Raw genomic sequence first — 72,089 nt, forward strand, 5'->3', positions numbered from 1 at the left:
ACAGAATGATTAGTATCATCTCATTTACAGAAATGAATCTTTTCTGGGGTATAGAGCCAACTAACTTTATGTGAAAGATATTGTACTGGTCCTGAGTTTCCAGAGAAATAGAACCAATAGGATCTATCAATTTATTGACTGGGAGAAATTTATTACACAACTATCAAGGATGAGCAGTCCCACCATCTGCCACAGGAAATTGGAGGCTCAGGAAAGCAGGAGGTGATTAGAGGTAATTAGAGATACATCTGAGAGCCAGAGCACTGGGACAGAGGCTGAGGTCCAGTGTGAATAGGTATGATGCTGGGGATGGGAGCCTTTGACAAGTGACAGTAGCAATAAAACTGAGCCAAATAGCATGGACACACAGGCAAACCCTGAACTGGGGGTTTAACCTCAAGGAAAGAGGAGACAGCATTGAGAAAGAGAAGGTTGCTCTTGGAATAAAGAAGGGACATGGCTTTTGTTGGGTAGCTGAGGGGGGCCAGGATCTGGTTGATCATTATCTCAGTTTGGATTTTGCTAGTTGGATCTGGTGAATTCCTTATGGCTTGAGGGGGCAACCTACCATCCCACCAGATGATTGCTCCTGCTCAGAGGGGTAGCCTCACTCCTGCCTTGGGGTAATTGCTCCCATTTAGGGGGTGATCTCATCATGGGGTGGTCTGTCTAAGGACTCTGCTGTTCCAGGAGGGTGTAGGACAATGACCGACGAATTCTAGGTCTCTCTCCCGGGCATCTGGAACAGGATGTTGTGAAAGCAGGCAGCTGGACCCTGAAAATCTTGAAAATACCTTATCGATTCTTATCTTGGGGTCCTCGGTTTTGAGGGGGGCGAGATAGGGTGAGTAAACTTAGTGATAATAAACAAACCTTATATTGCCAGTTTTTAGACAGACATTCCTTAAGTTTGACAGGTCTATAGGTGGAAGACCTCAGAGTGCCTCTGTTCTTTGTCCTTGTGTAGTCCCTAATGGTCTCCATTAGGCACAATGAATTCAACCTTTTTCTACATGTTGTGTACTCAGGCCCTCGTGGTCTGGAAGCTGCCCACCCACCCTGGGAAGGCCATCTGCTTGGCTCAGTCCACTGACTCAAATGCTAGCCTCATCCAGAAACCCTCTCACAGACACACCAGAAATAATGTTTGAGATCTGGCATTCAAGGCCCAGTCAAGTTGACACAGAAATGAACCATCACAGATACAAAGTTTCTAGTGCAAAATTGTAGGACTTACTAATTAATTTGGAAAACTAATGAAAAGTTGGATGTTTAAAAAAAATATTTCCATTGTTGACTCTCTCTACCTAAGTTCAACTCTAGTGTACATCATTTTTTTTTTTAAAGAGAGAGTGAGAGAGGAGAGAGAGAGAGAGAGAGAGAGAATTTTTAGTATTTATTTTTTAGTTCTCGGCGGACACAACATCTTTGTTGGTATGTGGTGCTGAGGATCGAACCCAGGCCGCACGCATGCCAGGCGAGCGCGCTACCGCTGAGCCACATCTCCAGCCCCATCATTTTTTTTATATAGCTAAAAACAGACTTCCATTAGAGGAAGCAGAACATTTGGGGTATAAACATGACCATTTACCCACATGGTCATTATAATGGCCACTGAAAACTTTGAAGTTTGGGTGCACACCCCACTGCTAGCTTTGTGAACTCGGGAAGTTTGTTAACCATCCAAGCCCAAGTCCTCTTTTAAAAAGATAATAATAATCACTCATAGATTTGCTGTGTTGATTCAATGAGCGAATATTCACATAGCAATAGGTGCATTGGGAACTGGTAGTTGTTAGCCATAGCTGGCATGCAGGGGGCCCTCTCCTTGTCTTGAGTACACTTTACATTCTTGTTTTCCTCTCTAATAGAGCTGCCAATGGTTGCTGCTGCTGCTCCCTCCCCATCGGCAGCCACCAACAGTGGTTTAGGTCAGGAGCAGAGGCCACCATCAGTGCCAAGAGGTCTGCACTCAGCATCAAATGACAGCTCCGCATCAGTGAAGGTCCTGGCCCAGAGCTCAGGGCCCTGGCTCTGTTGCCACACCACACTCCAGTCATGACATCTGAACTCTTGCATGGCCTAAGGTTTGTTTCTTTTATTGTCAGAAATTGTTGTCTTGTCCCTTCTTGACCTTCTGACTCAGAGCCAGCCCGGGCTTAATAAAAATACCTGTTTAAAAAGGGGAAGGACATACGAAGAATATTAAAACAGTCCTACTTGCCCCCAAACGTCTTCCCAGAACAACCTCGAATTGCGACCTCTTCTTGCTGTGGCGACCACCTAGAAAAATGTATCTTGAGACATTGCAGATTGTCATGGGTAAGCGGTGCCATTAACTGACCAAATACGTTTGTGTCTTTCCACAATGTCAGAACTTATTGAAAAACAATAAATTCACAGGCTATACCACTCTTAGTGGTGGCAATTCACCAGATACTCATGGGTTGCCTGCTAGTCATAAGCTGGGTAATCACAAGTTCTTTTATTCCAATTTTAACTACTAATATCTATAACATTCAAGTCACACATCCCACTTTACACAATGAAATATATAGGTTACAGAGAGGCAGATTTTGCTTGCTCTCTCCAGACCCTGACACCGTAAGAGCAAGCCCAACTCAGCAGCTGGAAGGATGGGGGGACCATGTACAGAGAGCTCAGGCTTGTCCAGCCCCACCCCCAACTCGCTGCACCTTCATGAGCAAGCCCCACCCGGCAGGGCCAGGCTTAAGAACCACCCTAGTTGAGTTGATCCAACTCTAGAACCTTGAACTAAGTAAGTAGCAGTTGCTTTAAGTCACTACATCGTGGGGAGGGTTGTCACACAGCAAGAATCCTTCTTTCCCTGTTCCATGTATCACACCCGAACTACTCCTGACATTTGCAAGTAAAGAAACTAATTCTTCCTTTTTCTAGCAGCTGAGTAGAACACAAGTAGGAAATAACACATTTCATTTCCCTTTAAACTCTCTCACTAGGTGCCAGGCTGTATTTAAAATAATTTTCTTATGAGATTAACAACAGACATCAACAAAGAGAGTGTTTTCTCTCCCAACCCTGTTGTCAAGGGAACCACCAATATGACACAATAAAACCAATGTTTGACACCACAGCACACCATGGAGATCAGGAAGAAGTTGCATCATGGTTCTATAAAGAGTCCTGTTTTAGCACGCCATGAAAAGTAACCTTGTGTGGTCAAATATAAGTTTAATAATCTCTTTATCATGTCCCCCAAATAATTTTTCATTATTGTTTTCATTTCCTTCTGATTCCATTTGTCACATACATCTCTATAATTCACAGACACAGACCTATATTTGCTACACATTTCGTATCACTTAATTGCCCGTGGAACAACACAGACTTAGTAGGGATCCATGTGGGAAAGAATGTTACCTTTTTTTTCTGAAAATAGATTCTTAACATATTTATATAGCACCTCACACTTAAGGAGCTCAAGGCACTTTAGCATTCACTGTAGCATCCTTTTGATATCTCTGGGTAGGGAAACCATGACAAATTATCATTATTGCCTTTTTATAGAAAGAAAATGAAAGCACAAGAAGGCAAAATCATCTCAGTGAGATGGTGACAGTCACAGTAGAAATGGGTTTTTAGCTCAGCAGTCTACTCTGTAAACTTACAACTTTGTTTAATATATTCCATATCAAAAAGTACAATGGAAAAAAGTACAATGGTTTCTTCCATTTGTGTAGCATCTCTCTTTGGATGGACTTTAACTAAAAGAGTAAGACAGATTGTAAATTCCCACCAAGACATCATCCTGGCACTGCAGTTATTTCCCACAGTTCTTTCTGCCAGTGAAGGAGCCATTCTCTGCTTCTCCATTAAAAATCACCATCAACTGCCCCCTCCCCATCTTCGGTGGGCCCAGCCTTTCTACGAGAACTGCAACCAGGAGGGTGAAGCCAGGGCCATTCTCTTTAGCTGGACACTTGTAGTTGGTAAAGTCTGCACAGCAACCATCATTACCACTACCAGATGTGCAAAATAATTTAAATTTGCTTAGGGGCTTTACCTTTTCTTCAGTGTTTGAGGAGAACCAATGCTCATTGTCCACTAAAGTGGGTAAATCCCCAGTCGGCTCCTTATAGTCTGACTTACACTGTTTCCTCTCAAGACAACCAATGCCAAGAGACGCACCCGTAGGAAAATAAGTTTCCCTATATTCACAACTAGAGGATTTGTTTGTAATTTATAGGCACTGGAAAATAGCAAGAATGTTTTCTACTTCTACAAGTCTAAATCAGAGATGCACAGGATTGAGGAGGAAAAGAGAGCCCAGTGCCAAAACACATTTATGGCATTCATATCTAGAAAGAGAAAATGCAAATTAATATGTCAACTTATTCATTCTTTCTTGAATTTTCCTGGCACCCTCCTTTCACTTTGTATGCAGGCTGGCCTTGTGTCCTTACTCATTTTCTGCATCCTTTCCAGTGAGACATCAGGAATAAGAATGCCAAGCCGCAACAACTTGGATTTTTATATATTTAGTTGCCAAGTACCTGTTACCTCTGCCAGTGTGGACAAGTAAGTCCGGTAGTGGGCAAGGCCAGGCACTGAACTTAATTCTGCTCAAGGATCTATACAGATTTAAAAACATGGTGTGCGGGGAGAGGGCTGGGGGCAGGAGAAATGGAAGTTACTCCCAGTTACTCAGGAGGTTGAAGCAGGAGAATTGGAAGTTCGAGGCCAGCCTCAGGGAGACACTTTTCCAAAATAAAAAAGGACAGCGGGTGTAGGTAAGTGGTAGAGCACCTCCTGGGTTCAATCCCCAGGATCAAGGATTGGGGTGGGGGACATTCAGGGAGAACATTTGATTTGCCATTTTCTTCCTTTTAAAAAAAAGAGAACATAGAATGTCTTTCTCAGAAAATGCATCCCTCCACTTGATCCCTGCACCTCATTCTAGGCTTAAAGTGTCCAGCCTTCCCCTCAAAGTGCTTAGAGCCATCAGGGAACACTGTGAGGAGAGAAGAGATGCGAAAGAAATTATGTAAAGGAGACTGTGACCTCCAGGATCATTTGGGAGAAAAGGGGGCAAAAGTATCAAGAAATATGGTATGAAAGAAAGTGAAATATAAATATGGGGAGGGGGGATAGAGATCTGGGTGGAATGAGACAGTCATAAAACATGTCAAAAGGGACACGTTGCTGATTACAAGATAACAGGGGGCGGAGGGGGAGGAGTTACAAGGTAGTCACAGGTGCCCAGCGCAGACCACAAGGTGCACCTGCGCCGAGAGTGGACCAGCCGCTGGGGGCCTCGGCGAGAAGTCCCGATCCATTTCCGGTTTTGCAGTCACTGGTTTTCCGAAGAGCCAGGTGGGCAGAGGGTGCCAGGTCACTGTGCACAAGTGTACCGATGCGTGGCGGGGATTCCCGGCGCGGAGCTGCGACCTCAGGTGCCACCGCGCGGCGGGAGGCGACACCGGGCGTCCCGCGGGGCGGGGGCTGGCCCCACTCACGCGGCCGCGCCCTGCTCCTGCACCGGCCGCGAGGCCTTCTCGGGCCCCGGCGCGCCCTGCTCCTGCAGCCCCGCGCCCAGCCGCGCCTCGGCGCCCGCGCACGAGTCCGGGAAGCGCGGCGCGTTCCCCGCGAAGGAGTCGCGTCGCGCCAGCGTCTCTTCCTGCACCGGGCGGCCCACGGGCTCCTCCGCGACCCCCGGCCCCGCCGCGCCCTCCTGCGACGTCTGGCTGACGTAGACCACGATGATGTCGCCCTTGAAGTTCATCACCTGCCCGCTGGAGATGAACGTGGAGTTGCTGTTGCCAGTCACGTTCCCTGCGGGGAGGGGGGACACGGAGAGGTGGGGTCAGCGTCGCCCCTGGGGACTGGCCCCAGAGGAGCCGCCGGGGCGCCGCGCCCCTCGCAGGCTGGCCCGCAGGGTCTCTCGGAGCCTCGGGGGAGCCCCCCGGCGCCTAGCGGCCTGCAGAGGCAGAGGAGGGAGGCAGGAGGCAGGAGGCCACGCTCCTGCCCGGCACCGGGGACTGACCCTGATGGCAGAACCACAGACAAGAACCCAAGGTTACAGAGGCGACGTGGGGGGCGCAGCAAGCACAGCTGATGGCCCAGCCGTGGTCACTGGGCAGACCTCAGTCCACCGCCTCGGACTGGAGGCTTCTGCACCTGGGGGCCTTCATTCCTTCTTCCTTCTATAGAGGTTCCTAGCAGCTCAGTCCTGGAGGATCGTGGGGTCAGGTGGGCTCAGTTTTTAGAGGAGGTTAATAAATTTTCTTAACATTAAAAAGAAGAAGAAGAAGAAGTTACTCTAAAAAATGTTTTTTTTTTCCTTCTGTCATGCAAAGTGAAATAAGCCTATCCCCCAAACTAAAGGTCAAGTATTTTCTCTGATATGTGAATGTGACCCATAATGGGGAAGGGGTGAATAGGACAAAGGGGAATGAAGGGAAGGGAGGGGGAATGGGAAAAGGAAAGAATCTGACATAACTTCCCTTTGTACCTATATGAATATACCACAGTGACTCACCATCGAACATCCACAAGAAATTAATTAAAAAAAAAAACAACCATGGGTAAATGGCAGAAAGGTCAATAGAGGGGGGTAGGGGAAGGGGATGGGAAGAGGAAGGAGAAGTACTGGGGACTGAATTAGAACAAGAAATATTTCATGCTTTTATAATTATGTGAAAATGGATTCTATTGTCATATAAAACTAAAGAGAACCAATAAAAAATAATGCTTTTTTCTTTACTATTACAACATTCTTGCTGGTTCTGTTGTTCTTCAATATCGTATGAAACTACATCTAGGCACTGGATGAATGATTTATGGTTTTGAATTTCATCACATCTCTTCTTTTTCCTCTTCATATTTTGATGTAGCTAGTTGTGTCAGGGTATATGTGATTTATTCGCCATTTAAATTTTTTATTCTCCAACAAATCATCGTGAATCCATCGTTATTTACTACTTCTTTGTTAGAACCTTAAATTAGTCTAAGCTGAAGTTTAAAAAAAATCAAAAACCTGTTTGGGGGGCATTGTTTTGCACATGAAGGTCTGTGTAAAATTTTGCATCTTAAGAATTTCATTCCATGCTGTGGCCCTATGAACAATTCTTTGATAGCGATATCCTAAAATTTCTATAGGACTGATATTCTTTTCAGTTTTCTATTTTTATTTTCAAAGTAGAACTCAAACCCTGTAATTTAAAGGGATATATTTTAACATTCAGAATCCTTCAATTTATAGACTGGATAATAAACTTATTCTTGGAGGGCCATAGGGGGGTTGGCAGTGGGGAAGACAATATCAAGCTCTTTAAATTCCTGACAATTAAGAAGCTAACTTAACTAGAAAGAGCATGAAATTCTCAAGTTTATTCTTCAAGTGTTTCTTTACTGAAGGTATAATTTATGACCAAAACAACCTTTGATCAAGTCCATTGTGCTGCCTTTTGTGAAACACAGTAAACTGGTACAGATTAAACTTTTTTTAAAAAAGAGAAGTTGTACTGATTTGCCAACAACAAGTGTCCTCAGGGTGGTCTTCAAGGCTGTGTGACCTGCACGGCTGCATAGAGCCTTTGACCTCAGAAGGGCCCCAGGATGGTTTGAATGCTCTGCTGTCATCATCTTGAAATTCCTATTAATTTTTGAACAGGGGGGGCCTTGCATTTTAATTTTTCACTAGCTCTGCAAATTATATTGCCATTTCTGAGGAACAGGCAAGTGTTAGGAATATTGATCTGAGTTTTTATTTACTCTAATATAGCATCACTTTTTTGGGAGGTAACATCTCATAGGTTGGACATGTTTTAATTTTACAGAAGTGTTTGCCAAACAATTTTTGATGAAGTAAATAGTCAGCAAAACACTGAATTATAGAGGTTATCCATTGATGCTCTTAAGATACAGACTCAATTATGTGTTTTCCGGATATCAAGCCTCCTACCACTTGCTGGAACCTCGTGATGAGATACATGGACTCTCAGGAGAGAGGAAAAGAGACCCTTAGTAGACCCAGATCTACAGGCAAGACCTACTCATGTCTGTTCCTTTAGTTAGATGAACAAAACACATCAACTAGGACAAAAACAATCAATTTAAATGTCACCAGATTCAAAGACTTATACAAATGTGCCCACAAATGATCTATGGCCAGACTGCTTAAACAAAAAGAAACATTCTAACCCCCAAAGATCAAATTATTTTCTTGGAACTTAATTCTCAAGAAAAAGCTTGCTTGGGAACCTGCACTTTTTTGGGGGAGGGGATACCAGGGATTGAATCAAGAGGCACTTAACCACCAAGCCACATCCCCAACCCTTTATTATATTTTATTAGAGACAGGGTATCGCTGAGTTAATGAGGCTGGGTTTGAACTCACGATCCTCCTGCCTCAGCCTCCCGAGTCACAGGGATTATAGGTGTGTGCCCCTGCACCCAGCTCCAGGCAAATCTTGTATGTAATCAGAGAGTTCAAGTTTGGGACGTCACTTGTCTACTCCTCTCTGAGACAAGGGGTGCCCACACCCTGCTTTTGGGGTATGTACATCTTCACTGTCCCTAAATAAATCCTTGTGTGTGCCTTACTTTTTACATGTACTGGGATTCTTTCAAAAGTCAAGAACCCCCAGGCTGAATTGAGGTTCATTCTCCTCCTTGGAGGGACCTTTTCAGACCGCGGTCTAGTGACATGAATGCCAACTTTTTGACATAGAAGTGAGTCCTGTCCCTTGGAGACTGGGTTTTCTGACTATATCAATGATACCTTTAATGTCAAAATAGAACAAAAACAAAGTCACTTGCCAAACAGGCTACATGCAGAATTCTCCTAGAGTGGTATTTCCCCAGTTTCTCATATAGGTCTCTTCCACCTCAACTTTAATAGCAAAATATTTTCAACAACTCATTCTTTGAATCATCCAAAAACATTCAACAATTTTCATAGAAATGATCCTCATGCTTATCAAACTCATTTTTTTTGCCAGTTTATATAATAATGAAAGTTTTAAAATGACACCAAGGTCAATTTACACCCACAGGACTAGGCACACCCAGGAATTATGGAAAGCATGATCATTCATCAGTGGGAGCAGAGGGCCCGAGAATCCTAGGGTACCCAAAAAGTTGTGAGTAATCAGTGTGCCAAGGGCTTTGGAGGACCTCATTCACAGAGAGGAGAGTGAGGGTTAATCTGAGCCTTAAATGGAGATAGATCAAGAGCATCCACTCCAATAATAAAGGTAATAGAAACATTATTCCAAATCCAGACTTTTCTGCATGCTCTCTCCAGGCTGTTGGCTGTATTCAGACACCTGCCTGCAGATGCTTTGCAAGTGAGCACTCCTGGTGGTTGGCTGGCTCATCCCTCTACTAATTGACATTGTTTTCAGGGTGAAAACTGTCTTACAGCCTTCTTTTTCCTTGGCTTCTCATAACCCAGACTCACCTGAATAATCTAATAACATCAATATCATTGTGAGGTTTCCATTTCTGGGGACATCAGAGGGGAGGAAGTTTGACAACAGGCATGGGTGTATTAATGGTTGCCTGGGTAAAGGAGTGTAAGAAATTGAGTGAAAAAGAGGAGAGAGCAGAAGTCCAAAATATCTCAGTTCTTGTCCCAGCTTGGCCCTCATTGGTGGTGAGAATTTGAGACAAACTACCTAAAACTCTTCAGGTTTGCTCATGTACAAAATGAGCATCAATGACCAAGTCATGCTAGCTTGGCCTGTGCAGGCACGTTATATATATTTGTTAAATAAACGAACTCATAAACGTGGCAATCTGGTGGGATGGCACAGGGTTAAACAAGATGGTGGGTTTGAAAATGCTTGGGAAATGGCACAAAATTAATCACAGATACAATGACAGCCCTGCTATAGCTAGCAAGTAGCATTAGCACTCACAAAACTCTGAAAGGCACAGAAATTTGTGAAAGAGACTGAGTGTAATGTCCTTTCCATCCATCTTGTTGGAGGCTCTCCATGTGTCTTAGAGATTGAAAGGGTGCTTTCCTCTGGAAATCTAGCCAACGTTTGTTTTCTCTTCTGAAATCATCAATCATGATTGCCTCTGGTGAGAACAGTCATCTATATAGATCTACGCCAAGCCCACAGTCTCAATTCTTGTCGCACGAGTCAGCTGTGAGTTGAATGTTTGCTAGATTAGAGAGAGGCTCAGAATGAACTGGTGATAACCTGTACCCTTAAGTACAGCTCAGTCCTGAACTGTCCCTGCTAAAAGCAACAATTTGCATCCTACATCTCTGCACAGAAAGTTTCCATGGTTATGTCAGCTGATCTGAGAGGGCAGGACTCTGGGATGGCAGCCTCCTTAAGACACCATGTGGGTGAGTTCCTGCATCATCTGGGGGTGTTGTGGAACTGCCTCTCCAGCACAGTGGCCATGTTTCTGCAGTGGCTAAGTGCCCTTGAAGGGTCACTCTTTCCACCGAGGGCCAGGGTGGTACTTTCCCCCGGATGCTGTGTTGTCAGAGTAGACCTCTCCTTTGTTGGGGCCGGTAAGGGAGAATGTAAAAGGGGAAGGAAGATTTGGATGAGGCTTACCCAAGATGGCCTAAGAATGCTCTGGGGCTTAAGAGATTGAGAAGATAAGCCACAGAATGGGCAAAAGTATTTGAAAAGCCATGTCTAGTAAAGGACACTTACTCAAACTATTCAATGAACTCTTGAAACTCAATTAAAAAAAAAAAAAAAGAAAGCAAACAACCTAATTTAAAAAATGGGCCAAAGACCTTAACAGACTCCTCATCAAAGAAGATATATTCAGATGACAAATAAGTGTGTGTGTGCACGAAAAAATGCTACACGTCAAATGTACTGAAGGAAGTAAAGATTAGACCAACAATTAGATTGCACTACACACTTATCAGAATGGCCCCAATCCAGAACACCAATGCCACCAACACTGGTAAAGACGGGGAGTAACGAGAACTCATTTAGTGCTGGCAGGAATGCAAAATGGTACAGACACTTCGGAAGACAGTGGGCTGCTTCTTACACAACTAGATGTCACAGGCTCCCCATACAAGCCCAGGATCTTCCTCTTTGGTATTTACCCAAAGGGGTTAAAACCTTATGTCCGTAAAAAACCTGCAAGTGGATGATTATAGCAGCTTTCCTCATAACTGCCTAAGATATCCGTCAGTAGATGAATACACAAATATTGACTGTGGTAATCCAGACTATAGAATATTATTTAGTGACAAAAAGAAATGAGCCATCAAGTCATGAGAAGACATGGAGGAAACTTCAATGCGTGTTACTAAGTAAAAGAACCCAACCTGAACATGCTGTGTGCTGTTCAATTCCAGCTAGATGGCATTGTGGAAAAACTATGAAGACAGTAAAAATATCAGTGGTTGCCAGAGCTGGGGAGGGGGAAGGAGGGACACACAGTCAGCATACAGAGGATTTTTAGGGCAGTGAAATTACTCTATATGATACTGCAATGTGCCCTTATAATCTGTCAAAGCACAACACCACGAACGAACCTTTTTTTAATGTAAACCATGGACCTGGGGTGATAATGATTCACGGTCGGCTCATTAATTGTATTAAACGTGCCCACTCTGGTTGGGATGTTGGTAATGGGGGAGGTCATGCATGGTCATGCATGTGTTGGGGCAGAAGCGTATGGGAAATCTCTTCTTCTCCTACTTTTTTTTTTTCCTTTCCTGAGTCTCAAAAAGTAAAATCTGTAGTTTTTAAAAGGCCCGAGGCCCGTCTATGTGCCATTAGGCCACAGAGCCTTTAGGAACTGGCAAGGCCAAGGGCCTGTCCCTCTCTCTCAGATGCTCTCCTCAGGCTGCCTCTCCCACAGTTTCCTCCTTCAAGGCCACCTCTCACATGTATTTTATTTCACTTGTGAAATAAAAGATGGAGCCTTTTGAGAGAGAAAACTTTCCCCACAAAAGAATCAGTGATGGTTAAAACAGAAACTTCCAGAGGCAACTGGCAGCAGACAAGAGTCTCATTAGAGGACAAGGAACCGTCCCTTACTGCACATCTCAGGGTCCCTTCCTGCAGAAACTTCTAGGTCTGACCTGGCCTGGCCACTGCCCCTCACTCAGCCAGAGTAGCCATTTATCCCAGGCCTGTAGAAACTGAGGATTCCCCAAGACACAGTGATCCAAGGAAATCAGTATCATTCAGGAGGAGATGGGGGGTGGAGGAAAGGAGAGGGATCCCTGTCAGCTACTCGAATCCTGGCTTCCTTGCTTCCTAGCCCTGTGATACTGGGCCAGGAATTTGCCCCACAGGAGTTCTGTGAGTAATTAAAAAGCTCATCACAAAGCACTTCGTCAGTGCCTGGTAACTAATATCTAGAATACCACAGATGAAACTGTCATCCTTAGGATAGCAAAACCACCTTGCGGTCTCTGAATGCCACGTAACAGTAGAAGGCTACTTGAAGGCTACCCAAAAGTTGATCCGAAAACCAGAATGACATGGAGGCTTTTTATAAAGTCAGGGATTTGAACATTTAGAATGGATGAGTTGACTGAACATTAGTATTTAATGAGATTTAACTAGAAAAATGTTCTGATAACTTGAGAGTGTTAAAAATAGCATCTAAGTCAACAGAAACAATGAACGAATGATGTGTCCCATTATGATAAGAAAGATTTATACGTTGCTAAATCCATGCTTTATATAGCAGGCTCTGTGGAATCTGTTTTTCTCAGGCAGAAAGAACAAGCTTAGGTTTAAGAACACAATCCCTGACAGAATTTACATTTTTTAACAAGGTAACGCACATTTTGCTTCTCAAAAGCTCATTACAGTTGTTTAAAATGCATAACACATGAATATCAAATCACCAGAACTATGCCAAATAATACCACCAAATTGTCATGTAGATTTTCTTCCAAGTAACAGAACTAAAAATATACACAAATACACTCAGACTACCCAGGCTACATTGGGTTCTTTGGGAATTAAAATAAAATAACATTATATATTTAACCCATATGCTTCTCATGTGATTTTCCTTTTTATGGAAATGCAAGCTCTGTTTCAGGTTTGGAAGAAACTGGGTTTATGAAGATAAGGGAAGGGAAGCAATATTTAATAATTCCAGTCTGAATCATGCTTGAAAATTACTTAGAAGATCTTAAGACCAAATCCTTCCAAAATGAGCTCTAATGATACAGAAAGAAGGGAGGTGGCACTAAATTAAACAAGGTGTATACAGTGGACAAATCTAAAAATATATTTTGAAATAATGAATTGACTTTTGGCACCAATGAATGCTGAGCAATTATGACCAAGTGAGCAAATTATGAAATACTGATTTTAACTTAAAGATTCAGGACCAGTGGACTAATGAGTACCTGCCTTACAATACTTAGCTAAAAGTGAAAACTTGGCTCATGGCATTTATTCTAAGGAGAGTGAAGAAAGTAAAAACTAGAGGCCTGTCCACTGCTGGGGGCAGTAAAGGGAAGGGAGGAAAATTCAGATAGGAAAACCTTTTCCTGTCCTTCTAGGATGGAAATGGATGGTCAAGAACAGTCATTCCCAAAGCAGGTGGGCCCAGGGATGGGACTGAGGATGGGGGAGCAGGTGTGTTCACCCTCCAGTCATCATGGCCACCAGGAAGCTTCTGCCTCTTCTGCTCAGGACAGCACAGTGTGCCCAGGATGGTCATTGCCAGTCCTTCCATCCTCTGCTTCTCACCCAGCCTCTAAGAGCAGACCAAAGAAGTGGGGGCCTAAGAGCCCACTGGGAATGAATGAGGAACTATGGTGCTTTTGGTTGCCTGCCTACTCTGACTGGTGGGATGAGTGTGCATATCCATATTGATTCCCTGAACATACCACGAAGCCACCTTTGAGATACCAGAAAGACAAGGCATGACAAGATTATAGAAATCCCTACTGATTGCTTATGGCTACTAAGACTGGGTTGTATGATAGACTCTAGGCTCAGTTAGAAAATGTCCAAGACTCATTGCCAAAAAAAAAACGGTGACCAGTGCATGGGGCAGGCTGGGGAAGGATCCACACTTTGGAACGTATGGATTCTTTTTGAGTTTCTTCATTCCCTAACATCAATCCCTACTTGTATTCCAAGATTTTCCAAGTCACTGTAGCTCAAGAGACCTTCAATAAAGGTTTTATAGAAAAGCAAATATGTCACCAGAGTTCATCAAGAATTGCTGGGGGCCCTGTAAATAAGCAACTCTCCCCCGCTCAGAAGTAGCAGAACCCAGCGACTAACCAGAAGCTAATACCAATTTGTTGGCCAACCATAGATTATAATGTTAATTATAATTATAATGTTTTTGGCCAACATTAATTATAAGCAGTTGCTACTTTTTCCATATGAAGTTACCATTCTTCAGTGGCACAGTAAGAATTCTAACTCCACTGAGGGGCTTATAACCAAGGTCACCATCCTGTTATCAGCATCGGGCATCATCGAAGACCTAAATTAAGGCAGGGCTGTTTAAGACATAACCAAAAGTAGGTATTTTCCCCTTTGTTGGTCTTTGCTAATGATTCTCACTATTCCTTAAGAGTTAAAGCATCAATAAAATAGCCTTAACAACTTTGGGTATTTTTTTTAAGTTGTCTACACTTGTAGATACTGGCACAATGGAGACACTATTTCCTGTGGAAATCCCCAGACATTGTCATCAGAAAGCACTTAGTTGCTAGGAGCCACAGCAAAAATATTGATACAGGCACCTTTGGGTTTAGTGACTGCCAGCCAGCCATTGAGATTATGATTATGTTAAGTTACATTCATATGGTAATTGGACTCCTGCTGTTTACCTGGGCCCGTTAGGGGACTCAGGTTACTCATGTCACTCTTGTAATGGGAGAGTTCCCATTGGTTGGGAAAGGATGGTAGGAGGGTGTTCCGGGGGGAAGTGGGGCCCCCGGCTCAGGTAGAACACACGTGGGTGGACCAACTTGTTAGGGGAGGCACACAGACTCTCACAAAATAAAACTTTGTTTCAGTTTGACTGGCTTGTGTTTTTGTGCCCAGCCGGGTTGCAAGATTGCAAGCCGGCGTGCACTGACAGCCCAGCAGGGAGGCGCCCAGCAGGAAAGCAGCAGGCAGTGCTCGGCGACAGCAGGAGCGGAGCTCAACAAAGCCCGCGCGGCCCGGGGCCGAGCAGCCTGCAGCATTTTGGTGGCCCGTACGGGAACGAACCCGTGACCTTGTAGTTTGGTTGTAAGTTTAAACAAACAAATAAACAAAATAATACCTGGGTGTTAAAAAACAAAACAACAACACACACACACACACACACACAAAAAAAAAAAAAAAAAAAAAACCAGTGAAAGGCCACCTCGCTCGGGTCTTGAGCGCCCAGGGCTCTCTGGGAGATGGAAGGGGATAGGCCCTTCTCTCATGTCGCCTACAAGCGCCATCTTCTTTCATGCATTCTATAGGACATAAATTATAACAATTAAACAAAAAAGAATGGAAATGTGGAATTTTGACCAGAAACCAGCCTGTTCATGTAGACGTAATTGCAGAGAGAAAAAAGCACAGCCTCTAAAATCAGTCTGGCTGCTGCTGCTTCTCAGGCAAAAAGGAACTTGGCCACTGGCTGGTGACAGCACAGCAGACTCTCCGTGGATGCCGCGCGTGGCCAAGCACCAACTGAAGATGGAAAAAGCAGAGTAAACTCTTTGCAAATTAACACCACTCGGTTGATGACACCCTTTTCATTTCTTTCCTCTGAGCCTCGATGTTTAGCACTGGAGAAATAAAAGCAGCAGAGGAGGACACTGTGTTCACTCCTTCTCAGGACAGCAAGCAATTTGGCTTTTGGCTTCATGACACTGTGTGTGTGTGTGTATGAGAGAGAGAGAGAGAGAGAGAGAGAGAGAGAGAGAGAGAGAGAGAGAGAGAGAGAGATAGGAGAGAGGAGAGAGGGAGAGAATCTTTAAATTTGCCCATCCCTGTTCTTCCAAGAACTGATGATGTTTCTCCCACAGTAGCAAATGCCATCTCCTGGTGTCACCAATGGAAAAACTGGCCTGTCCTCTGGTACTGCCAGGACCCAGCTGCTGTCACAGACTGAGCTACAGCCTTCTCATTCCCCACAGCCTGAAACCTGGTTCCGTGTCTCTCCAGAACCAGCAGAACCAAAACAGATGGCTAGAAAAGATGCAGAACAAGGCAAACAGATGACAGAACCAGATTCCTCGTCATGGAGATTCCTTAACAGCCTCAAAATATATTCTCAAGTCTTCAGAAGGAAAATTCTACCAGTTCTTTTAAAAATATCCTCAAATGTATCTTCTTTCAGTTTGACTGGTAATTGAGAGGGCAGAATCTTTAAATCAGTGCACTTGTGTAGCTGCAGCAAACCACACTGCTTGGGAAACACCAGCACCGCTGTTTGGCCAAGCGAGCTGCAGCCATTGTTACCAGGAGGCAGAGCAGCCTCTGTGCTAGGCTGGGATCTGCCACCCCAGGGTTACAAAACAACTCTCAGGCAGCTCTAGTGCCACTTACAGTCTAGATCAAGAGACCTGAAAGAAAAAGCATCTCTGGAGAGCGGAGGCCTGTGAATGAGCTATTTTTTTTTTTCTTCTTAGAGTTGGAAGATTTTGTGAAGTCCCTTAAATAGTATGCATCCATATATTCATTTTTTTTTTTCTGGAAAGAGTGTCTGTAGCTTTCAGAAGACTCTTAATGAGATCCCTGACTCCTCATAGGGCTAAAGATTCCCAGAGCCAGAGGAAGCCCTCCCTGTTCCTCGCAAAGTCCTTTGTAACTACATAATAAAACAGATGGTGTTTTACCCTCGGGAAAAAGAGTCATAATGTTATCACTGGTGGCTTGTTCCTGCTCAAGCAGTGTTGCAGTGATAAATTTCCATAATGATGCTAAATTGTAAATCATCCTCCCGTTCCATAACCATATTACACGTAGTGGTGATGAAGGGCCTGGTCCTAAAAAGCATTAAAAGACACTTCTCCTGCATCATTCATTTGGTACAGAACCAGAAGGCTGCTCAAATAAATATTAGTTAATTGAGGATCAATTAAACAATTTTGTTTGTACTCTTGAAATTTTAAGAGCCTGAGATTTAGAAGAGCTTCCCGGGGGGAACTTTAAGAGGCCTAAGTTGCTTTTTAAACAAAACCCCCCCAAAAAACAGAAATCGGGGTGGGGCTGGGGTTGTGGCTCAGTGGTAGAGTGCTTGCCTAGCACATGTGAGGCACTGGGTTCAATCCTCAGCACACCACATAAAATAAATAAAGGCATTGTGTCCATCTACAACTAAAATAATAATAATAATAATAATAATAATCCCCATAAATCTGAAGGAACACCTTGATTTTGCCAGTCCTGAAGTCAGTGTTGACTTTGTCCTTCAGCAGACCACAAGAATACTCTGACCACAAGAAGCTGATGCTAACGTGTACTGGATATTCGTAGGTGCCGTAATAGCCCAGTAGTAGAAGAAGAAGCCACAGAGCAGTGGGCACAGCCTACAAGCCCACACACAGGTGCATCAAACCAAAACCCCTCTGGAAAAACACTAATTAAGAGAAAATGGTCAGGCTGAATTTTCCCCATGTCAATTTCCTTTTCCCTAAATGGCCTGATAATTGCCCCCAAACCTTAGCCCAAGAACAGGGCTTTTTGGTCACTGTGGGAGACCAGGAGAATCACTTACCAGTGGCAGGTGGCTGGTCACTGGGGGCGGTTCCAGACCCAGCGCTTCCCCTGGCTGAGCTGGGAAGCCTTACATCAGCCCCGTCTTCAGGCTTGTCTCCCCACTCTGTGCCAGCAGCCACTTCTTCAGAGGGAGGGCCCATGCCGTGGGCACACTGGGGCAAAGGTCCGTGTTTCAGGGAACCCATAAGGGGCTCCTGGTCCTCCCCAGGAGGGCTCCCACAGCCTGTGTAGCTGTCCCCCAAGCTGGAGCTGGCTGCCCAGGGGGCATAACTGCCACCCTCCACCTCTTTTTGCAAGTACTTTTCGGGGGACACGGGAATCCAATCAGTTCTGCACGGGGGCTCCGTGAAGTGGCAGCTTTCTGAGTCCACTGTGCTCTCGGTCCCCGTGAAGCACTGGCTTAAACTGTCATTCTCCCCCACCTCCAGGGGTTCAGGGAAAGGGGGTGCGGATTTGCTTCCAGGCTGGGTCAGGAGCTGTAAACACTCTGGGTGCTGCGGGGGCCTGTCCATGTACTCGTCCTCCATAGGAACCTGCCTGCTGGAGTCCGCCTTGACCTCCACCTCGCTGACCAAGGAGAACATCCCTGCATCTTCGCCCTGTGCACAGGGCTCACCTCCTGCACACGCACCCCCACAGACACCAGCTCCGTCTGCACAGCACATAGCTTCTGGAACTATCTTCTCCAGTGTCAGCAGTAAGACACCTTCACACACTTCACACTGACTCGAGCCTGCCGAGGGAGCGCTGAGACAGCTGTCGCCTGAGGACGCCTGCAGATACAAATTCAGAAGGCAGAGGCGTTGATACCCAGAGTTATTAGAACATGTTCAGCTAAACACTGCTGAAAACAGTGTTTATACTAATTATTTCCACCATAACAAGTACAGATGGCACATCCACGCGATACTTTATTTGTGCTATTCAAAATTATCGAGTGTAGGAGAATCCTACAATGGAACACAACCAGAAATGAATGGATCTTACTGCATTTCAAAGGAATAGAATATCCACACAAAAGGGAGGAAAGAGCTAACCCACATAATGTTTCAACACAGTATTTTGACTCTGTACCCTCAATATAAATATATAAAAATGACATCATACTGGATACTGTAGTTGGTTGCTATCCTGGAAGCTCCAGTCGGTAGCTCTGTGCTTTGCTGTGGTATAGGTTAGTAATTCTAAACCTACCTTCTGTGTGTTCTAGAACTGAGCAAATGAGTGAACACATTGATAACAAGTGGAACCAGGTGTCCTACTGCTAGAGATAGAAGATCTAAATATGAGAAAGGGGAGACAAGAAGGATCCTGGATCCCGGGTTCCAGATCCTAGAACCAGAGAGGTCAGCATAGGGTTTAAAGTTGATAGATTTTTATACGTAAGAAAATAAATCTAAAGGACAAAATGGAATTTGAATATTCCATGCGGACTGGGGGAATAGTATTACACCACTGTAATACTACCTTGATTTTGATAAAGGTACCATGGTTATATATGAGAGTGTCCTTGTTCTTAGGAAATACACACTGATGTGTTTAAGGATATGGGGACACACTGCCTTTATTCACTCTACAGGGATTCAAGAAAAAAAAATGTGCATTTTCATATGGATGCACAGAGAAAGAAAAAGAATAAAGCAATGTGATAAAATGAAGACACTTGTGAATCCGGGCTGTGGACGTTGGTTGTAATATTCTATTTTGTATAATTTTGAAATTATGTCAAAATAAAAATTTCCAAAACAATTGCAAAGTAAATGAAAGTGGTAGCTCATTCCTCCTAAGAATCTGTACTAGGCAATCAAGATTTATACTAAAAAATAACATATACACAGAGGTGACAGAGAGGAACGAGGACTGGAGTGTGGTCCAGTAGAGAGCGCTTGCCCAGCATGTGCCTTGGGTTTGATCCTCAGCAGCACAAAACAAAACAAAACAAAAAAATTAAAGGAGTGCTGGGGCGCTAAGGCATATGCCTATAATCCCAGCAATTGGGGAGGCTGAGGCAGGAGGATCACAGGATCCAGGCTAATCTCAAAATAAAATGCAAAAGGGCTAGGGATGCAGCTCAGTGGTAGATGTCTCTGGGTTCAATCCACAGTACAAAAAAAAAAAAAAAAAAAAAAAAAGGAGAATAAAACATAAAGAAAAAAAGGCATTTAGAACGAAGAATGATGGGCCCTGGGTTATGCAGTAGGAATCAGTGGTGGGATTTGAGGTTTGCACACCATGTATTCAGGTGCTAAATAAGCAATGGGGCTCAATGGTTGATGAATCAGAGTTAAATCAGTCTAACTGTTCCAAGGACCTAAGGGAGACCCCAACGAACTTTAACTTTACCTTATTTCCACCTATGTGACGGCAAGCATCATTGATCCAGTGCCACAAATTAGCTAGAAAAACAAAGCAAGGATAAGGGTTTCATATTATAATTTCCTATTTCTTTATTTTAAAAACAAATTTTATTTTTATAATGTTATAGGACAAACGTAGGTCTCAAAAAGTTTCTCGAGGGTCTGGGGTTGTGGCTCAGGGATAGAGTGCTCCCCTAGCACGGCACGAGGCCCTGGGTTCGATCCTTAGCACCATATAAAAATAAATAAATAAAGTGAAAGTATTGTGTCTAACTACAACTAAAAAATATTTACAAAAAAAAAAAGTTTCTAGAGTGAAGCAATTAACTTATCCATCATGTCACAGTGACCCATTTTGGGGTGTGTGTGTAACATGAGCTGATATGGACACATTTCACAAAAATCCTAAATACAATATTGTTCTCTGGACTTGTTCACCCTACATATCTGTCTGCTATTTTGTATCCTTGATGTACAACTCCCCATTTCCTTGGATGGAACTTTTGGTTCTTTTCTTTTATGAGTCCACATGTAAGTGAGGTCAGCAATAATTTTCTGTTTGTGTGGCTCACTATTAAGGATCACAAGTCAGTTCAATATTATCTTTACTCATCCTCCACTGCAAGTGTTTCAGTGACCATTTCTGGATGTAAAAGCACTTAAAAAATAAATCAGCTGGGGCTGGGGGCATATAGGCTAGGGGTAGAGGGCTTGCCTGGAGCATCAGGCCCTGGGTTCCATCCCCAGCACCATACATGCAAGAAAATAAACAATTAAATAAATATATAAACGAATGAACTGCTTTAAAGGCTACAAAGGCATCTTACGCCTATTAAAAACAGAGCTTCCTGTCTTGCGTACAGCAAACCATGGCCCACTAGTGTTCTGCTAAATACCTGTGGGCGCACCTGGGCTCCCAGAGCTACTGTGATGTCTACAGGTGTTCTCATTCCTTTAACACATTTTCTTTGACTTTGAGGCATGGTAAGGTAAAAAGAAGATGTTTAGGAGCTCAAATATATGTACAATAAAAGGGAGGTGCCTGCTAGAGAGCTAAGCATCAGACTCACTGAGTTCTGATGGGTCCCCCTTTTTTCCTATGCCTTCTTGCTTCTCAGAATATGTTCTGTGGCATATGGAAAGGACACTGCCATTAACTTTTATAAAATAGAAGTGATAAAGTCTAAAAAGTCAGATCCATGAATTTTTTTTAAAAAAACTATGAATTCATATTATACAAAGATAAAATTTTATCCCACCTCAATGAATATTCCATTTTAGATTAGCAATTAAAATTGAAGCAGAGTCATCAGTTCTTTGGTGGAAGATAACTGCAGTTCATAAAGATGCTGATCATCTCATACCTACTGAGCCCTGAAACGTGCCCGCATGGTGCTAAGCAGAGCATACACGTTATCTCGTCTATGCTGTAGACTATTATGTGACCTTGCACAGTTTATTTAACCTCTCTGGGCCTCAGTTTCCTCATCAGCACAGGGGGAAACAGTAGTGCCTGCCTCGTGCAGTGCTTTGTGAAGATTCCCTGAGCACATGTAAAAAATGCATGTAACCATGTGGCACACAGTCAATAGCCAACACATGTCAGTTATCACTATCATCACCACCATTAGTCTTCTTTCTTTTCTATAATTTTGAAATTCAATCAAAATAAAATGACCCCAAATAAAAGGACAGTTGCAGTTCTTTCCTTGCAGGATTCAGTTTTAGACAAGCACAAAGGATACTAAAAGTAATCATACTTGTGCACAGATCCACCATGATCGTCTCTCCCCTGGAAAATGGACAGCAACAGCTTTCCAAGATGGTGCACATGCATCCACTCTTACTGCACCCCCAAATTTGTTTTCTACACTAAAGCAAGAGTGTTGTCCTTGGTTAAGAATAAGGAGCAAACTTCTTAGCAGGTCTGAAGGGCTGTGGCATCTGGCTCATCTTGCTCCGGGTCCCCAACTTTCTGCTCCAGCTTCGTGACTCCTTCATCCCCCTCTCACCATGCTCCCCTTTCCGCGGTCCTCTCAGTGGGTGTGCTGGTGCTCCTCCTTGATTCCCTTCAGGCTAGTAAATTCCAGCTGGTGTTTCTGGTCTTAGCTCACCTGTTTCCTCCTCTGAGGTGCCTGGGCTGACCCCAAGACTGGACAGACCCTCCGCCACCTCTCCCTGGAGCTCCACTCCTACCATTTCGGTTTCAGTTTCACTCTGGGAGCCCAACATGTGCCTTGGCTCTGCCAGGAGTGCACTGGTCTGGGGCGCTCCACACTGAGGCCCAGCGCCAGTCCAGTCCTTGGTGGCCAATAAACACGTGGAATGAATGGATGAGGACAAAGCTAAGAATCCTAATTCCCTAAGTCACTGATAGGTCTATTGTTTTCTCAATAAGATAGGGTGGGAAATGTTATTAAAAGTAACAACAAAAACCAAAATATCAGGAAGTCTGTCCTCTCGCCTCAACACGACTGTTCAAGTGGTCCTCATCATCTGAACAAAGGGGCCTCATCATCCAAACCCCCAGCTGTGACGTCAAGGAAGTAAAATTGCATCACTTCCCAGGCCTCCCTGGGCAGCATTTCTGCTATTTTATCTATGACACAGTGTGGACTACCATTTCCTTCACCTCTCCTCCATCACTTCATTGCTAAAACCTTTATACCCTGAACCCTTGGTTTCCCTGGACTCTGGCCTTTCCTCTCCTCTCTTTTTGACAATAACCTTTAATTCCCTCAGTAATGAATGGCCTCTTTAAAAAGGTGGGCCCCACTCAAACACTGCTCTCTGCTTAACAGTGGCATCTTCAATTCCCATCTGGCTTTGCCAGATGTTATATTAGGCATTGCCGGTGTTATATTAGGCAATGCAAATAGTAATAAAAATAGCAAGACATACAGGGATCCACGAAGTTCACCGAGAGCAGAAGCGGAAGAGGTAAACAGGTGAGCACCGGGAATGGAGAGGAAGGGGGAATGTCAGGTGCTCCAGAAGAGAATGATTTGAGCAGTGAAGTACTAAGAAGTATCTTTAGCAAATCTAGGGGAGCCATGAGTCCTTGAATAAAAATGGTTCTTTGAGTTTTGTCGAATAAAAGCCAAATACGATGTGATGTTTAAAGATACCATCCAAATTAACACTTGATTTTCCATCCTAAGAATGAGCCCCTCATTTTGACTAAATGTAAGGTAAGTAATTTTCATAATTTTAGATTCACATTTCAAGATAACAACCCTAATCAAAATCTCACCTGCCATTTATCTGCACATTCTGTTTCACATGGGTACGTGGAAAATGGATACATTCCAGGATAAAAGCAAGCAACCCCCTGCATATGTGCTGCTGCATGCTCCACAGCTTAGACACAAGCTCACAAGTCATCAGTTTCCTGATGGGATATTCTTGTTAGCGTTTATACAAATCGGCACAATGTTGGCTTCTTGTTTTGCTTTTATTTTATTTTGCTAGAGAACAATGACTAAGATACAAAGGGTGTTTTGCCTTTAAGTACAGTCATCTCAAGGCACTTATTTAAGCAGGTCCCATAGACAGCGCACAATGTACTCCTATTCCAAAGCATTTGCCTAGAACTGTATCTATTTCCTTGAAGACTATCTCTGAAGCACCAGCATAGACACAATACCTGTTAGCGCTTTCCCTTTTTTCCTATGGTAAATGCCAAAGACGACGATGGCAATTAAGGCCACAGATATGAAGAGAAGCAGAATAATTAAACTGGGCAAGTAAATCCGTGGTTCTGTATTGGAAGAAAATGAGAAATGTGGCATTAAAGATTATGTTAATTTTTTTACATTTAAAATCAAAACCTTAGAAATCTAATCCCAGGATCAAAGATGTGGGTCTGGGATATCAGAAGTAGGAAGCTCCCCACCCCGGACTGCATTTGCCAGGGAGCACTCACGGTCTGAAGGGTTGGCTCGCCACCTCGCCCACCCTGCTGGTCTGGCTTCACCGCACTGGAGGCCACCCCAGCGCATCATTATGTCTCCATGATTACGTTCTTAAGAACAACTCTAGTCACATGCACCCACGATCCTGCTTCACCTCTGCTTGCCTCCAGAACCCCTCACTGACCAGCTGGAAGACCTCATCACACTGCTGTCCAAATACCAACATGGCACCAGGGTTTTGCTGGCTATGGAACACAACGGCCCCTTTGGGAAGCATTTCTGTTATTTCGTCTATGACACAATGTGGATGCCTCCACTTCCTTCATTCCTCCCTCCTCCATTGCCTCATTGCTAGCACCTCTATATTCCACACCTTTGGTTTCCTGGACATGACCTTTCCTTTCCTTCTCTCATTTCAGAATAACCTTTAGTTCCCTCAGTTATTGTCATGCTATTTTCAAAATGGTCTTTTTAAAAAATCTCTTCTGTGAGTGTGTAACTCCATGTCCAGATGCTTCAGTGCCCTTCTGCTCCTGTTCCCTAGGATGTCAAATCTAGACCTCTCATTTTCTTGGCCACAACCTGTTAGCTCTATTGCCCTGTGGCTGGCATTCTCTTGATTTAGTAGAAAGGTCTGCTTGCCACTTCTGCCGTCTCTTCAGTGTGCAGACCCACTGGCACACTGACCCACTCACCCAGAGTAACCAGCATCTTTCTGTCTGTCTTTAAAATTGTATAAGATTGATGGGTTCCACAAATAATGTTCCACAAATAATGATGGCTGGATTCTCACAAATTGTTTCCTCTGGTTGATGACCAGTTTCCCCATGGATACTCTCACTCTGACCACCACCACCCTTCCATCTCTGGACATTTTCATTTATGTTTTCAGCTTTTTCTTTTCTTTTCTTTGTACATTAAAACATTATCAGTTATTCCATTGTAAAAAAAAATGATCAAGTAGCGTAGTATGCACAAAGCCCTGGGTTCGGTCTCAGCACTGCAATCCATCAATCAATCGAATAAAAATCAACATGTCTGGAATTGAAATACTGATACAAATGAAATATTGAGCTGACCATGGTCAGGATGAAATGAAAAGGGACAGCTGAACCCCTGCACGTGCAGCCTGTGGTTCTGGAGAGAGCGAGGCAGCTGACCATGCTGGGCACGTCTACCCTCCCACCGACTCCGTCAAGCATACCCTTCGGTGGTTTTCTAGATGGCAGGGAAGAACTGCAAACCACGTCTGATTTCTCTGTTCCGGGATATTCCTCTATCTTTCCAAGGATGGTACAGCTGTGGAGGGAAAAGCAGTCAAGTGCTTTAGTTTAATATTCTTGTTTAAAACACCAAACAATCTACTGCAGTAGATGGGGCTCCAATAAAGTACAACCCAATGCTTCAATTCCTGTGGCTCAGTGATAAACGTTAGACGAATACTCTTTTGAAGTTGAAAAACACTTTTCAACCTAAAACTTGGATAAAAGGATCAGAAAATTAACATTTAATCAGAATATATGAGAAAGTGAAAGAATCACTACATTGATTATTAGTATTCAACAACAAGTATGCAATGACCCAGGACCCAGAAATTCCACTACAGACAGACTCACAAAAGGGTGCCACTAAACATACAGATTGAGCATCCCTAACGTCTGAACTGCTTGAAAATCTAAAATTTTTTGAGCACTGATATGACACCACAATGAGAAAATCCCAAACCACTAAATTTAGGTTTACTCACAAAAATAATTGAAAATATTGCAAAATATTACCTCCAGGCTATATGTATAAGGTACATATCAAACATAAATGAAGTTTGTGTTTAGACTTGGATCCCTTCCCCAAGACAAACTCATTATGTAGATATTTATAGCTGAAATCAGAAATAATTCTGGCCCCAAGCATTGGATAGGAGATTCTTAAACTATTTATGGGATTACTCATTACAAAATTAGTTATTACTGTAAGAGACTAAGAACAGTGCAAATCCCTCTCAGTCCCTACTGAAATTCTCTATTTATTAAACAAATTATGGTACATTTCTACGATGAAACACTATTCAGAGCTGGGCATGGTGGTGCACTCCTGTAAATCAGTGTCTAAGGAGGCTGAGGTAGGAGGATCATGAGTTCAAAGCTAGCCTCAGCAACTTAGCAAGGCCCTGAGCAACTTGGTGAGGCCCTGTGTCAAAACAAAATATAAAAAGGGCTGGGGATGTGGCTCAGTGGTTAAGCACCCCCGGATTCAATATTTAATTCCTGGTACCCCCAAAAAAAGAGCAAGAAAGAAATACTATTTAGCTATAAAGACACACACACACACACACACACACACACACATACTGTGAATAAATATAGAAAGTGCTTAAAAAAATAAGTGAAAAAACTCAAGGTGCAAACATTTATATAGCTAGAAAGTTTCTATACGCATACACACAACACATACCCACAAGTTTCTGGATGAGTAAACCATGATGACATTGGGAAGTTTGGAAGAGCAGTGGTGGTAAGTGAATGATAATAAATGTCATGAATCGGGCTGGAGGCGAGGCTCACTTGAATGCCTGCAGAGTATGCTGGAGGCCCTGGGTTCAACTCCCAGCACCACACACACAAACACAAGTTATAAAATTATAAATCATTTTCAACCAAACAAATTTAGAAAAAGGAAAAAAGAAACTGCAACTCTAAGTTACTGACTATTGAATCTAAAAACTGGCATGAAGTGCCCATATACACCCGGATGAAGAATTGGCTTGACTGGTTTATTTTTCCCACACTGAATTGACAAGACAGTGGAGGTTGGATTGTTGAAAACTTAAAAATTCCTTTGGTCCCTTTGTGGTCACTTACTTGGTCCAGGGTTTGCATTTGTCCGTGGAAGAAAAGGCATCTGAGAAGTAGCCTACGTGGCAAGGCTTGCACACCGTGTCCATGTTGAGCTGCACTGTCACAAAAACCAACAGAAACAAGCAAGGACACTTAGAGACCAGTCAGATGTTCCAGAAGAGCCGTTGCTCCCTGCTCCCCTCTCCCCCTCTAGGCCTTGCCACGGGTGTCTAATGGCTCTAACTCCTCCTCCCCCCAAGCCCCTTCCTTGGGCCTGGGAAGCAGTTCTGATATCAGGGGTGAGCTGCAGAATTGTGTTCAGAAAGGCAGGGGTCAGTACTGCCACTATCTGAAGTCCAGGTCCAGGCGACTCTGCTCCTGAGCCTCTACTGCTCAGAAGACCATCCTGAGCACCCCGTGCTGTTTCCTGGCCTGGGAGCCTGTGTCTCCTGTTTTTGCCATCTGGCTCTGTTTTAGGCAGGCACCTCTGCTATCCCCTTTCTGCTTTGACAGATGGCTAACCCAGCCTTCTTCTGCAGGGGATGTCAATTCTATTACTGCTTTTAAGGGAAATTTATTGTTCTGATCCCTTCTTGTAAGCTTAATCTCACACGTTCAAATATTATTGAAGTGTCAAAAAAGGTTTCTAAAACAAAACAAAACAAAACCCTGTGGGTCTCTTTCTTTTAAAACAAAAGTTTGGTGTCCATCTTTTGCTGCAAAGGGCTGCACAGTGGAGCCCTTGTGGTCTCTGCTGCACCTACTCACAGCACAAAAGCAATCAATCATAGACAAGACGTAAAGCAAATGGATATTGCTAATTTCCAATAAAACGTTATTTAAATGGTGGGAGGGATTTGGACCCCTCCTTAATCCACAGAGCTCAAAGCAGGTGTGGATCCTTGTTAGTAAACTTGACTTGACTCACTCATAGTCCTCATAAACTGCATTATTAAAATGAGAAGTGCCTCAGATTTCCTCAATTACCTTTACTGCAATTGGCACATGACGAGACGACCCTTTGGTGGCTACTATAAATCATAATCGGGCAACTGGTGGTACCAAAACCACAAATTACTCTTGAAATTAGTAGCACTTCTGTGATTTATTTTCATGAATATAATGTGAAAAATAAGGAATTAAACTTTCTTTGTACAAAGTCAAATAGAAAGTACATTCTTAACTTCTGCAATTTGGCTCAGTAAGCAAAGCACCTGTGCCTGGGTTTGGCAATATAATTTGCCTTGATATTGATTCAACAAAGGCCAGTTAACATCTAGTAGGTCACATTAATTCAAATGTGAACTAATTCAAATTAAAAGATAAATACAATCTAGAAGATTCTGAGAATCCCTCAAAAACAAAGAGGGTTCCCAAGGCATTTCCAGGAATATAAAGTTTTGAGGGTATTAATTCCCACACACTGGACTTGGTAAGACTGACAGGCCAGAAGCATCCTGCAGACTGCTCTTTCCTTCTCCCTCTTGCAATCATGCTTCTCCTACCTACAAAGGAATGTATGCTTTTCATCTATCACCAAATCCTGCCTGGTGCCAAGCTTCAGACATGTTGGACAGAGCAACAAGTAAAAATACTGGTGATGGAAAATTTTTCTGTAGCCCGTCCAGCATCTGACTTTCCCTATCTATTCAGAACAAAAATATGGCCATACAAATGGGGAATTGGGGACCAGGTTGAGCCGTTCTGAATTTAAATGTGTGCAAGGTGGGGCAGAAAGGAAATTTTCACTCAACCACTTTGGTCCCTCTATTTTCTACTGTCAAATATACATTATTCCCAAAGGTGAAAGGCAGACAACGTGGACCAGGAACCTGCAGGTGGCAGCACCTGTTTCAGGCAGGTGACAAACTTGTGCAAAGGCTCTGGGCTTCTTCTGAGAATCAGAATTTAGAAGGATCTAGCTGTGATAGGAAGGTATATTTTAATAACTTAAAAATTAGGCTGTTTCTAAGAGAAAGTATATGTGGGTTAGTCAATGTATTTGAAATAAGGGCTGACTGTGCCAGCTGAACTCAGTGATAAGCCCTTTTTTATTTTTTATTTTGAGACAGGGTCTTGCTAATTTGCTTAGGGTCTTGTTAAATTGCTGAGGCTGGCTTTGACATTTTGATCCTCCTACTTCAGCCTCTGGAGCCTCTGGGATTATGGGTGTGCACCTCTGCATCCAGCAAGTATTTTGGTTTTTAAAAAAGTGCCTCTGAGTTACAGATGAACAGTCATAAATAATCATCTGTTACATCTTGAAAAAACTACTTTGTTATGTTTCCTGGAAACAAGGAAAGCAAATGATTCTAAGAAATACTTTTATAAGTCTAAAGGATCTCTATTTCTTTACTTTAAACAAAGGTGAAGGACACAATTGAGTTCTCAAATGATAGATCATTAAGGATAACTTAGGTCATGTCACTTTGTGATAGTGGACACTCCTATAACATAAGTCTTTCTTCTTTCTAAAACAACAAAAAGTGGAAACAGAATTGATGTTCAATTCTGTTACATTTTAGCAATAAGTAAGTAATATTCAACTGTGAATATATAATTGGGAAAAAAGCCCACTGGTGAAGTTCAAAAGCTTTTGCCTTTTTTTAAATATGCATATACTAAGAGTTTAACCCAGCTGTGCTTTACCATTGAGCTATATCCCAGACCTTTTCGTTTTTTTTTTATTTTGAGAAAATAAATTGCTAAATTGCTGAGGCTGGCCTTGAACTTCAGATCCTATGGCCTCAGTCACTGCGATTACAGGTGGGTGCCACTGCTCCCAGCAAAAAGCTTTTACTTTCATGATTATAACGTAGCAAAACATATTCATTCTTGACTAATTGGATAATAATAAATGTGGTGACAATCAGTCTTCGGTGGAGGGAATGTCTTTAATACTGAGAAGCTTATCCCAATAATTTTTTTAAATTGATATTTTAAAATATGCACCAATTTTTTAGTGTAAAGGAATGTAATAGGGTGATTAGTGTACGCCCTCCAAGCACAAAAATATACTAGGATAAAATTCTGTAGGGAAGGTGGCCTGGCTACCAAGGAAAGAAAGGAGCTTTTAAATCCCCAACAGTTAAGTAGACTAGTGCCTGTTTAATTGGATGATGGTGGGTATCAAACTGCTATTTTGTTTACATTCCAAGGACTGTTTTAAAAAGCATTATTGCATTGGGGCTGGGGATGTGGCTCAAGAGGTAGCACGCTCGCCTGGCATGCGAGCGGCCCGGGTTCGATCCTCAGCACCACATACCAACAAAGATGTTGTGTCCGCCAATAGCTAATAAATAAATAAATATTTTAAAAAAGCATTATTGCAGTTGTAATTCCATAAGTCATTCTTGAAATTTGTAACAAAAATTGCAGATGTCAACTTCAAAACGTGCCCAGAGGAGCATGTTTGTTTTAAATTTCTTCTAAGGATGTGCACAATTAAAAAAAAAAAAAATGTTGGAGGATCCCTGTGCTATCCTGTTTGTCCCTTTGTGGGACAAACCCGAGTGACACAGTGGCTGCTCACATTCTCTCTGGGGAACCCTAGCTGGGGATCCATTCCCAGGTCTCGCCCGCGCCTACAGCTCCTGGAAAATCAAAGCCCCGCCCCCCTTCCCGCTCCTCGGTTCCCCTGGCCCCCTGGAGCCTTAGTGACAGGTGTTAGAGCTGTCTGGGGCTCCCTTTGCCCGGTGTAGCGGTGCGCGCGCTCTGCCACCGTACAGGGGTGCTGGGCGCCGAAGCCCGGCGCGCACTCGGCGTTGCGGCGGCAGCACTCGCAGTCCTGGCTCCAGTGGTACCCGGCGGTGCAGGCGCAGCGCCGCGGGGCCGTGCGGTTGCCGGGGTCCACCGCCACCAGGGCCTTGCCTGCGGGAGACAAGAGACAGGTCAGCAGCCCCCAAGCGCCACCAGGGCCTTGCCTGTGGGAGACAAGAGACAGGTCAGCAGCGCCCCCCCACCCCCACCCCAGCGCAGGAAGGCTCTGACGCCGCCCCTGTCACCCCGCTGTCACCCAGCCGGAGCCACCCCAGCAGGCCGCCTGGCTGGCTTACAGTGATTCATCAGGACACGGTTTAAGGAAGTCCCCAGTTCCTCCTCGCACTTCCTGTGTGCCAGCAGGTTCCCCCCCCCCTTTTCCTCTCCCTAATAACCACCAGTTTTGTGAGCTGTCTAAAAAGTCAGTTTTCATGTGAGTAGCAAGATTTAGGACTCCTAGCAAGATTGAGCACAGCGTCTTGATTTTTAGTGCACTCGAATATCATCAATATTGGTGGAATGAGACGGACCTTCCTACCCTATGTACGGGTGTGATTGCACGAAGGGTGACTCTAGGTCAGGTACAACCAGAGAAATGAAAAGTTGTGCTCCATTTGTATAAAATTTTTTTTAAAAAAAATCATCAATATTATTAATAGCAAGGCTAGTCTGCACCCAAGAAAACAGGGTTCCTAGAGATTCAGGACTCATCCTGAGTTCCTAAAGGGGGTTAGGTAAGTGGAGAAAGTACAGAGGCAGGTGGGAAGGCATACTTGGGAATAGTCTTGATCCCAAAGGAAGCCAACACATTTTCCTCTTTTTTTTTTCCACAACACAAAAAGTGCTTGTCTTTTTACTCCATATCTCCTGGCCCCTTCCAGTTTTTCTGGAATACAGTTACATGGGAATTTATCTGTTATAAACTCACGCACACACCTACACACACACACACTAATCTTCTTTATAGATTTGTACTTGTGAATTCACCTATTTGCTAAAATGTATTTGTAACCCCCAAATCAATACTCAGCACTTCTGCAGTAATCTGTGGATGTGCGCAGAACCATGTAAATCTCTGAGTCACTCCACACACAGGTTCCCAGCAGAGGTCAGAGGAGGGTGCCCAGCCTTCTCATGGCAGCTCTCACACTGGAAAAGAGAGTCTCTCTGTTTTCAGTCTGCCACGTTTTACCCATTTTTGTGTGCTTTTCGTTGGTGATTTCCCTGTTTAACATGGCCCCAGGTAGTGCTGAAGTTCGGTCTAGTGTTCCTGAGTGCCAGAAGGCTGTGGCGGACCTGACAGAGAAGACACATGTGTTGGATAACCGTGTGGCATGCGTTGTGCTGTTGGCCATGAATGCAATGCTAACGGTCAACAACACATCAAATAAACAGCGACACACATAAAGCCAGGTTGCACGTCGGTCAGTGGATGAAAGTGGGTTTCAGGGACCCAACCCTATACTTCCCCCAGGGGCAGTGTTTCAGGATTACCCATTCAGTGTTTATGGTGACTGTAGGTCATAACTGCTTTGACTAGAGACTCAATGTACCACGCACGTGTGTGCGCGCGCGCACACACACACACACACACACACAAAAAAAAAAAAAGATATAACATTATTTAAAACATACCTGGAACCCCTATATGACTCCACTCACTTGGATTCTTTCAAATGGCCTTTGTACCTTATATTCCTGAATACATATAGGAATTCCCAGGGAAAAAGAGATGAACAAACCATTCCTTGTCTCAAGTTATACGAGCAAGTAGGGGACACTGTGTTTCCATTCTTTTTAGACCTAAGTGTGGTGAATCCAGAGAAGTTCTCATTGCCTTCTGTGCCCACTTGCCAAGCCTGGGTCCACTGTGCAGTACCAAGGCCAATATGCAGAAACATGTACATAATACATGAGAACATATATGGACACATACCACCTCACTGGAAAATTCTAAGTACTCCCAGTATTGTACTCAACTGTAAAAATGTAAATCTGTGGGGTGGTGAATAATTTTGAAATATATTAAAATATTTTCATGCACCCAGTTTTAGGTTTTAATCAATTTTGGCAGTAGACAGAATGAATCTGTATTTCCAGGAGACAGCAGTGAGTCAAGGTCATTACTAAGCAGTGGGAAATAAAAGACTTGATCAGATGCTTCTGCTCAGTGGAGTTTCCATGTACCTTCTCCAACCCCAAGTGCGACAGCTGTCTCTAGCACATTAGAAAAATTATGGTTTTTAAAAGTACTGTTAAAAAATTTTTTTTCCAATGGCAAGGGGAAACTGTAAACAAGAATTAACTCAGTAGCAATGGATTCCTAGCAACTGCCCTGAAGTCACTAAATAAAATGTTGCACTAAAAACAATCAGGAATCCTTGGAGAAATGACTGTTCACAGCTCTGGCAGGAAATGTCCAAGGTAAGCCTTGTATCAACAGATCCCTTGACCATGCCTGGAGTTGTACCAGAAAACAGAGGGCCACCTCAAAGAGGTGGGGTACTTTGAGCCCCACCAAAATCAACAGTGACTGCAATGGAGTGAAACACCTCAACTATGTTTAAATTCACAAGTTCATAATATTAACACGAATCCCTGGAAGAAAGCTGGATGATGGACTCATCATTCTGAAAAGTGATAAGAAGTTACATGCACGTGTTCCACCTTTCCTAAATGTACTGTACTAACAAATAGTCGATGAGGAAAACGGAGAAGGAAATGAATAAAGGAAGAAGGGAGGACAGAATTAGAACGCCACCTTTCTGCAGCTCCTGATGAAAAGGGATCTAGGCCAGGTTCCGCAGCAGCTGGCAATGTCACAAAAGGAGAGAGAAGTGCCGTTTTGTGATTCCGGTATCATATTATAAACATGAACTATACCAAGTATGAAAGGGTTTTGCCAACAAAAGAAAAAGCAAATCAGAATCTGATCTACCTCTAGATCTAGCAGCCAATTTACAGGGGACATGGGGGACAGAAGAGGAGGTTAAATGGCATTGAGGGGGTGTAAGCAGCCAAATCCAGACTGGAAGCTCCATGGGGAATAGAGAATCACGGATTCTTCACATGAAAACAGACTAGAAAAAGAGGCCCTTTAGGTTAGGAGACCCGGGAGACATAGTTTGATCCTGATTATTACAAATTATAACTTTTTTTTAAAAAGGAGGCAAAAAAAATCAAAGTTGCATGGTAAGGAGATCAAGCTCCAGAGCTAATCAAACATTTATGATGTAGGAAAAAGGTTTATGAGTCCAAACACGGTTTTTGAGTCCTGCTTCTCATCTGTTAAGTTTGGAGAAGTCATTCAACCTGAGCCTCAGTTTCCCCATTTTTAAAATGAGACAGGCATGGCTACCTTACAGGGTTCATAGGGGTTAGGGAGAATCCAGTGGTTCAACCGTGGGAATATCGTGAAAACATTTTGTCCCCTGTAAAATGTGTGCATGATTAAGTGCAGCATAAACATATTCCTAAACACGAGGGTTCCCAATGAAGAGCTTTAGCCCAGGGCTTTGGAAATCTAAAACCCGTCTTCCTGGGGGTCCACGGTCATAACTTCTTCCTGTGCCCTTCAAAAGAAATAGCATTGGCTCTATCTTAAAAAGCTTATATAGAAGAGGAGACTTGAAGGACAGAGGTGAACACTGGGTTTCCACACTTGCCACAGACATACCCATGTGACGAACCCACCTGTATCGCAAACCTTATGCAGCAAGCATTTATCTTCCTCGTTCCAGGTATCCAAATATTCATCCGGGCCACAAGGCAGACACACACTGTCAGAGGTAGTAGTGCATTTGGAAGACATGTACTTTCCTTAAGTTGGAAGGAGGAAAAATGCACCAATCAAAAACAACAACCAAAGCCCAACACAAAACAACATCCCCAAACACGTCGACCAAAACGAAAACAAAAGAACACATTGGCCAGGGGTGTATGCAGCTCAAGAAAAGAGCATGTACCTAGCATGTGTGTGGCCACCAACACCAAATAAATAAATAGAGCATTAATCTATTGGTGTAATCTAAATGATCATGATCCCAAGATGACCCCTGAGATAATGCTGCACTTGGGATGAGGCTACACTGCACCACGAGCTGGAGCTCTGCTCAAACACCTGTCCCAAGTTTGCTATGCCTCCGTGGGTCCCCTCCTGGGTTTGCTGTGGTCACGGCAGTCCCTTACTCATGTAAAGGTAAGACGAGTCACATGTTGCATCCCATAACTCTGCCTATGAGTACAACTAAAGCTTTAAACGGGGCTCTAAAAACTCGAAGGGTTGCTGGAACCCACTTGGAATACAGTGTATAAGCAAAAGGAACTTGGTTATCCCCTCCCTGCTCCCATCTTCAACTCCCCTCTGGGTGGTTGACGTCTTGTGGGCTCATGGTTAACTCAGTTTGACCAACCCCATGCATGTGAACCCACTCTTAAAAATCACTGGGCCTTGGGTATGCACATCCGGGGAATATCTGAAGCTGAAACACCCACAGGGTCTTGTTATAATGTGATGTAACTTCCCACCTCTCCCCAAAACAATGAAAGAGGGAGGGCCCAGTGGCCTGGGACTCCTTGGGAGCGTAGAAAGGCTTGGCTGCACTCTGACGGATCAGTTGGGAAGATGGCATCGAGTCCCTGACTGCCCCTCGACAGGTAAATGGGAGAAGGTCCGACAAGGATTGGTTGATTCAGTACTGACAATTCCAGTACGGTCATTCCCAACAAAATTTCTGTGAAAACAATTTAAAATTATTTTCTCATAAAGTGCTAAAATATGGTCTTGTCAACCTTACTGTCTCAAGAAAAAGTGTTTTGGAAAATTGTGTTTCAGCATAAATTGAGTACCAGTTTTTGAAAGTTTTTTTTTTTTTAAGGAGATTTTATCTATTGAAGAAAGTCTATCCAAGTCCTTTTTTCATCTGGTGGAAAGACAAAACAAAACGGAAAACAGCAAAAGCACCCACTTTGGCAGATGCTGGGATGTACCAGAAGCTGGCATACCTGGTTCACATCTGTTGCAGCACCGCCCAAGATGCTGGTAATGCCTGTCACTGGTGCATGGAGGAGTGACCTGGAAGGTCACCTGAAAAGAAAAATTGACATTGGGTAGACATTACGCACAAGTTCTTTCTGGATAAGACAAAAAGTGAATCGCCAAATGCACTTCTAAAATAATCATAAGAAATACCATAAGCTACTTGTATTGTCACCTCCAAAAATGTTTAAACATTTAAAAACATTTCAGTAATGCTCACAGTGGTATGGTGCTTTACACAGCCACATACAAAACTGGCCCTAATTCTCTGAAGTCAGATGGTGGACGATATACTCAGTCAATTCTGATCATGAAACTACAAGAACATAGTGAGGCCTCTTCCTATGATTATTGCAGGGGATGTCAAATTTGATCTTATGAGCTACTTCTGAATTTTAAAAGATGTTTAATATGGCTGAGCTTTCAAATGTTAAACAGGTAGAGAATTTTTTAAATGGACACAGCAAGGTGTTGTAAGAACTCCTCTGGTTATCCCAACCCTTGGCCACTTGCTGCCTCAAGTACTCTGGATAAGGTTAATGAAGCATTTTTGAGCCACTGTTTCTTTCTGGTCAAAAACAGTATGATTCTGATATAGTTACTCTTTGGATAGGAGGTATCCCCCAAAAGTTCATGTGTGACAATACAAGAATGTTCAGAGGTAAAATGATTGGATTATGAGAGTTGGAACCTGATCAGTAGATCAATCTACTGATATGGATTAACGAGGAGGTAACTGCAGGTAGGTGGGGTGTGGTTGGAGGAGGTGGGTCCCTGGGGGCAAGACAATTTGGGGTTTATATTTGTCCCTGGTTGGGAAGATCTCTCTCTCTCTCTCTCTCTTTGCTTCCTGGTTGCTAGGTCCTGAGCTGCTTTCTTCCGACACACTCTTCCGCCATGATGTTTTGCCTCAGCTTTGGCCCAGAGCTATGGAGCCCAAATACTATGTGAACCAAAATACACCTTTCCTCTTCAAAGTGATTTAATCTCAGCAATGGAAAAGCTAACTAAAACCAATGAAAATCATCATCTCTGAATCTGCCTGTCTCAGTAAAACAAAAGAAAGCCACAGACAAAAGGGCCAAGTCCCCTGTAGTCCCCAGGGGGTCTTGCAGGTCTTGGCAGGAAAGCCTCCTTCTCACCACCTTTCTTGGAATTAGTAGGTGGGGGTCACACAAGGGGCAAGGAGGACTCTGTAGACCAGGTGAACAGTCCAGACAGACTCAGCGAGGTCTGAAATGGCCTTTGGGGTCGGAGACAACATGAGACCATCATTCTGTCCGTAGCCCCATGTCAGCAGGGGGTGCCGGGAGAGGAGAGTTAAGGCTCAGGGTCTGAAGAGTTAAGACTCCATCAGGGTCAAGGAGGCCGCCATCTGCATGTTGGAAAGGTTGGAGGGAAAGTACAGAAATGATATGGCTTGGATGAAGCCACGAATCTTCAAAACACCTCCATGATGGAAGGAAGAATTTTATAAAGAAAGCATCAACCCACGGCTGGGGTTGTGGCTCAGTGGTAGAGCGCTCGCCTAGCATGCATGAGGCACTGGGTTCGATCCTCAGCACCACATAAAAACAAAATAATGTGTCTGCCTAAAACTAAGGATACATAAATAAATAAATGTTAAAAAAAAAAAAAAAGCAAAGCAAAGCAAAGAAAGCATCAACCCAGGAAACCCAAGGCCAGTTGAGTCCGTATCAGGGAGGGACCTGTCTGACTCCCCCTGGCCTGGCAAGTGGGGGCAGGAACACAATGACTTTGAGGTCCATAAGGTCCCCACAGGTTACTGGGGCCAGGTGTGCCGGGAGGGTACTAAATTGGCTTGCTTCCTGGGCCCGGCTATTATACCTCATGGAAACCAGATAATACATACGGAAGGCTCCCCAAGCATTCACCAGGTGACAGACAGCCCAGTGGGAACTGGGAAGAATGACCAAAGTGGTCGTCACCCCTCTCCCTCCTGCTCTTTCTTTTACAGGAAGCCGTTCCCTGTAGGAGCTACGTCCTTCTCCAGCCTGACATGGTGATGGACACTCGCAGGGGAGAGACAAGCAGAGGGAAATGGTAACACTGAATGTGGCTGACGAGGACTTTGACAGACAGGCCTGACGTGAGCCCAGGGACTGGTGCACGCTGGTAGAACGCAAGCAGGATGAGCGCGTGGGCGGCAGGTTTCAGACAACAAAGGTTATCAATTGCTTCTGGCCCAGGAGAAATCTACAGCGGGGTCTGTGTGATGTGCGTGTGCTCTGTCTCTGTGACACACACACTAAGGTGCTTTTTAGGGGAATTCGGGGAAAGGGCTGGAATGGCCACTCAGGAGCAGTGTCAGATGCCCCTGGCTCTGTCCTGGGCTCCAGGCCTGGTGCCTGTTGAGCATCCTTTGACTGAACACATGGACCCTTCTCCTCCACCTTCGGGATCGTGGCTGTGATTCACGCACCCATACAGCGCCTGACCCAGGAGCCACAGAAGTGAGGATTCACCACTTTCCAGATGGACCAGCTGTCCCAAGGCTCAAACAGATGTTCACAGCTTTATGCCTTCAAACCCACTTCTCCCTCCCAAGCTTCTTACCATGACTTTACATCCAGACGTGTCTCTCCCCACCAAAAAACAGCAGCAACAACAAAAACTGAGATATAATTCACAGACCACAAATTTAGTAGAGTGCCATTAAGTGGCTTTAATACATTCACGTGATTGTACAAGCGGCACCGTTCTCTACTTCCAGAACATTTTCACCATCCCAAAGCCAACACGTTGACCTGACAGAGCTATAGGGTTACAGATCTTTTAAGGAACAGCAGAAATTTTGCATTGGGAAAATTTGGGACGGTGAAGCAGAAAATGATGGTTTTAATCTCTTTTAAGCAACGGCTTCAGCAGAAACCTACTCTGCTCTCTAGTTACACGATGTGCTTTGAAGCACACCTTCCAACCTTCACACCAGTCACACACACACAACTTAAAAGGCAACATTTGTACATCCATATATTTAAGGAAATGTGGTTTGGGGATAAATTTTTTGAGAATTTTTAAAAATCTGGAGAACTCTCCATGATGCCACACAACCTCCTGTGCCTTTACTGTCCCTTCTCCTCTCCCTTCCTGGCTCTCCGCCTCCAACTTTCCTTCCCTGCACTCTAGTGACCTGTTCTAGAAGGACCCCTTCTTAGAGGACCTGCAGGCTCCCAAGCCCCGTGCAGCGTCTGCAGCCCGTCCTGGGCTGGCCTCAGTCAGATCCCTGGCTCCGGCCCAGAAACAGGCTCGCTGTTGCTCTCTGCACGACAGATTCTGTGTTGGTGACAACTAGGAAACTGGTTCTCACCCTCCAACAGGTCTCTGTGGGTCCAGGGCACTGAGGGACCTGTGCCTGGATGCTGCAGGTCAGATTGGCTCTCTCCTTGCTCCCAAGTCCCAGATGGTCTCCTGAGTCCCACCTGCTCGGGCTTGGTTTCCTGTTACTCTGCACAGGATCTCCTTAGGCTGGTCTCCTGTGTCCAGATGGCCTCCTAGATACACCCTCTGGATGTCATCTGTTTGTGTGAATGAACAGATGTTCTTCAGCCAGATGGGTGGGTCCCGGCCCCACACAGCCAGACTCCTCCTCTTCTAGTTTTCAGGTCCGCCCCCTCACCCTTGGCTGCCCTGCCCACTAGCCAGTGCTGAGAGCCCCCAGGCTCCCAAGACCTTCAAGCAGCCCTGCCCTGCCCTCCAGCTGCCCAGAATTGGGACCTGCTTCACGTTCTAAGACCCAGCTCCCTCTGGTTGCCAGGTGATGGCTATTATCATGGAGAGCCATCACAGTAAAATGATAAACCCCACAAAATCCTGTTCCTGCCCAGGCTTCTGAAGGGCCTCGGCAGGGGAAGGGAAGGCTGCAGGTGTTCAGCTTCTGGGGTGAGGGTGTCAGCCACCTGCAGTGGCCTCTTCCTCCAAGATGTACAGCAGAAGGCCCTGGATCGCCAAGATGAGATGTACAAGTTTCTGATTATCTAGAATTTTTTCTGGCTCTTCTTTACGATGGACTTGTTTCCTTCTGAGACAGTCAAAGCTTCTGAACCATAGCTGTCTTCATGAAGCAAATAAAGTAGAACCGACTATTCTCTTGGGAATACAGTCACATGATAACAAAATTCAGAAGGCATCACAGCCGACTTAGGGACACCTCCCTCTACCTTTCTCCAAGCCATGTTCCAATGTGACCATCCTTTTTTTTTTTTTTTTCCTTGTGTATCTTTCTGTAACTGTGAAGAGAACTGATCTGGGATCCACCTGGGAGACCATTCTTTATAATACTGACTCAAAAGGCCAGCGGGGACCAAATCTCTTTCCAGGACTTGTGTTTGGAGGAAATATAAGTTGACTCGTGGAAATCAGAAGTCTTATCCTAAGCAGCCCTGTACCGACAGAGCCTTACTATAGTTTTTAATCAATAAACTATAAAAATTCAATTTGACTCGAGGCTGGGGTTGTAGCTCAGTGGCAGAGCTCTTGCCTAGCATGTGTGAGGCACTGGGTTCAATTCTCAACACCGCATATAAATAAGTAAAATAAAGGTTCATTGACAACTAAAAAAAAAAATTAAAATAAATTCAATTTGACTCACAGAACTTACACCAAGTAACCTTTGTTCTCTAATAGACCGCTCCTGAATCAAAGAGCAAACATCTTCCACACATTCAAATCTCCCCTACAGATTTCTACAAAGTTGGATAATGATGCAGTTGATTTATTTGATCTTTTCGGCCTCCCTTTCAAGAGTCTTTTTGTGTCTTGGGGACCTCTGTTTCAGGACATACAGGCTGGGGTTTATCTCAGTGGCTGACAGAATCTTCTAGATAAGCATGTCCACGGTCTATGCGAGGCTTTAGGAGGGATGGGAGATGACCCATCGTAAATTTAAATTCTCCTTATAAAGCTCTGTGGATTTATTTCACTACACAAAGCCATGTCGGAGCTCATTCTGAAAAACCGTACCTGGGGGGACACGTGATTTCTGCCAGGGGAGCGACAGGGACCAGTGGCTCTGTACTTAGGGTCCTAGAGAGCAGGTTGACTTCAACTTCTATTTTTCATGCGGCTAATGAGCCTGACTGTAGGGAAAGCCATTATGGACACTGAGATTATTACTTTCTTGCTCCACTGAAAATTCATGCTGACACAGAACAAAGCAGAGAGACTTGGCCTCTTCTGTCAAATCAAGAGGGAAAGAACCTCACCCCGAAGGACAAGTGAGGGATTTTCCACAGATTTTATAAAACATCACTCATGACTCTATTTGAGACTTTGGCTATAATTTCAGAAAGGATGGTATCAAATTTCCGAATGTTACAGTAGATTTGAACTCTGTGGTTTTGTTAAGAGAGACTATTAAATGTGAAAATAGCACTTTACTTAATAGTCCTGCCACCCTTGAAAAAAAACCCCTTCAAGAAAATCACGACTGAAGCCGACCCCAGCCAGGAGAGAGTACAAAAAAAATTACTAGTGACCTGGGTCCCCAGAACACCAAGGCGGCTTCCTTTCCATGAGAGTCTCACGCTAAGAAGCCAATGCTCTCCGAGGCCTTAGAAGTAAACAAACAGCCAACCAACAAAGGGTAGCATCAAAGACCCAGGTGACCTGCAACCCACGCCCTTGTTTCTTCTCCACTCCTTTGAATGTTGAGAAGACAGGTCGGAGAGAAGGTCTAAGTTTCTCCCCTCACAAATGTGGCAGTCAGGGAGTCACAGAGTCACCCTTCCCATTGGGAATTCTGGGAGAGCTTTTCAGCTTTCCTGCACAAGTTTCCAGATACCCTCCTGAAGCTTTGGGGCAGGGGTCTTTGTTCTGTGGTGCTGGGGATGGCACCCAGGGCCTGGCGCATGCGAGGGAGCACTCCCCCACGGAGCAGCTCTGGCGACCTGTTCTTGAGCATATGCAGAGTCATGTCTGTGAAGGGAAAGAACGTGCCCAACATCCTGCTTCTTGGTTCTCTAACAGAGAGTAGAAATGATACAGGGATCATTGGTGGCTCAGAAGTTAGGGCAGTTTTCTTTTTTTCTTTTGGTGCCAGGGATTGAACCTAAGGCACTTAACCATTGAACCACCTCCCCAGCTCCATTTTTTTTTTTTTTCTTCACTTTGAGACAGGGTCTCACTAGGTTGCTTCTAGCCTTGCTAAGTTGCTGAACCTGTGATCCTCCTGCCTCAGCCTCCTAAGTCACTGTGATTACAGCTGTGCACCGCAGCACCCAACTAGATAGGACTGTTTTCTCCAGGGGAAAAAAAAAAAAGCATGATTAAATGCTAACTAAAGTCAAGTTGGATCAGACACAATATAGGAATTATAGTGAGCAAGGACAGCGCCCAAAAGAGCTCAGTTGGAGGAGAGGACATGATACAGGTGACCTGCTAGGACAGAATGAAGTCTGGCCAGACAGCTGTACAGGCCAGGCAGGGTGGGCTTCGGTGCAGGGCGATTTTTCTACTTGGGTCTGTGATTGCAATTGGGCTTCCAGTTTGCATTAGACAAAAGAATGCTTGGCATTTCTGTAACACAACTGTCTACACTTCTACTCTTTGAGGACGAAAAGGCGAAAGACAAAAAGCCAATTCTAATCTTTAGTCCCCTCACTGTATAAGGGGCTGATAATTGTGCCCCATCCCCTGCACTGAGAATCAGATGTGATCATTGATATAAATGACTCTGCACTGGCATGTGACACTACTCCACCAATATTAAGGCTCTGCTTCGTCACTTTGAAGCTGAACACCTTCCTAGTGGGTTGCTGGGAGAAGTGAGGGATGCCCCCAGTATGAGGTCTGCAGTCCAGGAGGGGGAGTTGGGGGGTAGTCATGTGCACACCTGAGCAGAATGAAGTAGAAATCACTTACAGTCAGTCACTCTCTGAGGGATACAGGAAGGAGAAAGAAGACTGTATCCGAGACTCAGAAAGATCCCAAAGGCTGGGTGTCCCTGAGCATACCATGTTTCTTGACTTTTAACGTGGCCCTGGCAAACCAAGGCTCAGGACCTAGCATTGCAGCATGACTCCGGGGAAGTGCATGCATTAGGAAAGCGTGTTGGGTTTCAAATTTTAAAATCCTTTTTCATGGCATAAAAAACTTGAAGCATTGCTCAGAATCACTGACAAGTGATCCAAGTCACTTCCGTGGTTTTGTGTCTGGGGTTCGGCCGGTTGTGTGAGCCACCTGGGTGCACGCAGGGACAGTCTTCTCAGTGTGTCTGCTGATAAAGCTGCTGCTAGATGTTATCTGTGGGTGACTTCTGTTAAATTAGACGTTAACCAAGTTATGACCGAATGTCCTCCTAGACAGTCTCATTTCAGATGAAGTTAGAATTTCAACCTTACAGGTACCCAGAGGAAAAGAGCAGACTCATTTTTCTTTTGTACAAACCAAAACTTTGCATTTCGTACTTCGGAACATTGCAGAGGCACCTAGCAGGATGCTATGTTATAAGTGAAAGACACAAACAGAATAAGGGCAGCATTTTGGGGAGATACCTGTGCACCCCCATGTATCACCTGGCAAAGTCCCTGGGGTGTGTTCACTCCACGTGGAGACCAGTGTACTAAAGAAGCTATTGGAAACTCGAAAAGCCCAGGTTACACCAGCCAGGTATGTGGTTTGAGGCATGACGCAAGTGGACACAGAGAATCGGAAGCTTTAGCAGAAAACTCCCTGAGTATTAAAACAGAATTGATTTCAGGGGGAAAAAAAATCTGTCAAAAGTGAGACTCAAGTGATTAGTATGATTCAAAAGATCAGTTTAGTTTGTTTGAGAAGATTATGAAGAAAATTGACTGTCACACAAACTACAATTGGCCTGCCACTAAAGGATGTGGGGCACTGTGAAGTGTGAACGTGTCTAGTGATAAACGAGTTTTCAAAACTCCCACCCAAAGGCACTCGTCCCAGGTGGTCATCTCCTGCTGGTGCCGTTGAAAGCCACACTGTGGATGAACCCCTCCCTACACGACACCAGCCTCCCTCAGCGCTTGCGTGAAAATTTACTCACTGTGCAAATAATAAAGCCGGTCATTCCTTCGCCAAACTCATTCACCTTCACCTCAAAAAACAATCTGTCTCGTAACTTGGACCAGAAAACAAGGTTTGGTCTAGTTTAGGGCATAAAAATAGAGAGCCTGGATCTTTTTAAAAAGCTTTGCTACAGTGACACCATCAAAGTCATCTTTACCTCTCATTTTCTTGCACAAGGCATTGGCTGGGAGCAAGACTGAAGGATGGCCCCGTCTGTGGCCTTTTGAAGTTTTCTTTTCCTGTGGGTTTTCTTTTCCCCCCTGTGGCACTGGGGGTTAAACCCACGGAGCTACATCCCTGATGCTGTTTTATTTTGAGACAGTGTCTCACTAAGTTGCTGAGGTTGGTCTAGAACTCATGATCCTCTCGTCCCAGCCTCCCCAGCTGCCAGGATCACAGGCTTGCGCCTGCCCATGCACCTGCTTTTCAAGCTTTTCATATGGGGATTGGGTTGGGGGACTGACAGCCACAGAAATGGAGAGGAAAGCAAGCTGTCATGCACAACGCTCCAGATCAACAGTCCACGCACTGCTGCATTGGAAAGATCCCTGAGTTCAGCCCTCGATGATGGCAGACGGGAAAGGAGATCATGGCCCAGGACCCTCTAACTGATGGGCTCCTCATGTGCTGGGTGCAGGGGGAGGTAAAGGGGTGTTGGTGGTGAAGGAGGCATGGGAAGAGGGGCCCGACTGAGGAGGAGAAGGAGGGGGAAGGGCAGGGAGGGGGCAGGGGGGCGGGGGGGGGGAAGAGGAGCCTCAGGAAGGTCTGTGGGATCCAGGGAAGGGCAGAGGCTGTGGAGGAGGACAGGAAGGGTCTTCATTTAAGCAGCCTCAGGAACCACTTGGAAAGACTGTGAGATTCAGAAAGGGCACAAATCAGAACGGGGATCCAGGCTCGCACTCAGAGAGGGAAGGGTCAGGAAAGAGCTGCCCTGAACACAGCACAGAGAGACACCGCGGTACCTGGGAGGCCAAGGGAGCTCAGCCCGGCCTCAGGCTGCCTTCTGCTGGGAGAGTCCAACCTCATCTCCTTTTTGTGCTTATCCTTTGCCATTTTTTCTTAACTTTAGGGTAATGAAACTTAATAGTGTTTACTGTGGTGAAAGACATGTAAGACACCATTTGCCGTTTTACCCATGTTAAGTGTACAACTCAACAATATCCTACGGCCTTCTGTTTCCAGAACAGTTCTGTACTCCAAACAGAAGCTCTGCCACCATTAAGTAATAACTCCCAGTCCTCCTCCTCCAAGCCCTGGCCACCACCATTTTACTGACTCCTCTGTGTGCCCCATCTGAGTGGAGTCACACAGCATCTGTGCTTTTGTGTCTGGTTTATGTCACCGGGCAAAATGTCTTCCCTCTTCTTTATGGCTGAATAATACTTCATTATGTTTTCCTCACCATGGAGGAATGCCTGTGGTTTGAATGTGGCTTGTCCCCACCAAGATTGGAGTGGAGGTGTCATTCCCTAATGCGGTGGCATTGAAAGATGCGGCTGAGTGGGGAGTGATCGAGTCATGACTGCCCTTGTGAAGCAACCGGTGCTGATCTCCTGAGTGCACTGGGTCTCGGAGGAGTGGATCAGTTCACCAGAGAGCAGGTCATTATAAAGGAGTGATCCTGGCCCCTCCTGGGTCTTTTGCTTCATCTCTAAACACATAACTTCTTCCAAACTCATTTGATGCTTGCAGTTCTTGGGAACACTCTGGTCATGTAATGCCACCTGCCATGTAACACAGCCAGAGAGCCCTCACCAGATGCCAGCACCATGTTGTTTGGTCTTTGTAGCCATCAGAATTGTGAACCAAATAAACCTTTTTTTTTCTTTATAAAGTTTCCAGTTTCAGGTGTTTTGTCATAGCAATATGAAACAGACTAAGACAATTTGCCACAAGACTTTTAAAAATTATCATTGTGATAGCTGATGGGCCCATCTGCATTTTTTCCCCTGACCACCTTGATTCCAGATATGCTCCTTAAAGAAAGAGAAAGATCCGCTTCAGACTTATCAAAGCTCTTTGCTTTTTGCCCACCCTTTTCTCATGATGCATTGATATTATGCTCCACTCCTTGAAAAGAAAACATGTGGCCCAAGTGAAAATGGAGAAACCACTTTGCATTTCAAAAGTGTCATGGCAAGTTTCTTTGTTTTCTAGAGAGAGAAAGTGAAAAAGCTTGCAGCTGTGAGCTACTTGAAAAAAAAAGTGCAGGGAAGGTTTGTGTCCTGAACACAATCCTCAGGATGGCTCTGACCTCCGCATGGCCTCCACAGGCTCTGCGGAGGGCTCCTTTTTTCTCCCTGGTGAAAGCCCTTTTTTTTTTTTTTTAAGTTCTTACTCATTCGAGATAAGATCTCTCTCTTTCCTGTAGTAAAAGTCAGCCCTCTCTGTGCACGTCTTCCAAGAGCACACTGGGGTGCCGGAGGCCCAGGACCCTTCCAGGCTGCTCCTCCATTCTGTGGATGCCGACTGCTAAGGCCACGAGCCCCTAAAGTGGCCAAAGAAGGAATTGCCCCTCTTATCTGCACCTCCCCTTCCATCACGTCTCCTAATCCACTGCTTCTCTCATGGGCCACAGAATCACAAGGACGTCTTATAAAATGCAGATTCTGATTCAGCAGATTCTGATTCAGTCTGGGGCCTGGGGAGGGGCCGGAGACTCTGCATTTCTAACGGGCTCCCACAGGCTGCCCGTCTTTGAGTAGCCAGGTCAGAGATGATGTGGAAGGCCAACCTGTGGTCCGGCTGCAGTGCAAGGTGCACAAGGCCCCGCACACCTCCGTTTCACCTCCTGCCACTTTTCCTGCTTTCTCCTCAGCTGCTGGGCCCAGGCTCGGTGCCCTGGACACCCTGCAGCCCACTGCTCCAGTGGCTCCCGCCCTGCGGCTCAACCTTTGAGGCTCAGGTCAACTATTAAGCTGAAATGTGAAATACTGATTTTGCCTGTCTTGGTTTAACCCAAGACCCCCCTCACGCAGCCCCAGACTGTGGGGCTACGGGGTCTCATACTGCTTGAGCTTTCTCCTACCCCAGTCCCTTTGACACTCCATAATAATTTTGTATTCGTTTGCTCTTCTTGGTAGATTGAGAGTTGTGAGCGGGTCCTTAGCACACCCTCCCCATCTTCCCCAAGGTTTGCAGTAAGATATCTCTAAAGTGCTCCCACTGGGTACTTCAGGCTCAGTGTGCCCAGTCACCCTATGCTCAATGGCATACCAAGGCCCTGGCACCTGGCTCTGTGTGTGCCTGCTGATGTCAAAGACCAGAGCCAGAACCTTCTCACAATCTCAAACACTATCACATTCTCAATAGTAAGCACTGAGAATCACTCCTCCCATCACTGAATACAGACACCATGGACCCTTAGGAAACACCTACTATGTGCCCGGCACCAGGTTGGAGACTTGGCTTTCCTTTAGGCCTGCATCCTCACCAGAGGGAGGGAGTGACGTGCTCAGGAGGAGGACAGCACCGAGCAGACTGGAGCAGTGCTGGGCGGGCAGCAGAGCTCCAGAACCAAGTGAGTGCTTTTCCCCAAAGGACCACGGGACCTCACTACTTCCCTTTACAGGAGACGCTAACAGTTTCCAACCAGTTCTGAATCAAATTCACATTCCCAAGCATGACGTGGAAAGACTGTGCCAATTGGGGGCAAAATCAGATACCCCGTGGAGAGGGGGTCACAACCTCAAGATGCAAAATCTCTTCCAGGGCTTGACGTCTCGCTTTTAATGGGGACGCAACACAGAGCTGCCCACCCACAGTGCAGCTGCACTGGCCTCTCGGTGCCTGACCCTCTGGGGACATGTCTCTGGAGGTGGCTCTTGCCCTGGAACCATTCCAGGCACAGAGTTGCCAAGTACCATCACTTCTGCACTCCCACACCTGAGGATCGCTCTGCACAGCTAAGAGGATGGGTGTGCATCTTGGTGCTTTGGTCATTTGTAATTTCACATAAAGTGGACCCCCATGGCCTGGTCACAGGGACTCTGACTGGAACATGGGAAACCTGGCCATCAAAAGGGGGCGACTTTTTATGATCCCACCTTTTCACTTTTAAACCTGGTGCCCATTAGAAATTAGTGGGTTTGCTGGGTATTGTGCACAGGCCTGTAGTCCCCACAACTCGGGAGGCTGAGGCTGGAGGATTGCAAGTTCAAGGACAGCCTAGGCAACTTAGTGAGACCCTGTCTCAAAACAAAAAAATAAAAGGACTGGAGATGGGGGGGTTGAGGCTGTGGCTCAGTGGTAGAACTCTTGCCTAGCACGTGTGTGGCACTGGGTTTGATCCTCAGCACCACATAAAAATAAATAAATAAAATAAAGGTATTGTGTCCAACTGCAACTAATATGTGTGTGTGTGTGTATGTGTGTGTGTGTGTGTGTATATATATATATATATATATATATATTTATTTAAAGGACTAGAGATGTATCTCAGTGGTAATGCAGTATCCCCTGCATTCAATCACTAGGAAGAACAAAGAAAATACAAAGAAAGGAAGGAAGATATCAGGATTCAAGATGAAATTGTGTTCCAGCGCACACATGTCCCCACTGAACACTCAGTTGCCCTGTCTCACCTTCCATTGCCGTAGGTCTGGGTTCCGTTTCTAGATTTCTGGGCACTGTGCCTGAGCAGCACCAGGTTGTCCTCAGCCCGTCCTTGGGGCATCCCCCTATCTCACTGCAAGCCAAAGCTCTAGGCTGACGGTGGACCCAGAAGGCTCAGTGTGTTCTGACCCTTTTCTTATTTGACCTGTCCCCTACTATTTAGGGTACAGCTCTTAAGGAATTGGAAAAAAAAATGTCAATAACAGAAAATGGTCTTGATAGGTACCATGGCAGAGACATCAAAAATAAGAGTCTAGGACATTTGGATCAAGCTGGAGCCTCCAGATTCACTGTAATCATAGTAAAACTGCGACATGAAGAACCTTGAAAAATGTCATGGAACTATCTCCCAAAGCTTATGAGACCAAACGGACTCTAGGCTGCCCGGCTGCCCTAGGTCCCGCCCCCAAGGCTGGCAGGCAGCTGGCAGGACAGGAGTGGGCCTCTGTGGGCAGCTGAGGTCCAGGCTGAGGCACTCAAGTCTGGGCCCTTGGTTGCGGGTGGGGGTGGGGGCAGAGAGGAGCCAAGGTGCCTTGCTTTGGGAAGTGGCAGGAATGATTCAGCGCATCACACTTGTTTTCCTCCTGAGTCAGGGATCGCTGGCACACACAGCCTGTGCTGGAGATGCTCCTGGGCTCCGTCCTTTATCTCTAGTGGCCTTAAAGACACAGCATTTTCTTTTCTGCCTAACAATGGCTGTAGAAAGCCCTCGATGGATATGTCCCCTCATGGACGGCACAAATGCAGACAGGTTATCTTGCTCCCCGCCACCATTCCAAGAAGTCCCTTTCTGTACCAGGTCGGCTCCATCACAGAGCAACTGTGCAAGCATTTCTACAGAGGGGTTAAGGCCCCGGGCTGGGGGCTTGGCTCAGTGCTGAACAAATACACAATACACAGGGGTTAAGACCATGGCCACTAGCGCAGGCGCTTGGGAGGAGTTCCATCTCTCTCCTGCTAGCTGTGCCCACTCAGGCAGGTTATGTGCCCCCGCCCCCCGCCTTTGTGTCCTTGTCTTCCCCGCACGGTGACATGAGCATGAGAGAGAAAGCTGCTGGCCTACGGCAGAGTCCCTCTGCCTCTTCTCTCCCCGAGCTCGCTGCCCCTCAGAATCTACCCTTCCAGGACCGGGTGGAACACCACCCACCAACCCTCCCCTTCAAGGTCATCGTCCCACCTGTTGGCCACCTCTTGCATCCCTGTCTGTAGCAGAGCTGAGGAAGGAAAGAGGAATGGGAGATCCCAAGCCCCCGGGCCAGAGAGGGCAGGTCCTGACCCTGTTGCTTTCCACCATGCCCTGTGGGGTCTTATTTGATTAAGATTATATTTTGCCAGTGCATATAAAATCACTGTCCCCGGTGTTGGAAGGAGAAAAATCTCACAAAGATGTTAAAGGAACTGGCATGAATAACCCTGGAGAAAGGGAAGTTGTGGGTTAACAAGCTTCAGCAATAGAAACACTAAAGTAAAGAAGACATTGACCAACCCGTCTTTATCCTATTAAAGAACAAATTTGAGGAAACGAGGTCAAATTGTGACATGTTAGATTCAGGTCTGCTTTGAGGAAGTTCCTGACATTAGGAATTATTAGACAATGACATGGGTTAGCAAGGGCGGATGTGAATAATCTCTTTCAAACAGATTGTCAGTCCCTGTAAGTTTTAGGATCTATCTTGGGTCTAAGTGGCACATGGGTTTGGCGGCTGCTTGAGCTACCAAGTGGCACTCTTTCAAGTGAGATGCTAATTACAACGATGAAGTAATCAGTATGGATTACATGCTAATATATTTTATACATATCTGTGTATGCACACTAACATATATATGCATATGTCTTCCTTCCCCTCCTGGGAGATGTGCCAGAACCCAGGCCAGCGGGCACTGCGGCACTCACGGGACCCTCGGCAAGACCGCATGCCTCTTCCCCACTCGCCCTGTTTAGCTGTCACATTCACCAAAAGCTAGAGTTTTCCTTCCTCATTTTTAATGGAAAGTCTTCAAATTTCTGATGGCATAAGGAAGTGGCTCTTGCACTCTCAATGCTCTGCACAGGAAATGTAATAAGTTATTATTACTCTGATGAACTGAAAGTATAGTTTGGGCAGTCTTTCTTCCGGCCACTTGGAAACCTGGCAGCTCTGTTTTTGCTTGTACCAGACAGGTCTCCGTGTCCCCTGCTGGGTTAGGACTCTGTGGGGTGGGGAGTCTAACAGGGGCTGGTCCACGAGGAAGGGAAACACTCACTTGGGCAACCGTGACCTCCAGGAAAACAGACTCGCAAGCCAGGAGTTTTTGCCAAGCTGTGGGTCCAACACAAACACTGCTTCCTACGGGGGCAGGTGACCTATCTGAAGCCAGAGCAGGGAGACCAGGGGTCAGGTCACACCTGCTGTAACGCTGGGCCCGGTGGGGATCACTGGCTGCTTATCTCTGTTCAGTGACAGTTTTAGCTCCGGCTTCCACCCTGAAGTCCTCATGCTGAGGCACCCTGGGCCAGGAAACGGCTCTCTGAATTCCAGAACACACAGATATCCTGTGTGTCCAGTGCCTCGGGTGGCTTTTAGCTTGTTTTCCTTGACATTGAAGAACTCTGCCTTTGCCTCCCAGCAAGACGGTCAGGAGGGGCTGCAGAGGTGGCTTCACCCTCCTCTGTGTGCCGGGAGAGGAAGTCCTCCTTCACTTGAACCTGAACAACACTGTGATCTGGACCAAGAGAGCAGCTCCCTTAATAAGCTATGAAAAACACAATCCAAATGGTCACCTATTCTGTCCTAGCAAATGTTATGTCTTTTTTTTTCCCCCTAAATAGGTCTAAAGAGCCACATTCTTGTACCCGGGCTGTGGGCACCTAGCACCTCTGAAGTCACCCTGCACTCGGCTTCTTCTCACACCATGGCCCTGACCTGATTTGAGCCTTTTCTAGCCCTTCCACAAACCAAGGCAGTGGCCTCCTTACTGGCCTCGGGCCCCACCCTCGGTGCTCCTCCCCATAACACACAAATCTGATCATGTCCCTCCTGGGCCCGAGGTGCAGCAAGATTACATCTGAACTATTTTGCTTGCACACGAAGCCTTGAGCGCAGGCTTCTGCCTTGCTCTGCTGCATTCTCTAAAGCTCCCTGAAAACACTCCGCCATGCCCACCACCACGTGAAGCACCCTGGAAGCCCAGCCCGGCTGTCGCTCTTCTGCACTTTCTGCAGTGCTTTGGACACGCACAACTACGAGGAAGGAGGACGGGGAGATCTGCGACACTTCAGGTCACCGTTCCTCGTCCTGTGTGCCCACCACACTTTGATGTGCTCCCAGGAACAGTGTCCTATGTATTCACTGTCTGCACTCTGAATCTCCTGGGGACAGGGGATGTGGTCCTTAGTCTGTGTCTCCTAGACTTTTGCAGAGTGTCACGTAGGCAGAGGGTGTTGAACTTGTTGCATTGAACACACCTGCAGTCTTACAGCTCTGAACTGAAAGCCGTGTCTTGCATGTGGCAACCCCCAACAATCAAAGGTCGAAGGTTAATGGTGGCCAACGAAACAAATAGAAATATAAAGTTATCATCACAGCTAAAAAGGACGTGATTTCCGCCTGCTGACAGGGGCCCCTTTGGGCTTCTAGTCTGAAAGCACATGGCAATTGGAACGTGCTGCTGTGAGAACAGCGGCCCGGGGCCAGCCCTCTGGTGTCAGAGACAGACAGGGAGCTGCCTGGGGAACACTGGCAGGAAACAGACTCAGAGAATCTCTCAGAATCAGGACAGAAAACACAGCTGTGCGGAACCTCCCTCAACACCCACGCAGCTTCCAACCTCAGAAGAAAGAACTTCAGAAGGACCAAGCCTGTTGGGTGAAGCCATGCTCCATCCTGGTCTCCTCAGGCTCTGTGCTTGGAAGCAAAACCCTAAACTGTGTCTGGCAGTGGATATTCAAGGAAGCCCACACATTGCCCTAGTGGGAAACAGAGAAAGGCCTTCCTATAATCAGGGAGAGGACAGAATGGTGCTCAGGGAAAAACTACCCACGGGGCAGAAGCTTACCCATCCAGGTCTGGGGCACACCAAGCCAGGAGCCCGTGGGCTTAGGGGCAGGTATGATGCCCTTGTGGATGGGGGCAGGAGACAGCAGACAGGCCATCAGCTCTGCTGGGGTGGCCACCTGGCCAGTGGATAGATGCCCCAGGGTGTGAATCACCTGGAGAGCTGAGGACCATCAGGGCAGGATACAGATCCACAGGGGGCGTGGGGGAGCCCAGACACATCCTAGAATCCACTGGACACACCAGGTGAGAAAACACTATTTCTTTTTTCCTCATGCACTCCCCAAATAGGCAAATAGAACGAGGGAAACGTTTTTACTACTCCATGGCAGATAAAGTTCTCACTACATCTTCTTAGAACAACATTCTGCAAAGGAGGCCCAGGTTTGGAACTCCCCTTTCCATGGCCCCATAAAACACTGATTTATTGACCTTCAGGGACACATCTTTATTGTTTCAGGTTTCCTGGTGTAAGGACTGGTAGATAACTGAAAAGGCAGACTCATAGTTCCTTATCACAGAGAGGGAGCTCCTCCTATCACAGACTGGCCATTTGCGGGGAGGTGGTGGAAAGGAAATAACAGGGGAGGCATCTGAAATATTTATCAGCCAAATGCACTGAAATCCCACATTTAAGCATGTGTGTTCTCAAGCGGGAATTCATCCGTATCCAAGCCACCTCTAGGATGGGCTGGGCAGCAGGAAGAAAACTGGCCTGCAGCACCCACCTGCCTGCAGCCCAGCCCCACCCTAGGGGATTTCCTCCAGGGCTTGCCCCACGGGCTTTGCCAGAGCCCTTAGCCTATCTGCTTTTTATTTGTCTCCCCTACCACCTCAATAAGGACCATACAGGAGTTATCAAGAGTTATCGCAGAACTGTAAAAGGGGAACGCCCCATCTGTTTGCTGGGAGCCCCTGAATGAAGAGCTCTGTGTAGCCCAGAGGTCACAACAGAAGTGGCTTCCTTCTAGCAGGATTCCCTTGGAATCAGGACCCCTGGACCACTCTCACTGTCCTCCCCACCTGGAAAGCCTTCCTCCTCGGCCACCTCTCCAGCCACTTCTTCCCTGACCCTGACTCCCTCCCCACCCACCCTTCACTCCAGCAAGTCCTCTGGGGTCCTCCATCTGCACACCCTGGGCCTTCCCGCCCTGCCCTCTGCCTTCCTGTCACCGCAGGCTGCTTTATGACATCGGCAGTTTCCCTCTCCTGGTGCTCTCCACTACACTACGGCACGTGGCACCTGCGAGGACACAATGATGTCTTCGTCCTGTTTCTCACCAGCGCTGTGTTTTACACTCTCTAAATGTCCCGGGAACGCGGGCATCTGCCCTTAGGTCTGCGCATCGTCAATTATCTTAAGGAAGAGTGTGTGTCTGTATGTCCTTACTTGAAACCCATCGGAAAGATCGACGTAAAAACCAATTAAAGGTAAATACTCTTATTATATCTAAAAAAAAAATCTTAGTCATAAATACAATCCGACAGAGATATGATTACAGGATTTTTTTTGGAAATATTTTTCTAGTTGTCGATGGACCCTTAATTAATTAATTAATTGATTATATGTGGTGCTGAGAATCAAACAGTACCTCACATGTGCTCGGCAAGTGCTCTACCACTGAGCCACAAACCCAGCCCTATAAAAATGTTTTAAAAGGTAAAACTTAAAACCTTCTAGGTAGGTTTGAATCTAATGTAACATAAATGTACAATGTTTGCACAAAATGCACTTTCTTTCTTTTTTTTTTTTTTTTGGTACTGGAGATTGATCTCAGGGGTGCTTTACCACTGATTCACATCCCCAGCCCTTTATATTTTTTATTTTTAAAAATAGTTCTTAGTTGTTGAAGGACCTTTATTTTATTTATTTATATGTGGTGTTGAGACTCGAACCCAGTGCCTCACACGTGCTAGGCAAGCACTCTTCCACGGAACTACAACCTCAGTCCTTATTTTTTATTTTGAAACAGGGTCTTGCTAAGTTGCTAAGGCTGGCCTTGAACTTTTGATTCTCCTGCCTTAGCCCCCTGAAGAGCTGGAATCACAGGTGCGTGCCACTGTGCCCAGCATAATTCACTTTCCAGAGGCTGTTTTTGCCAGCTTTACTTTGTACAATCAATTCCCCAACTAAGCAGTTCCTCAAGACCTGCCCAGGGTGTGATCACTAACAACTTCCCTGGATTGCTAGTGAAGTTCCTAAGTCTTGGGATTAAAAGAACAGGATGACCAAAGTGCAGTAATTGAACACAGGGAATGCCTGTAACCAACAGGGTCTTTGGGGAATAATATTGTAACGCTGTATCTAGCCCCACTTTCCAGAGAGAATGCATTTCCCCAGGTGACCTTGTGTACAAACTTAAAAAAGCGGAAAAACATCCCTGTGTTGTTTGATTGGGACTGACCAATGCCCAAGTTTAGGTATGCTTACAAATGCGTATCCTAATTATCTATGGAATCATCTGAGTTATAACCTGCATTTTTTTAAATTTTATTTTAGTTCTCGGCAGACACAACATCTTTGTTGGTATGTGGTGCTGAGGATCGAACCCGGGCCGCACACATACCAGGCGAGCGCGCTACCGCTTGAGCCACATCCCCAGCCCATAACCTGCATTTTAGCAGCACATGTTCCCAATTGATTTCTTGGGAGTCTTAATAAAATATGCCTCCTGTTACCAGAAAGTGCACATAATTAAACAGCTTAAAGGAAAACACAGGGTAAACAGCACTTGTTGAAAATTCACTCTGAAAATTAAACTTCTGTTGATAGAACTTGCTATTAACATTAGAACCTAGAGCATGTCATATGCTTAGGTACGAACGTAGTTTTTCAAAAGCAATGGGAGATGCCTTTTGGCTGCGTGGTCAGGCGAGTTTTTCTTAGGTGGTAGCTGTTCACTGAAGCCCTAGTCCTTTAGTTCACATAAGGTAGCACCCTGTTCAACCTGTTGAACACTTAATTAAGCAACACCTGAAAGGCTTAAAATGAAAAAATTCCATTAGGTTTTTCCTCCTCCTTTTCCTTCAACCATCCTAAGAGACCCATATGATTGGAAATGACAATGAATCATCCTTAGAACTTTCTGCTTCCGTCTTCACCACATTCCCACTATTTTTGCCAAGGCTTTCACCTAAACTGGCTTTTTCCTCTCTTCTCACTCCAAACGTAGGTCTCCAAGTACACAGGACTCAGTGCCCTGCTATGGACAGATGTTAACAGAAGCCTAAGCCAATTTGAATCAAGAAGGGAAATCTCAAACTGCTGAAACCAAGAAAACCACCAACATTCACCCTTCCTTCTGAGTAACTTTCAGGAATAAATGATTTTTCTAGTACAGTATTTGGTGTGCCCAATTTTCTGCACTATAGAGCTCTCCTCCAGGACAGAAAATCAGTTCCTACTTGATAACTGTAGGGAGAAATCTTCTGAAAATCCTGGATGGCAGAAAACGTCTGGGAAGCTGCTACTCAATATCAAGCAGCCCTGCTAGCAGGGCTGAAGGTTTTTTTTTTTTTTTTTTTGGTAGTTTTAGGTGGACAGCATGCCTTTATTTTATTTGTTTATTTTATTATGCTGCTAAGGATCAAACTCAGTGCCTCACACATGCTAGGCAAGAGCTCTGCCACTGAGCCCCAGCCCCAGCCCAAGGGACTGAAGCTCTTTATCAGTCATGAGGTGCTCCTAAGTATGGGGGTAAGGGTGGCCCTAGGGGGTTCCCACAAAAAGCAACCCACCCCTGGATTCAAGGATCCAAGGATTCAGGGTTCTTTCTGAATTCCTATCTGGCTGCGTGGTGGGTGGGTTCTTCAGAACTGATTTGCCTACTCCACCGAGCTGCAGTTGGACATCAGGAAGGCCCTGTGCATCCCGGACTTGGGAATCTCAGAAGGGCCTTGGCCGCCGTGAGATTAGCCTCTGTGGGCCTCTATGCATTCCTGCGCAGATCCAGCTCAGTCCCAGGTTGAGATCATAGAGAGCGGGGCTCCCTGTTTCTGGCACCAATATTGTCTTGAAGCATATCGTGGTACCCTGATTTCTCCAATTGCAAAAAGGATTTTGCCTGAACTTGGTCAGAGAGTTTCCGAGAACAAGTGATTCTATGGTTATTCAGAACCAGAAACTAAACTGGTGGACCCAATGTTTGCAGGACACAAAAAAGTAAGTTCGCCAGTTTTCCTGAAGAACCTTCTAAATTCTGTCCCTGTACACTCAGGACAGGCTACCGAGGAGGGGACTGCTCTGTTCTTTAGTGTAAAGGAAACTGAGATAAGGAAGGGTGTGTAACCCAAGTTAGTGACCCAGTAGTCCTGAAGGGCTCAGAGGGTCTGAAAGCAGAACCCTGAGAGATGTCCTCTTTAATATCAGACGCGGTGGTTGTCTGGACCCTGGATTTTCCTCACGCGCATTCTCTGTTCCCACTGGGTGTCTTTCTATACCTATGTGTCTCTGCAGGATCTATTTGCCCTAGGCGCTTAGTAGGTGCTCAAGAAGAGTTTGGATGGCATCAAAAGGAACCATCAAAGTCTGAGATTTAGTGAGGCGTCCGGAAGAGCCGGTGCCCTAGTGTTTGGGTCCGGGACACCTCCTCCTTCTGCGCCCCAGTAGTCTCCACTCGCCTTCCCTCCTTCCACCGTCCACCTCCATTAACCTCCAGGAAAACCCAAGTCTCCACCCCCAAAAGCCTTAGCTCTTGCTTCTGGAGGCAGAGGAGCCAGAGTGCCACGCACGATCCCCTGGTCTCAGCGGTGTCGCCGCCCGGCTCCTGGTTCTTGCCCTGAGCTCCCGAGAGGGCGTGGGGCCGCGCGAGCGCGGCGCGGCTCCTTACCTGCAGCGCGGTGAACAGCGCGCAGAGCGCCAGCAGCGCAGGCAGCGGGCCGCGCCGCCGGGCGCGCGGGGCCATGGCGCGGTGCAGGCGGGCTGGGCGCCGCGGCCTCTGCGGCCTCTGAGGCCCCACGGCGCTTCGGTCCTCGGCTCCAGTCGGCACGCCCCGCCGCGCCCCGCCCCGCTCCGCACCTGCCCGGCGACGCCGCTGGCCCTGCGCCCTCCACCGGCCGCGCGAAGCGGTGCCGGTCAGTGGCGCCGGAGCGCGGGGCGTGTGCGGCGGCACCCAGGGCGCTGGCAGGGGAGGGCAGGGAAGCAGGGCGCCCTGGGAGTGATGACCGTGCTCAATGTCTCCTTTGGTTCCTTCGCTGATGGCCCAGGTGGTCAGTCGCCGAGAGTGCTTGAGTTAGCCCAGGAAACCCCTACCCTCGGCTCTCCTGGTGGCGCGTTGACCTGGCCATCCGCCCTAATCGTCTTTCACCTTTACCAGACCCTGCCTGCCTGCGCCCCCGGCCTTGCGGGCGGGGTCCGGTCCAGAGCGCCCACCCCTTCCTGGCTAAGCTTTGCGAAGGTGGACGCACCACCACCGAGGCACGAGATTTCAGTGACTGCGGTTAACGGATCAACACCATACACCGTCCACAAAGCTTCATAAAGCCCTCCTTCACATTGCTGGTCTTCCCTTCACAGTGGCTTTGTCCAGAGCCACTTCCTCTTGCCTCTCCCGCCTCTCCTTCTCCGGCTGTCAGTCACCACACCTGCCTCGGCCCCGCCTCCTCCTAGCTCAGATGGGTCCCAGGCACCAGTCTAGACACTTCCCTTGGGTCTGCAGCCAGGGCATTCCTTTCTGATGTAGAACTAGTCAGATGTCGGGTTCTGAAGTCTATTAATTGTATAGTCGCATCATCTTTCTTATGAATAACACTTACGTGGTATATCTGATTCTCTTTTTAATTTATGCCTGTTTACAGTGACAGCATATAATTGGGTCTTGCTTTTCATTTTGTCCAGTTTTCCGATTTTATTGGAGCATTTATTTATACCATTCACATTTAATGTGATTCTATATGGTGAAATTTAAGTCTACCATATTGCTTTTTTTTCTCTTTCATCTTTTGCTCCTTTTCTTTTTTTCCTACTTTGTTTTGGATTATTATTTAGGATTCCATTTTCTCTCCACTGGTGGCCCATTTTATCCATATCTTGTCTTGCTTTTGTGTTTTAGTGGTAGCTCTGGATTCACACTTTGCATATAAAAGTTATCTGCCACTTTATGTGTGCTGTAAGAACTTACAACAGCATCTTTCCATCTCTGCCCCCTCCACCTGTGTCACCGTGGTCACACCACTGCTGGCTTTTCAGCTCCTTACTGTGCAGGTTGGTTGGTGCACTGCCCAGTTTCCAAAAGCTTTTTGGAAACTAATCTGGGAGTGTTGACTTAAAAAATTTAAAATGCCAATATCCTTTGTGAAGCAATCCCATATCTTGGAATCTAACATGTCAGTCTCTAAAGGGAGAAGCACAAGGATGTTTACTGTCAGATTTTTATAAAACTACAAAAGGAATGTGCTTGTCTGTTAATAGAGAAATGGTTGAAAATATGGTTCATCATAATATTAGAATAGAATGCAACTATTGAAGAAAATTAAGTCATTTTGGAAAGATGATATATATAGTAAGTAAAAGAAGCAAGTTACAGAACAGTATCATCCCATGTTTGTAAACAACAACCATAAATGTGATTTTATTATGCGAATAATAAAGAAGTTTCTGGAAAGAATAATAGCAAAGACTAACAGCATATTTAAGAGTCACATATGACCATCACAACTTTGTGAAGAATATGATACTCTCATTTAACAGATAAAGACTGAGGCACTGAGAGGTTGATAACTTGCCAAGCAAGGGTCACTTGTCAATGAATGGCAGAGCTGGCACTCACGTCTTGGTTGTCTGACTCTAGAGGGTCAGTCCTGCCTCACTAAGCACCCAAATTTTAACATTGGGTAAGTTGCAGAAGGAAAAGAAGAAGGTGCTGTTCTTATTTTTGATGTTTCTAAATTGTAAATGCTCCTTAAGGCATGCTGTGGTTACATCAAAATATACCTAAGTTAGGAATAGTGTAAGTTGAAATGCATTGACCGTACCTAATCCACTGAATGTCATAGTTAACCATGAAGTACACTGCAGAGTGTTGGTTGTTTACCTTCTTGATCTGGTGGCTCACTGGGAGCTGCAGCTTGGTGCCTCTGCCCAGCACAGCAAGAGAAGATTGTATTGTATACTGCTAGCTGTAGAAACTGTAGAAAAGAACAAAATTCAAAATTCCCAGTACAGTTTATATTGAATGCTGACACTTTTATACCATGATGAAGCTAAAAGGTCATAAGCCTAACCATTTTAAGTCAGGAAGGTCTACATCGAGGAAAAAGTACTTTTGCATTTTTTTTTTTTTTTGAGAGAGAGAGAGAGAGAGAGAGAGAGAGAGAGAGAGAGAGAGAGAGAGAATTTTTAAATATTTATTTATTTAGTTTTGGGTGGACACGTCTTTATTTTATTTTTTATGTGGTGCTGGGGATTGAACCCAGCGCCCCGTGCATGCCAGGCGAGCAGGCTACCGTCTGAGCCACATCCCCAGCCCAATACTTTTGCATTTTTAATTAAGAGTTGTGTACTAAGTAAGTGAATGTTAAAACTCTCAACAAAGGGGTTGGGGATGTGGCTCAGAGGTTGATCCCCTGCCTGCCATGCATGAGCCTCAGCACTGCAAACAACCAAAAACCTCTAGGTGAAGAATGTATAGGAAAGATCCTAAGCACAGATGAAATAGCATGGGGTTACCTGGCCTATGTTCTGTGGAGACAGGCTTGCTGGGAAAAGCAGTGGTTAGGAGAGCTGGAGGAGATGTGATTTTGCTAAAAGGAACTGACTTGAGAGAGAAGGTACTTTCACTGTGGCACTTCATGAGAAGTACCAAGGCTTACTTCTGGCGCTTTTCCAATATTACCCCCTTCTGTTTTCAAAAGAGATTAGAGTACTTAAAACTTCTGCTTGGAAAGTCCCAGAGGTGAGTGTGCTGGTTTTGGAAGCACTTTTGAACAGTAGAACTAAATTACTTTTTAAAGATTCTATCTGTATCATTCTATCAAATGATTCAAATATTTTACAAATATAATGTAGAATACCACTTGTTAATAACATTCATTAAATGGGCATGAAGGTATCCTCTTTCTTATACATGTTAGATTATTATGGGAAACATGGAAGCAGATCATCTCCAATATTACTTCTCTGTATGAACTGAAGAATGCACACAATTACAGCTCAGGTGGTTGCTCATCATTTACAGATACTACTATAAATGTTATTTATGATTAAAGAGACCCACACTTATAACCATATACACAATTAAATTTTGGTTGCATGTGATAAATGCTTTAATGTTTATTAAAATTAAAGCATTTCCAATTTTTAAAGAGTAATCAGTTGACAATGAACTTTCTTATTTGTACTGGGGAGAAACAAAGCACTGTATGCCTATACAGGAATCACAGATTTATACTGAAAAGGACTTAAGGACAGTGTGCACCTCAACCTGGAAATCCCCATTTATCCTCACTTCTGCATTAATTCTAGTTTTCAGAATTAAAAAGGTAAAATAAGAATGTGGTTATCATTTTTTTTTTGTTTCTGGTGGATGGCTTGCATGTATTATATTACATTTTCACAGGTCTTATTGAAGCACCTGAAAACAGGCACAGTCTTGTAAATGAAATGTTTATATAATGTCAAGTTGGATAAGAAATAATCAGTTTATATATTTTTTTCACATGACAATATTTAAGAGTTGTTATTTGGCACAAAGCTAAAGAGAATACATAAAAGACAACGTTATTAAATAAACATAGGACTTCATAAGTTTTCCATATAGTGAATTGTTTTTTCTACCCACTCTGTAATGTTTTACTCTTCCTTTCATAGCTCCTCTGGGACACTTTTTAAAATTTTTTTTGGGCACCGGGGGTTGAACTCAGGGGCACTCAAGCCACATCCCCTGCCCAATTTTGTATTTTATTAAGAGACAGGGTTTCAATAAGTTGCTTAGTGCCTCATTTTTGCTAAGGCTGGCTTTGAACTCGCAATCCTTCTGTCTCAGCCTTATGAGTTGCTAGGATTACAGGTGTGTGCTACTGCTCCCGGTTCTGGAACAATTTTCAAATGAAAGTAAACCATTGATAAATCAGTGTTGAGCCAGAGATAAATCAAGGTGCACAATGAAACCCAAACATAAGAGGAAAACTTTTGAATTGTATACATAGGGTCCTTTCTTGCTTACTTTGGTATGAATTTTTTTTAAAAAACTTTTAGTTCTATAGATTTGGTATTCAACATAAATGAGTTTTGAAATTATGAGTAAAACCAGTAGTTATGACATACTTTTTGGTTATCTTGTTACAGATAACATAACTTCCAATGGAATCAATCAAATCATCATTTACAGATACTACTTTAAATGTTATTTATGATTAAAGAGACCCACATTTATAAGCACATACACAATTAAATTTTGGTTGCACGTGATAAATATAATTTGCATCTTCTCTATTCCCCCTCCCCCTTAACTCTTTAATGATTTGATTCTGCATTTGGAGAAGGTGGCTGTGCATCCCTTACCCATGTACAGAAGCACTTGTGTTACCCTATAAGCTGATGGCAAGGTTCTACTTCCAGAATGGTCAGGCTAACACTGGCCTCAATGAATGACTGATGTTCCTATCCAGGTTGAGAGAGAGTGACCATTTTTAATAATATTTTTATTGATGTACAACAAAATATAGAGCTGAGAATTACCAGAAAGTGAAAATATACATGTAGCCAACACACAAATCATGTAGTACAATATTACTAGCACCCAAACATGTTTATGCTTACTTTAGTTATTACTCCTCATTTTTCTAGATTAGATTTAAATTTATAATATCATTTTTACAATAGAGACTCCATTTATAGAAAGCTCAAAAGGAGACAAACTGGTTTACTTTCAAAACTATTATTTTGTGTACAACTGTTGTTCAGTGTCATGTTTGTGAACTACATGCCTGTTATTACTCTCTGGTGCTCCACTGTATGAATATGGCACAATTTATTCATCATTTTACTATTGAGGGGTATTAAGGTTAACTTCAGTTTGGGGCTCTTAAGAATCATGCTGCTAATGAACATTCATGGGTGTCTTTTGGTGAATACAGGAATAGTCCTACAATTTCTGTCAGAATGAAAATTGTTACGTCATAGGAGGCTTATGTTCAATTTTAGTAGGTACTACCTTTCCAAAGTGTGGTACAAAGTGGTTGACTCTTACCAGGAGGGTGTGCTGAGTTCCATCTGCTCCACATCCTTGTCAGCACATGGTTTTATCAGCCTTTAAATTTTGGCTCTTCTAGTAGGTGTTTAGTGTCAGTTCATTTTGATTATTTATTATTATGTGATGCATCATCTTAATGACAAGCCATCACATCTAATGATGTATCATTAGTATCTTTTTATTTCCTGATGACTAATGATTAATTTACTGGCCTTTGGATACTTTTCTAGGGGGTGCTTGCTCAAGTCTGTGGCCCCTTTTTCCATTTGTTCTTGTCTTCCTTATGGGTCTGTGGGAATTCTGCATAGAGTGTGGATATGACTCCTTTGTTGCTCATGTGTTTTAGAAATACATTCTCCTGCTTTGTGGATTTTCTTTTAAATCTCTGAATAGTGTCCTTTGAGGATAACTTCTCCAATTTATCAATAGTTTCCCTTATAATCAATGACTTTTTCTGTTATGTAAATGTTATATTCTTAACCTAAGAATAAAGATATTGTCCCATGTTAGCATTTTAGAATCTTGACTGCTGTGCTGTTGGAATTTACATTCACAATCCACCAGGGTCCATTTTTTCTCCATATGTATATTATTTGACAGAGTAACGTTTATTGAAAAAGACCGTTCCTTTCTGACCACTTTGCTGTTTCTGCCATAAGTGTCCATTCACATGTGGGTCTGTTTCTGGATTATTTTGTCTGTCCTTTTATCTATTTGTTTATATCTTACCACACTGTTTTGTGTAGCTTTGTAAGAAATCTCACTAAAAGTTTGTTTTTCATTTTTGTTTGTTTTTATTGGCCCTTTGAACTTCCAAATATATCTTGAAACATTTTGATAATTTCCACAAAAACATGAATGGGATTTTGTTTGGGATTGGATTGTATAACTTGATCTATAATTAGATCAAATGGAGTCTCTCAGTGTAATAACATGGTATCTTCCATCAATGTAGACCTCTAAATTCTCTTAAGTCTTGGGGTTCTCTGTGCAGAGGTTTTTCCTCATCTTTCATTAGATTTATTCTAGGATTTAAGATATTTTAAATGGTATTTCTCATATGAATAGTCTCACATACAACTAGCAGTTTATTGCTGTTATATATGAATACAACTAATGTTTCCAAATTGACTTTATATCTGGCAACTTTGTATTTATTAATTTCTTGTGTAATTTAAATAAATTTAAATAAATTTATTGACTTTTTAAATATTTTAAACAAATATTTATTTGTTAGTTGTAGTTGGACACAACACTTCCATTTTATCTATTTATATGTGAAAAATCATACCACTCACATGGACTATAGAAACAAGAAGGGGTTTCCATCCTCATACCAAATAAAACATATTTCAAGGCAAAGTTAATCAAAAGGGATAAAGAAGGACACTACTCAATGATACAATCAATAATTTAGACTTAACTGACATATATAGAATACTTCATCCTTCAATGAGAGAATGCACTTTCTTCTCCACAGCATGTGGATCCTTCTCCAAAATAGACCATATACTATGCCACAAAGCAAATCTTAGCAAATACAAAAAAGTGGAGATACTACCCAGCATTCTTTCAGATCACAATGGAATGAAATTAAAAATCAGTGATAAAATAAGACATAAAAGCTACTCCAACACCTGAAGACTAAATAATATGCCACTGAATGAACAATGGGTTGCAGAAGACATCAAGGAGGAGATTAAAAAATTTTTAGAGGTGAATGAGAAATCAAATACAACGTACTGAAATCTCTGGGACACTATGAAGGCAGTACTAAGAGGAAAGTTAATTGCATGAAGTTCATTCCTTAAAAGAAGAAAAGAGTCAACAAATAAATGACTTAACATTACATCTCTTGCGCTATAGGAGTCTTATTAAGGAAGTTGGGGCCTAATCCCACATGATGAAGATTAGGGCCTACTTTTTCTTCTATTAGATGCAGAGTTTCTATTTAATTCCTAGGTCCTTGATCCATTTTGAGATAAGTTTTGTGCATGGTGAGAGATAGGGGTTTAATTTCATTTTGTTGCATATGGATTTCCAGTTTCCCCAGCACCATTTGTTGAAGAGGCTATCTTTTCTCCAGTGCATGTTTTTGGCATCTCTGTCTAATATAATTGTAATTTTGTGGGTTAGTCTCTGTGTCCTCTATTCTGTATCATTGGTCTACCATTCTGTTTTGGTGCCAATACCATCCTCTTTTTTTTTTTTTTTTATAACCTAGATGTGTTTTTTTTTTTAAGAGAGAGTGAGAGAGGAGAGAGAGAATTTTTTTTAATATTTATTTTTTAGTTCTCGGCGGACACAACATCTTTGTTGGTATGTGGTGCTGAGGATCGAACCCGGGCCGCACGCATGCCAGGCATGCGCGCTACCACTTGAGCCACATCCCCAGCCCCAATACCATCCTCTTTTTGTTACTATTGCTCTATAGTATAGTTTAAGGTCTGGTATAGCGATGCCACCTGCTTCACTTTTCCTGCTAAGGATCGCTTTAGCTATTCTGGGTCTCTTATTTTTCCAGATGAATTTCATGATTGCTTTTTCTATTTCTAGGAGGAATGCCATTGGAATTTTGATCAAAATTGCAATAAATCTGTATAGTGCTTTTGGTAGTATGGTCATTTTAATAATATTAATTCTGTCTATCCAAGAGCAAGGTAGATCTTTCCACATTTTAAGGTCTTATTTGATTTCTCTCTTTAGGGTTCTGTAGTTTTCATTGTATAGATATTTCACTTCTTTCATTAAGTTGATTCCCAAGTATCTTTTTTTTTTTTTTTGAGGTTATTGTGAATGGGGTAGTTTTCCTCATTTCCTTCTCAGAGGCTTTGTCACTGATATACAGTAAAACAAAGGCTGAATGTTCTGATATGTGGATGCTAACACACACACACAAATAAGGGGCGGGTGGAGAACAGAAGTTCATTGGATGAGACAAAGGGGAATGAAGGGAAGAGGAGGATGGGAATAAGAAAGTAGAATAAATCGGACGTGACTTTCATATGTTCATATATGAATACACACCAGTGAAATTCTACATCATGTATAACCACAAGAATGGGATCCTAAGTTATATTTCATGCATAATAATATGTCAAAATATACTCTACTGCCATGTATATCTAAACAGAATTAAAAAAGAAATACATTGTTTACATTTCTAATATTTGTTATTGATTTAACTTAATTAACCTGTGGTCAGAGAACATATTTAGTAGGATATCAATACTTTGAAACCCATTGAAATTTATTTGGTGGCCCAGCATATAGTTAGTTTTAGTAAATAGTCCATATTCATTTGAAAATAGTATATATTTTGCAGTTGTTGGGTACACAATTCTTTAAAAAAGATTTTTTTTTTTGTAGTGGTAGATAAACAGAATGCCTTTGTTTATTTTTATTTGGTGCTAAGGCTTGAACCCAGTGCCTCATACATGCTAGGCAAGTGCTCTGCCACTCAGCTACAGCCTCAGCCTCTACATAATTCTTAATAAGAAAATCATGTCAAATTTAAAACTGTTGTTCAAATACTTTATATCATTACTGATTTTTAACCTGCTGTTTTTTGATTTCTGAATGGGTTAAAATTAAGACTCAAAAATGCATGATGATTCTTCCTTTCGGTTGTCAATTTTTGTTTCAATATATTCTGAAGCTAATTAAGTGCAAAAATATTGAGTTTTTTTTAAAATTGTATTTTCCCCCTCTAGAAGATTCTCATTCTTCTACTGGTTACCTACTCTAACATATATCCTTAACTTATTAAGGCCTTACACAAAGTATTATTTTTATTACTTCTTAGGGCAACCAAGAACTTTAGGCTACTTTAATTCAGTCACATCCATCCCCACCTTGTGTGCTATTTTGGGTGAGTATGTATATTCTAGATCCCATGTAATTAACCCTTCCATTGCTCCTTATTCCTTTACCTAGGTGACTATCTAGGATCCTTTTCCTTAAATAACTTCTTTTGTTTCTTCATTTAGTGTGGTCTTTCATTTAGCTAGTGATACATGCTGTTTTGTTTGGGGGATTTTTTTTTGGTCTAAAATTATCTTAATTTCCTTCATTTTAAAAGGTATTATTTTCTGAATATAGAATTTGAGACTGTCTTAATTCTTGGTATTTTCCTTGGATCTATCATGCCAGTTGATCAACTCTCTCTTCAGTTATATCCAATCTGCTGTAAACCTCTCATTTAGTTCTGATTTTTCAGTTACTGTGTTTTTCATTTAAAGAATTTCTATTGATTCATTTTTAGTTTTCTGTTTTTTGTTGAAATTTTCACTTTATTTCCCTGAACATATAATCATATTAAAGTTTGTATATAATTCGAGCATCTGGCTCCTGTGTAAGTTGGTTTCTATGTTTTCCCTCCTCTAATAGTTTTCAGTTAATTGGTTTTATCTTGTGGCATAATTGGCAATTCTTCACTGACTGAAGATGTTCAGTACAAAAACCTGAATTGAGCCTGGAATGATGTTTTCTTCCCTGAAAGAAGATATGCATTGTTTCTGGCAGACAGTGAGTAGGATCAAGAGAAGATCATGTTAATAGGGACTGAAATGATTCACAGGTAGACTGAGACGAATATGGTTACTCCATTTCAAGAAGACTCATGGGAAAAAATTCTGTTGGGTTTCAGTATCAATGAAGGCTATCAGGACCACAAGTTTCACCCTGCTTGCAAGCTGGCAAGTTGGCCTGATTCATGAGTGCTAGCAGAAAACTCAAGGCTTCTAAGGATGAAGAAAAAGGATAGTCTGATATTCATTTCAATAGCAATAACCAGACTATTGACATTTTCTTCAGTTCCCTGAACTCTAGTCTGCAGAGGGTGATGCAAATAGAGGCACATGACACCTGAAATTGTACAACTGAAATTGCCTTAGAGGAGTCCTGAGCTTAGAGACGCTGAGTTGTTAAAAATAGGTGGTCAATCTGCATGACCTGGAAGGAGACATTATAGTGGGCAGAAAACAAATGATTTCTTTTGTTCAAGAGAGAGATACTGAATCTTCCAGTGTTGTCTAAAAAACTAAAGCAGTTGGGGGTCTCTGTTTTTAGACTTGCAGTTTTCTTCTGACATCGAATACACAAAGGTCCTAGTTTGCTTCTTATTTGACTCTTAAATATGAATAAATAACTAAAGGTGACTAGATGTTTGAGGGACTATTCAATATAAGACAGAAAATATGAACAAACAGAAAAATCACACTGAAGCCTGAAGCAAATGAATAATGTAATAAAGTAGAAAATTTGAAATAATTTAATTAGTATTCCCAAGATTAAAGAAGCTTTTGCATCACTGACACAAGAATGCAATCCTAACAAAAAGGATCAGAGAACACAAATGAACTCTTGGAATAAATATAAATATGCCAAAAGACTCCCCCCTGTAAAAATGTATGAGTGGGAAGATAAAGTTGAGAAACTGTTTCAGAAAATAAAAGTAGAAAATATTAAAGATAAAAAGTGACACTGTGGAACAGCTAGTTTCTCTCCAATATATGCATTCGTGTGTGTGTGTGTGTGTGTGTGTGTGTGTGCGCGTGCGTGCATAAATACACAATTTCTTATCAAACACCTTATTAACTGGGCACAAAGCTTACAGGAATAAAGACAAGTTTCAGATTGAGTTAAAAATAGCCTTATTAGCACTACATTATTTTGATATTTCAGAACACAAAGATTAAAGATCCTAAACTTCCAAAGGAAAACAACCAAGACATTTACACAGGAAAAACACAGAAAGGAAACAGGATCTTGGGACTCCAGGGAGGCCCAACACACCTACACTTCTAGTTTAGAGGAGCCATCCAGTTTCTCAGATTATCAAGTATAATCTTGACACAAACCTGGTTACCAGTGAGTGAAGTCAATAGTTTTTTTTTTTTTTTTTAAACCTGAGTTCTTATTCCTGAGCCACTCTGAACATTCTTAAAAGTAATTTAATCTCTCCCTCTTCCCTAGACACTGGCAGTGGGAACCCACAGGGGTGTTTGGAGATCTCACTTTTCCCCACAGCCTCTTTACAGGATCTGCTGCATCTCATGCTAACTGAATCCTGGACCCCCCAGGACATTGCCCCTGTGATATTTTCAGTGGAGGATTTTAATTTTCCTTCTCATAAACCCTGTCTAAGAGCTTGAAGGCAGAATAGATACTGTATTGTTTCTGGTTTCTACATCCAAGGAAGATCCTTTCAGTACACTTGGAAATTCTCATTATAACACATTTTTCTTTTTTTTTGCTTTATTGAGACCCAGTCCTCGAATTTTTTCTTCCTCCAAATTCACCCCAATATCTTATTTTCCTTTTACCTTGTTTAGATTGTGTGGGCCATCACTATGATCATTCCTTTGAGAGCATATTTGCTCCAGAACAGTTGATCTTTTTCTTTTTTAAATATTTTTTTTAGTTGTAGTTGGACACAATACCTTTATTCTTTAGTTTATTTATTTATTTATTTTTACGTGGTGCAGAGGATTGAACCCAGTGCCTCATATGTGTGAGGCAAGCGCTCTACCACTGAGCCACAATCCCAGCCCAAAACAGTTGATCTTGACTGGAGAAACGAAAAGCAAATAATTGTGCTAACTGACCACTCTTCAAATTCATAGTTAAAAATTTCAAGTAAGCTCTCTTTGGCAGTCGTACAATTCCCCCCACAATTCACTCTGCCATTCTTGAAGTTACCATTTTTAACTTCTTTTTCCTCAAGCCTCCAATACTGCCTACATGCTAGCCAAGCTAATATCTTTGCTTCATACTTCACTGAAAAAATGGGTGAAATTAAGTGGAAACCCCCTAATCTTCCCACCGTTAATTACACCAATTACCTGCAAGCATGTCTACCCTCTTCCTTCTCTCCTATTACAATGGCTGCTAGTACTTTCACTTGGGTTCTGAGTCTCACCCCTTCTTGCCTTCTCAAGGATTCCATTTCAGTTACTGCTGCTGCTATATTCTCACTATCTGTCACTTTACTGCCAAATTCTCAACAGTGTATGATCATGATTTAATTTCTCTCATCACAAAACTAAGTAAAACCCTTTCTTGCCTCCATGTCCCTTCTAGGTACCATAAGTAATGGTACATCTGAAATAATGGTCTATCTGCTTTCCTTTTTTTTTTTTTAATATTTATTTTTCAGTTCTCGGCGGACACAACATCTTTGTTGGTATGTGGTGCTGAGGATCGAACCCGGGCCGCACGCATGCCAGGCGAGCGCGCTACCGCTTGAGCCACATCCCCAGCCCTCTGCTTTCCTTCATAATTAAATTTCTTGAAAGACAAGCTAAGCCATTCCTCATTAATTCAACCCAATCATGCTTTTCCATCCACCAGTCCACTGAAACTCTACTGTAGTCATCACTGACTAATCCTCCAATGGGATGCAGATCCATCCTCATTTTGACTGATGGTAGCAAATGATTTAGTTAGTCAGCCTGCCTTGGAACACTCTTCTTTTTGCTTCCTTCATTCCATAGTCTCCTTGTTTCCCTCCTACCTCATTGTCCACTCCTTCTGACTCTAGTAACCCCTTTTGTTCTGTGGAAATTTCCAAGTATGAGCATCCCAGGGTGGATTTAGAGCCTCTTTTTCACTGTTACTGATTCCCCAGGCCATTTCATCTCATCCCATGGTGTTATTCAAATATCAATATCAATGACTTTTATCTTCAAGCTTGACCTCAAGGTTTGGCTAGATAATTTCTTGCAAGATATTTCCATAGGCAACTGTGGGTCATCTTGAATTTAACACATCTGAAACAAAATTATAAACTAACTTTCCAAGCTTGTTCTTTACTTCCTCACTTTTATCATCACTCATTATTTATGCACTTATTCTTGCCAGAAAAGTAGGCGGTGAGCTGTTCAAAGGTTCCCTTTCTAATATCTAGCCATAGCATACAAAGCCTATGCACAGACTTTTTTTTTTTTAATTTCCTGTTTCCACAGGTTAAAACCTATTCTTCTTAGTCAAACATACAATGTCATTTTAGAGAAGCCAAAGTAAACAAGAATCACTGTAACCAGAGTAAATACTTAGCCCTTCTTTCACTAACTACTTTTACTAGTCTGGCTGTAAGCTCTGTGAAGGTGGGTTCTGTGTCAGTCTTATTCCCTATTTCTGTGTGCTGAGTATAAAATAGGCACACAATGATGAATAATCTTCAGAAAGGATGACATCTCCACATTTACAAACCACTTGGTCAACTTGATGAGGTGTATTGATAAGGGCTGTTGCTGAGAGCCAGATAAGAATATAAACTCTATGACTTTCCTGGTCATACAAACATGGCACAGCTCCTTATTCTCACTTTTACTAAGCCCATATTTCCTATCTTGAATGTAAATAAGGATGCTACGAGAAACAGTCAAATATTTTGCTGAGATCAAGATGCACAATACTAAAACATTCTCCTGATTGACATAATAAAAATTATGTTAGTAGAATTAGACCAGAAACTATGCAACTTCTTCTAGAAGACAAGGTAGAGTCAACACTCCAACATACAGGCACAGGAGATGAGTTTTCTCAATAGACCCTCTAAAGCTTAGAAAATAATGCTGAGTTTATAAATGGGATGACATCAAAGTAAAAAGCTTCTGCACAGCAAAGGAAACAGGAATGTAAAGAGAGAGATGTACAGAATGGGAGAAAATCTTTTTTAGCCACTTTTTGGACAAAGAATTAATATCTTGAGTATATAAAGAACTCAAAAAACATAATACCTAAACAACAAATAACCCGAGGAGATCCAAGATGGAGGGCCAGAGGGAGGCAGTATTCTGTGTCGCTCAATTACATGGGACTCAAGTAGTGAGAATACTGCTTCTCTGCGAGCCACGGCCACTGTGCCCGTGCAGGGCTCCAGGCCTCAGCCTCAGAGTAGGTCTCCAACTACTCACCCACACAGGACTACCAGGTACCTCAGTAGGACCATCAGCAGCTGCAGAGAACTCTCAGCCACCCACCCAAGCAGAAAATAGATGCCACTCCCACACAGGACACCCAGCAGCTTCCCACACGTAGGAACTCTGGCCACCACTCCTTGTGGACCCCCATCTACCAACCTGGGGCTCCCCTGGTCGCCACCATCTTGGGACTCTGCAGCAGCAGAGATAGGCGCCTACGCGCAGTAGCCTGCCTGCACCCGGGAACCTCACACAGGCTCTGAAGTCAGCAACAGCCACACAATGCATGCCACAGAGCTTGTTTCTGAGCTCATTGTCTAACACCATTGCCCAGCTCCCCCCACCCAACCTGACACCCCACCGCTGAAAGCAGGTGTCTCCATCTTGGGTCACCTTCATCACCATCTTCAGTGGGGCAACTCCCAGTTTGGAACTCCGGTTGGCCAGGTACCCAGTTTCTAACTGCCCCCGCTCCCCAGCAGCCACTAACCGGGCACAGTGACACCCTGGTTACATTCACCACCCTGATGGTAGAGATACCAGCTAACAGTAGACGACCCCACCTATTGGATGAGAAGGGAAGCAGAAAAGATACTGATTTCTAACCAAAACAGTCCCTGTTTCTTCCTTCAAGATTTCTTTTTTTCTCCTCTCCCTCTCTATTCTCCTGCCCTCACATCCCCAACATATGTGAA

General features: G+C 44.0%; 1 protein-coding gene across 1 annotated transcript; it reads right to left on the bottom strand.

Annotated features, from left to right (window-relative positions):
* Positions 1-5,494: 5,494 nt before the first annotated feature.
* On the bottom strand, positions 5,495-57,181 carry Tnfrsf11a (TNF receptor superfamily member 11a). The gene is made up of 10 exons (XM_026404629.2): positions 57,107-57,181; positions 35,544-35,625; positions 34,233-34,358; positions 30,507-30,650; positions 26,805-26,898; positions 25,151-25,245; positions 23,679-23,792; positions 20,019-20,071; positions 17,674-18,448; positions 5,495-5,814 (listed from the first exon to the last, which is right to left on the bottom strand). Exons 1-10 carry the CDS (start codon positions 57,179-57,181, stop codon positions 5,495-5,497), a joined length of 1,878 nt encoding a protein of 625 aa, XP_026260414.2.
* Positions 57,182-72,089: the final 14,908 nt, after the last annotated feature.

This window comes from Urocitellus parryii, chromosome 13 (genome assembly GCF_045843805.1).
Source record: "Urocitellus parryii isolate mUroPar1 chromosome 13, mUroPar1.hap1, whole genome shotgun sequence".
Classification (NCBI taxonomy): domain Eukaryota; kingdom Metazoa; phylum Chordata; class Mammalia; order Rodentia; family Sciuridae; genus Urocitellus; species Urocitellus parryii.

Excerpts from the sequence above, each read along its gene's own strand:
- Tnfrsf11a (XM_026404629.2), bottom strand. The coding sequence starts at position 57,181 with ATGGCCCCGCGCGCCCGGCGGCGCGGCCCGCTGCCTGCGCTGCTGGCG. Across the intron at positions 35,626-57,106 it reads CGCTGTTCACCGCGCTGCAG|GTGACCTTCCAGGTCACTCC; the intron begins GTAAGGAGCCGC and ends TTTTCTTTTCAG. Across the intron at positions 25,246-26,804 it reads AAATGCAAACCCTGGACCAA|CTGTACCATCCTTGGAAAGA; the intron begins GTAAGTGACCAC and ends TTCCCTCCACAG.